A 70,243-nucleotide genomic window follows, 5' to 3' on the forward strand; every position below is an offset into this window, starting at 1 on the left:
TGAGGTTAGAGAAAAAACACCTTGATAATTAATTTGACATCAATCTAACTACAATTCCCTCTTTTTAGACATCAATCAGAACGAACTATACGTTCATTTTAAAGAAAACCAATTGAACCCTTCGCCAAAAGGGAATAGCTTTGATGTAAACATTTCTTGGGATGGACCAATTTTTAACAGGAGGCTGTCAGGATATCAGGTTACTTTCAAAGTTGGCAACCGCGAACCGGTTGTGAACGAAACTGTAAGTATTTTAAATTAATTTTATTTATTTTCGCTGAATGAAAACAGTATTTGAAATGAGCGTAATCTAAACACCGTATAACTGTAACATAGAATGGTTGCCTCCTAAGGTTAACTTCCGGGGTCAAAAACTAACCATTTTGAAAAATACCTTCACTGTTATAATGATGGCACATTAGATGGTAACGTTAAACTGTTGGGGTTAACTTCCTCATCCTCATTTTGCGTCTCCTGTACTTTTTTATTTTTTACTTTTTCTTTTATTTAGAGCAGAAGGAAGTTCATTGAGCGTCGCGTAGAATTCCCAGTCCATTGAGGTCAACAAAAAATTTGCTATCCGGGTGGGGGTTGGTATTTTGCCGTTTTTAGCAGTGGCACTTCTAAATGAAGCATACATGAGTTAAAAACATGCATGTCCGTATTGGTAAAAAAGAGTATGCTTTCGAGAATTTTAGTGTGTGGAAAAGGACAGCAATATGTAATATATCCTATAAACCTTTATGGTCACCTTTTCTCTTAGAAAAAAACTTACTTCATTATTCCGGAGGTGATGCATGGCGAGCAATTTACTTACGGGGTAAGATGTTCCTTTAAATCAGTTCGGATAATGAATGAGGCAGAGTATCTTATGAAGAATTATGGAGATCGAGATCTTCACAATTCTTCATATGATACGAAAGCCGAATTCAATAATTGTTTTATCATTTATTCAAAATAATTCGAATAGCTAAATATAATGTGAACCAAGCGAGGAATCGTTGGTGTTTTAGCATGTTGCTGTATTTAGAGGGTTTATGTTGAAGTCTTTCAACATGTAAAGAGTTTTTAGTTTTTTCGGACTGTTTAGTGAAATAAAATTAAACAACAACATACTGGTTTTCATTCAGGTTACTCCCAAATACGAATTTGCGTGGTTGGAAGGAAACGAACAACTTGGGAAGACAACGATTGAAGGTATCAATGACAAAGCTCAAAACGCTTCCCAGATGATAAATTAAAGCGTTTTTACATGTAAAAGTAATAATGCAAGTACTGATCCTGTTTTATCTGCGGAGCTCGTCCATAGTGTTCGGCACCCTAACTCTAAGACCTGTCCTAATTTTGATAGCGAAGCACCATGGGTAAGACAAATTGGAAACCCATGCAAGAAAGAAAATTTTGGTTATGACGTAGCGTACACCCGAACGCCGACCGTCCCTACACCCACTACATGTAAGCTGATGTCAAATGTCAGGTTATTTTGGCGCGAGCGTCCACCCGCGTTTTGTGAAGCAAACACAACTAAAGAGTCAATAAAGACGAAAACGGAAAGCGTGTATCCGTGTTGCACTAAGCTTAGATTAATTGTCATGTCCACAAATTTGGAATATAGAGAAGGAGGAAGACAGAGAAAAGAGAAAGTAGGGCGACAGGCCAGCGAAGCTCTAGGAGAAAAAGAGCTAGAGCGAGAGAGAAAAGCAAAGGAGACTTTGTTCGTAGGAGGAGCAACATGAAATTTTGTAACGGCGGTGAGAAAATGAAAAGTGCTTGCGTCCACCAGGGTGAAAATCATGTGAGCGACGTGAAAGAACACGTACGACTTACTTTTCCTCCATAAAACGTGTAACCAGGCCGTTTCTGGAAGTTTCACGTTGTAGTCGTGCAAAAGGAATTTACAAAAAAAGTGTGCTGCACGAGCAAAGTTGACTTAGACCTATTGCTGTTTTTTCACCGTTCTCGTTACCTTTTGCCGCTTAGCATTACTTGATTTTATATTTTGTTTGATCAAACTATAAATATTATCGAGAGCTTTGCTTTTAGCCCTGGCTAACTCTTTATATTAGCGATTAACCTTTAGGGCGGAATTACCATTTAACTTTCTTTTAAAAATAAAGAAAAAAATCAGTCTTGAGGGCAAGGCCATAAATATGTGGTTTTCACGTTACGTCATCGCCGCCATGCTGGTGGACGGTAAACAAAAGATCGTTCATTAGCTGGCTTTGTTTGTCCACCAGCATTTGTTCATTTCACCATTGTTATTTGTGTCTCTCGAGATTGCTTGAAAACCACCTATATCAATGAAAATATTTAAATTCAAATAACATCTTAAGATAAATACGTCGTTAACTGGTACCTAGGCGGCGGAGAATTTATAATGGAGTTATTCTCTCCTGGAAGATTAGGTGGGCATCTGCTGAGCACAATAATTGCATGGGGCATGGGTGGCGGCTATTATTCTAGAAATTATTTCCCTAATACAAGTACTTCTATTCTTCCGTGCTTTTAGTTCCACCGGACAACTATGTCAAGGTACGAAATATAGAAGTCGGCGAATTTGTACAAGAAGAAGGAAATAGCACATTCTCCGTGAAAATTTTGTGGACAGGACCAGTGTTCAGCTTTACTCTTTATGGCTATCACTTTACCTACGAGCTGACAGGATACAAAAAATATGCAATAAGGATCAAAGGAAACGTGGTATGAAACTTAAGATACAGTTGAGTTAAATCAGTCATTACAGTTAAATGCTAAGATGAGTAAAAATTGCTCAGAGCTTTTAAACCCTATTCAAATCGTGGGGAGCTTTTTACGCGCTGCTCAATTTAAGTTGAATCTAACTTTAAAATAAATAAGTAACGGTTTAGAGGCAGCACATTCACTTAATGGTTCTTCGCCTATCTGATTTCTGATCGAATCGGAATTCGGAAGTGTTGGTTTTTGATTGGAGGGAAAACCTGAAAAACCTCTCTGAGTAAAGGAGAGAACCAACAACAAACTCAACCCACATATGGCCGTTTTAGCTGATTACACAGTACCATATATTTCTTGTCTCAATCTTCCATTATAAGACCACCCAATTTTGGATCGCAAATTCAAGCTCTTCTTTTCCCCCTAAAAAGTAATAAATATTGGAAATAGGCAAGAAACCAGTCTAATAGCACTTGACTATTATATTTTAACTAGTTTAGCCAGGACTATAACCTCAGGCCATCATGGTTGATTGTCTTCCACTTGTGTTCACAGACGAAACCAGAGCTGTATTTACCTGGGATAAGACCAAAGGAAACAGTTAGGTTAAAGGTACGATTAGCGAATACATTAGATCCAAGAGACTATAAAGGGGACAGAGAGGGCATCCCCCATATACACCCTATTCCATAGGTAATTTGTCTCGAGTTATTTTTAACACCACAGATCTCAAGGGGGATTAGACAACAGCCAATCACATAGCGCGAATGTGTTCCGCGTGGATGACCCACGCTGAGAGCCACGCGTCCTTCACGAAATGACGCAGAACAAAATGGGGGAAGACGCGGAGAGCGATTTTGCTATTCCTTTTGTCGACAAAAACGACTACAGCGAGATTTCTGCGAAAGCTGTGTCAGCGAAACCGAAATTAAAAAAGAATCGCCCTTCCTCTCTTGTATAGAGCTAACAGTAGAGCAGGGAAATCCTTAACACCCTGAATATTCTCTCAGGATCATTTATAATTTACATTTTGAAGAGAGCAATTTCTGGTTTGATGTTTATTTTTTTCAGTCTTTATAGCGATTATTCCTACCCACTTACTTTGTCAATTGTAGGCGAACCCTCCTAAAGGTGAATTTTAAGGGACCATATTCAAGCATAGAAAGAGAAATAAAATTTCGTCGTTGCTTATTTACGTCCTCCATAAAACGCGAAATTAGGCATTTTCACGTCGTAGTCGTGCAAAAACGGGAAAGAAATGAAAAAAAAAGTGTGTTGCACGTGCGAAGTTGTTGTTTTGCTAATTAAACCTATATTGGTTTTTTGACGTTCTAGTTGTCGTCCGCGTCGTTAGATCTTAAACTCCCTAAATCGTACAAAAGACCGGTTTCAATAGACCGGCGAAATTTCTCATTTTATTAAAGCAGTGAGGTTACGACAACTTCGAGTTAAACTGATTTCACGGGTTGTCAAAGAGTCCAGCGATTCCTTTTTCCCAGGTGAGCGCCGACTCATTTCGCTTCAATATTCAGGAATGCTCTCGATCCTTTTACGCTTTCATTGCCTCTCGGCTGACATGTTTTGCACGGCGTTTGGTCATGCGAAACCTCCACGAAACATCCACGCCTCGCGCGAGGTAACTTTATCCCGATTCTAAAAATAACTCGAGACGAATTACCTATGGAATAGGGTGTATATGGGGGATGTCCTCTCTCTCCCCTTTATAGTCTCTTGATTAGATCTCATCAAAGCCAAGCGAGGCCAACATCATTTAGACACAAGTTCTGCGAGTAGCATAGTAGGAAAAAATTCGTTCATTGGGTAGGAATCTAATTAAGAAGGGCAGAAATTCATTAATGTGATTAATTTATGATGCCATAGTTTTTGCTCTCATGAATAATACGCGAAAGAGCTCATCAAGATAAAAAGACTTGTGTGCATGCTTTTAGGTTGTTAAACTCGCAACCTCGTCCCCAGGGCACTTGAGACTAGATTGGTTAGACTCGTTGGGCAACTTTCTAATTATTGCCGGGTCAATGGATGGCTTGGTTTTTTATTGCTTGAGTAAAAGCTTTTAGCTATAAAAAATAAATTGCGTAAGAACTTTAATTTTTCTTAAGAATAGTTTTTACGCAATTTTTTCATAGCTTAATGTTTAAAAAGTCGCTTTTCTTTAATTGACTAAAACTATTCATCGGCTGACTCATTTTGTCAAAAGAATAAGCACTAACTCGCCTATGACTTCATCGTAACGTAATTATGGGGTGTCAGTAAAACGAGGGGTCGGGGTTTATCTTTTATTTTTTTAAAAAAGGGGGTTTTAGGGTTAAGGTTAGGTTAGGGTTGTTTAGGGTTAGGGTTATTCAGGGTTAGGTTTAGGATTAGGATAGGGTTATTTAGGGTTAGTGTCAACCGCTGCGTTTTACTGACACCCGCAATTATGTAAGTACCTTTTTTGACCTGCCACTTTCATTGTCCGACAAACTGCTTTTGTTCCTGTTCACTGATTCTTGGCGCACAAATTGTGTATTTGTGTATTGTGTATACACCTTATTCCAAAATTGCCACGGCTTTACAATTCTTTTATATTCATGTAAATTAGCCCTGGATGCCTCGATTCTACCTAGAAATTCTTTTGAATTCTGAAGATGCGATCGAGGCATCGACGGCCAATTAACATAACTATCAAAGAACAAAAAAATTGTCGCCATCTTGGAACAAGGTGTATTGTGAAGGCAAACTACTCTCTTTCTAGCATCAAGCAAAATTTCTTGTTACATGCCTCAGTTTCCTTCCTTTTACAACAATGTCTGCACTACTACATTTTTCTTGTTTTTACCACCGAAAACAACACGACAATCACATATTAATTGTTTTACCACCAGCGCCACTATCACAAAGTTGTTTAAATTGTTTTACAACCAATACCGCCACCACATTTATATTTTTGTTTCACCACCACCACCACCACCACCAACATGACCACATTTCTGTTGTGCTACCACGACTGCCACCACCTTCGTTTTCCATACACGACCATCGCTACCCACCACCACCGCCACTACCCAATTTCTATTTATCCCTCCATCACTACCATCACCACCGCTCATGGCCATGCAATTTACCGTAGCGATTCTCTGAGACGCACCTTAACCTTTATCTTATCTTAAAAAAGACAAAGGAATTATGAAATTAAATTAAATTGAATTAAATTAAAAGTATATTGACTCCCTATTATTAAGACCCTGTTTATTTTGATGGAAACTTGTGTTGTCTTTCAGGTTACACCGATGTATAAAAACAAAAATATACAGAAGATAGAAAATGAATTAATGGAAACTGCACCAGGTTAGACAATAAGAACCGTAAGAAATCATCGATTTCTGAGTTTTGTGCAACCGGAGCTTCAGACAGTGAGCCTAATTTAGAAGTTAAAGGTCAGCTGTCAGTACATATCAACGGAGACATCGTAATTTTCATTATTACATATAGGATTCTTTAGTTTTATGTTAAGGCACACAAGATTCCCGCCCCTTGGAATACCGGGTAGAACAAATGGGGAAATCATGGTCTCCTTAAATAGAGTACGAGGCAAATGTTCGCCTACCCTACACGTAAGTTGAAACGGTGTGTCAAATTAAGGTCCCTATAGCTAATTCATCGATCTTCGAACTCTAATATAATACCATTTACCCTAGCACCTAGGGCGGAGCTGTTAAAGGTTGTTGGACTGAAGAACGAGGAACTAGTTCCCAGTTATTCCACCTCATTCAGAACGATAGTTAGATGGAAGAAACCACTTTTTACACAAAGTAATGTCAGCTATTATGTATACAGTACTTCCAAGAAAAGGAAGGGACAGAGAGAACGAAGAGCTAGTGGCCCCTACCTCGAAAACACAACGGTGAGTTACTTTTTGTTGCTACTGTCAGTATGCGCACATACTAGGGCAGTAACTGCAACGAAATTTTGAATAAAACGATTATACTCAATTTACATGCACGGCCAATTTAAGCCGGATTTAACTTTTGTACACTCTTCTTAGCCGACGTCACTTATTGTTACCTGGCATTATTATAAGACTAAGTCTGTTTTCGCCATTCGATTGGTCAATTTGTGGTCCTTAACTTAAGGACCACAAATTGACTTGCTATACGGACCAAACGAACCTATACGGACCTATTTAATTTTTAAGTTTAATTTTTTTCTTACACTATTCATTCAAATTATCACTCCGTCTCTGACAACCTCGTTCTCAGGTTCTCTCTTCTATCCGGTAGGGACGGGTAGGAGAAAGCCCTGGGAACGAAGTTGCGTTTCTGATTGCTTTAAATGGCCCAGCTAATCTTCGTAACTAGCTTGTAGTGATGAAATTTGGAAGAAGTTGCCGATAGCGGTACAATTGCTAACTGCCAGTTGCACACAAATGGACAGAATATGGGACGGCGGAAGACGCGGTAACTCAGCTATTTTGGCAGAAATAGGAGAAGGTTGATTGCCAGTCAGTTCCTAGTCTTCTGCATCTCAGAACGTGCATGATTCAGGTTAAGAGACAAAGGAAACAAAGAATCATGTTGGAATTTTTGGCCTGAATTTAATTTTGACCAATAACAAAAAAGAAGCAAAATAAATGCACTTTTTCTAACAGTTTTCGTTGCAATATTATTTGGTGTGTATACATTTTTTTACAGACAGAAACTAGTGTCGTTAAAGATGGAATTCACTTGAATGAGAGGGTCAAATTTCAGGTGAGTGAGGTCTTGTTTGTGCACGAAGGGTGGTTTGTAAGTCTGAGTATTTGCATCTCTGCACTGCGAACTGACAAATTTTCTTAAATGTCGTTATAATAATGGCGGAACTTTTACAGGTGCAATTTGTTGGCTATATTAAGTATTAATATAATGATGTTGATAATAATAATAATAATAATAATAATAATAATAATTTTAATAATAAGAATAAAATAACTGTTTTTATTATTGTTATCATTATATAATTAACAGTTAATGAATGAGGCTGAGTATCTTATGAAGAATTATGGAGATCGAGGAGGGTGTTATCCGTCGAGGCCGTAGGCCGAGGCGGACAACACCCTCCGAGATCTCCATAATTCTTCATATGATACGAAAGCCGAATTCAATAACTGTTTTATTATTCATTCAAAATAAGTCCTAGTTAAAAAACATGGCTAAAACATGCTTACCTCCATCGATCTATCGATGTTCAGTTCATCTTCGATAGTGCACGTTTAGGTTTGTCCAGCTCCGCAAATATTCTCCAAATAGCAGATGTCGCCCTCCGAGTTGTCTTCTTGCTGTTCTTGCCATGTTTTTAGATATTTTTTCGCCTAGTTCTTACTCTTGAAACGAGTGAAATGTCCGCCATTTTTTCAAGTTCACAACCAAAACAACTCAACCTCGTCCCCAGCTCTTCTCGGTTAACGGTGCCTTAACCTGCGGAAACGCTGCATTTTTGACGTCATTTCCTCGTTAAAGTCAAAATTCTTCCAAATTTGGTCATCAGTAACTGGTTATGGTGAATTAAACGTGTGCTTTTAGCCAATCAGAATCGGGGAAATATTTTGAATGAATAATAATTAATGATAATGCCTTAATAAATGCTTCAGAGTAGGCGGATATCCATCCCTTCTGGGTAAGAGGCAGCTGGGAATTTACTAATTTTTCACTGTTGCCTTTGTTAAACTAATGTTTACCCTGTTCGTTCCTCCATTTATTTGTTTATCCAGCAAGTTAATAAGTCTTGAGCATTGAGTGACAGACCTAAATGGTACCAGAAGTACAATGTTTCATCAACTGAAGATTTTACTAGGCATTTTATTACTATATCGTTTCATACTACACGATGGTGCAGTACTCTTCAGATAAAATAGCCTAATGGTAGAAACCAACAGTATACACGCTGATTATAACTGAAATTTAAAATGTGGTTACTACGGATACAACGCTGTTTCTATGGGTTCTATTATGCAACAGATGAGGATTTGAAATTTTTCAACAGAAATTTGCTAGCGTGTCTGTCTATAGGAAGATACAAGCTTGTTGCGCTTGTTAAGAGCGGCTAGATGGGGCTTACAGATTATAAAATATTTCTCCCATAGGCATAAATTACATCGTTTGGAAGAGGGGTTGTAGGCGATAGCCTGCTTCAGAATCTTCCAGGTGATCCGGAAATTTATGTTAAATGGTAAATGTAAATAAGCCGTTGGTGAGCTAAACTGCAATTATTACATATTTGACTACTACAGTGTTATTTTTAAAATGGATGTATTCAGAATCTTGACCATGGCATAGCCTTTTTCCTTCCCAGGTCACTCCTGTTTATGAAGCGTCTGCCGTAACGGGAACTACTGCTAAGATTTCAATTGTTCGAACAGAACCAAGTAAGCAATTTGACGGTTGCGTATAATTAGTATATAGATTGAGCTAGGGCTAAAAGCGAAACTTCCGTTTGTATATATATAATAAAAACAATCAAATTTGAGCAAACAAGCTTTAAGCCACCCCAAAGGCATTTTCAAATCCCTATTTAACTGTATTCGGCATCAATTTACTTTAAGAGGGAGAGGTTAAATGACTAAGAAAAAATATCCTTCAAACACACTATGCATCAAGTCCAATCAAAGTGATAGAATTCTTCCAAACTACGTAGACATGATCGAATCCACATCAATTTAATTTGCGAAATTATGGGTCTCTTCAGTAGCAGCAGTTTACTTGTTACGATTTCTAGGGTCAGTATGTGATTGATTGATTGATTGATTCACTTTTATTTGAATACGGTAATTTCATAAGTTACATAACTTCTTTGCATGAAAGCCGTATAGAAACAGAAGTAAATACTGTACAACTACACTAAAAATATGTACAAATAATAAAATATAGTAAAATGTAGTCAACAGTTTGCCTGCCTACTAGCCAGTTTTCTTTTAAAGTTAGCTTTAGATTCGGGCGCTTTTATGTCATTTGGTAATGAATTCCACAGCATTCCTCCTCTGTATGAGAAAGACCCTTTATAATATTCTGTTTTTGGAACGTGGTCCAGTACAACATTATATTCCGTATTTCTTAGCATAGACTTATAAGGGTTGTTCTCACAGACATTCGAGAAAGATCGCTTAAGTAACTAGGTACATTTCCATTCACTGTACCATACATTAATAGACTTAAGTGCCTTTGACGACTTGAGGCAAGCTCTTCCCAGTTTAGTTGTTTTCGTATTTGTGCTGAACGAACGTCATAACCTTGAAACGTTATTATGGACGACTTTGAGTTCCCGTAAGCTTATTAATAAGATGTGTTTTCTTTTCGGGCCCGGACGAACACTTAAGTGTAGCCTTTACATTTACACCTCACACTATCTGATAGAAAATTTTACCGTTAGGTGGTTATTTTCTGTGAGGGCAGACATAGGAATGCAAATAACAACCTTTTTCGCTACTAATAACTGTAATTCTTTATCTAACACGCACAAACTTTGCGTTTCGTGTTCAAGTGTTGTGCAGTGAATTCACTGAGAAACGTGGGATGGCTTAGTTCAGTAATACACTACAAATCATAAACGCTACAACAGCTTCAATCTTGTTTTGAAAAAGCGAAACTTGGCTCGTAAATCGGACAAAGGGAGAGCTCTCATATTTTTTTCAGCGAGTATATATAGAAAGTGTAAACAAACCCATCAAACTTCATTAAGCGGTATTCAGGACATGAGTTATGGGCAAAAAAGCGGCACTTCAAAAATGCCTGAATGACAAGTTATAAATATGAAAATACCGAATAACACAATTCAGTTTTATTCAAGAAAGGCGAGTAGCCCACCTGAACTGTTTCTAAATCTAAATCTCACGATCTGTAATCTCACGATAGCTATTAGTGTTTTGAATGTTATGAATGAGCAATAGACAGATAAATTATTTCTCGAAGATTTTTCACGTGACACTAACTTGATCGTGGATCCGTTCACCCAACTAAAGCTGGCTGAACACATGGCAAAATTCAAGATAAAATTAAAAACCAAAAACCAGATCTTTAGGATGTAAATTATGAGATAAGTATTTTTAGAGTTTAGCTAAATTCAATTCAATCGCATTAATAAGTTGAATCAAACTGTAAAATATAAGGCTCATGGAAAGTATGGCGTTTGCCCCAGTCCTACTGAATTTATTTATTTTTTCTGTTCTTGAAAGTGTTATGACTAGAAGAAAGAATTTCACAACTAGTATCGCACCCAGGCTAAGCTCTCCATTACGTACCAAACTCTGAAAAAGTCAGTGCATACTAAAGAATGTCTTTCATAATTGGCCCATTAGCCCTTTCCCGAACTTTAAACGATACGTAAGCTCAACCTTGGCACTTGGCTTGGTGCTTTCTAAGACTAGTATTATGTACCTTTATTGTAGCTTTGCCTAGTTACCTATGACCGAATATTAATCGACCATTATAAATTGAGTCCCTTGTCTACACGAGGTAAATATAACGTCATGGCGTCGTAAACTCCAACATTATTGATACCAAAAGGTTTAGTTTTATCGTTTGTCTCTCGATTGTCACTTTAATATTGATAGCGACGTTTCGACCTCACACCGCAGGTCCTATTTACCGACTCGAACTATTTGCACCACGTTGGCTGTTAGTGATTGGTGTATCGCAAACCTCGCTCATGGTCAAGGAGTGCGTTTCGATCCAAAGCATTGTTGGCATTGTGAGAAGAAGAAACTGATCCCTCAACGGTCCGCTGTGGTAGAAGTCGGTTGTCATGTTGTCTGATTGTAGGCATCCACGCTTCAGGAATCTTAATTCCACTCCCCTGTTGATTGTTAGGGTGAAGTCTTATGTGGATAACCTCCTAACTCTACGAAGGTGCCAGTGAGGGTCTCGGTCAATAAACTTAACTTCGTCCCAGAGCCGATGATACCCGGTGTTATTGGCGTGTTCGGAAACGGCCGAAGTTTTATACAGTGGTGTAACAAGCGACTCTTTCCAAATGTCAGGGAAACATCCGGATTCGTTATGCAAGTTACATGCATAAAATGAAAGCTCTATTACAGTAGAGCCCGTGGTGAAATTCATTTGGCAGTGCAATTTACCAATGGGTTTATATGGCACTTTTAAAATGCCCTCTTGAAGGCTGGTGTTCAGAAGGCAAAAAAAGAGACCCCCCTCCCCCGAAACTCCAAAACTAACATTCCCAGAACTGAGCCAAAGTGGCCTTTGAAATATCTCATCACACCCAACTTCTGTGCCATGTTTCAGCCAAATCAGTTGACCACAACTTTTGGTCTCTGGAACACTTTCTCAGAGAGTGACACATAAGACTTCACCTTAACAATATCAACAGGCACAGTGGAATTGAGATTCCTAAAGCGTGGATGCCTACAATCAGACGACATAACATCCGACCACTACCACAGCGGACCGCTGAGGGATCAGTTTTTTCCTCTCACTATGCCAACACTACTTTGGATCGAAACGCACCAACCATGAGCGAGGTTTGTGATACACCAATCACTGACAGCCACGTTGGTACAAATAGTTCGACTCAGTAAATCGACTTTATCGCCTGATGAGGACCTGCAGTGTGCGGTCGCGTCACGACCAATATCAAAGTGACAGTCGTGAGACAAACGATAAAACTAAACCCTTCATACATATTATCCATGATGATTAATATCTTCCCTCACAATATCGATAATCTGTGTTGTTTTATTACCAGAAGCAGAAGGGGCCCTTGGCAGCCTGGGTAGTTTTACGCCTGGTGTAATTGCTGGACTAGTGATTGGTTTTCTGCTCGCGGCCGTTATTTGCATGATCTTTATTTGGTGTCGCTGGAGAAGACAGAAGATTTCAAAGAAGAAAGGTCTAATTCTAGGGTAAACAATATTTTGTCTTCATAATAAAATTAGACGTGAGGAAATATTTTGGGGAAAATCGAAGGACGATAAAATTAAGAAATTCAAGATTGTTAAAAAAAACCGTTTTATTGGGTAATACTTGCAAAAAAGGCTTGTAACTAAGCAACAGTTAACTGGTGACTGAGTTTTTTAATATAAATATGAGAAAAACTTTTTTTTTCTTAAACCAGCTCCGCATTTCTTGATGGACCTCTTTAGACTCAGAATTCTTCATAGTTTTTGTTTTGTATAATGACTCAACAAACAAGATATTTATAACGTTTTCAAACAATTGCAACAGTAAACTCTTATCTCTCTTTTTTGCAGGAAAAACGGCTTTATTATTGATCATTGGGAGGTAGATGGTGACCTTGTTACGCTTGAATCTGAGATTGGAGAGGGAGCCTTTGGTAAGGTGTACAAGGGAACTCTAATCAAACCCACCAGCTCTTTGCCCCAGAAGTTTTGTTTGAAGCCGTGGAAGAAAACTACTAAAACTGTCAGTGGAAGTGAAACATACGTAGTTGCGGTAAAAGTGCTTCACAGTGAGTATCAATTGTTCCTGGTGTTGTAAATAATATACACTGAATAGTTTCTGACAATCCTTTGTAAAGGTATAAGCTGAATAACTTCAGCTTGAGTGTCAATGTATTTAGCACAAAATTACTAGTTAAGGACACCATTTTTACGTCTCTTGCTGGAGACGGGACCGCCATTTTACATGGTCATCCGGGTCACCCGAAGGTCTAGCCAATTGTAGGAAAAGGCAGTACCTTCATTTTTCAGTTACTTTAAGACTCAGAGTATTGGTCCGACCCCTGGAATCGAGCCCGCAATCTCCCGCTCTGCAGTCAAGCGCTCTGCTGAATGAGCTTTTATCCTGCGCGGTTAATACTTTCCCCAGGCTCCATACTGTCTAGCTAAAAGCCTCACCGATAAAATCGAACCAGAACCGATCCAGAGAAAGACATCCATTATTTTCTCTTTGCCATTAGATATGCCAGATGAAAGTGTACGGCAAGACTTTCTCGACGAAATTCAGTTGATGAAGGCGGTGGGGTCACACAAGAATATTGTTAGCATGGTCGGCTGCTGCACTCTCGAGGAACCTATGTTTTTGTTAGTGGAATATGCCCCGTACGGTGATCTCCTACACTACCTCAGAAAACATAGGAAAACGGTATTTATTCCCTTAAATACTTACATACATACTTATATTCCATCCCTAATCAGGTCTTTTCAGAAGTACAGACAAACATATTTAATAACTCTCTTAAAACCAAATATAAATGACATCAGAACTAAAATATTTAATATATAGATTTAGCCAGGGCTAAAAGCGAAGCTCTCGATAATATTTATAGTTTGTTCAAACAAAATATAAAATCGTGTAACGCCAAGCGGCGAAGGCAACGTCGGAGAACGGTGAAAAAACAACAATAGGTCTAATTAGCAAAAAAGCAACTTTCCACGTGCAGCACACTTTTTTTGTACATTTCTTTGCCGTTGTTTTGCACGACTACAACGTGAAACTTCCAGAAACTTTTTTATGGAGGAAATTTCGTAAGTGTTCCCGTTCACTTTTTTTTTTCACTCTGCTCATTTTCTCCTTGCATTGGTGGCCGCTACTGTGCCGCTAGCATTGTCACCCTCCGCTACAAAATTTTCATGTTGTTCTTCCAACAAAAAAATGCCTCCTTTGCTTTTTATCTCTCGCTCTAGATCTCTGTCCCCCTTTTTCTCTTTGAGTTTCGCTGGCCTGCCGCTTTTTTTCTTTTTCTCTGTCTTTCTCTTGTTCCATATTCCAAATTTGTGAACATAACAATTAATCGAAGCTTAAAACTTTGGAAAACACGAATACAGAAACAATTTCCGCTTTCCGGTTTCGTCTTTATTGACTCTTTAGTTGCCTCCGCTTTGCAAGACGCAGGTGGCTATGCGATTTCCCGCCAAAATAACCTCGAGTTGCACTTGAGTTGCCATACCTGTTGATTGAGTTATTTAACATTGGTATGCCTGTGGTGCGGACGGACGGTCGGGCGTACGGTCACGTGATTACCAAATTTTCTCGGATGGGTAGATTATCACATTTTCTTACCCATTGTGCTCCGCTGCGCGCTTCGCGCGCGAGAGCTCCGCTATAAGCTAATCTCTATTAGGCAGGTGAATAATTGTAATTTTAAAATTATCTAAACAGCCTAAGATATATAATGCTATTTGTTAAGAAATTATTCAATCAGATTTTTTCGCATTGCGTTCTTAAAAGTGTTATCGTCTTTGCAAAGTTTTAGCCTTGATCAAAGTTTGAGCCTAGTAGTATGGATATGGGATTACGATGCCAAAAGAAATTTTGTTCTTCTCAAAACGGTAACATCCAAGCTTTCAAGGCTCTTATGAACAACACCTTTTTTGCCCCCTTTCCCCCTCCCCCCCCCCCCCCTCCCATTTAAAAAAAAAATTCTCTTACATGAGTAATACAGTTGTCCCAAAACATATTGAAAACAATGCTTGTTTTATTGGCAAAATATTGGAGTGTAAACAACGTGCATTTAACAATTATTCCTCGAGCCCGAATGGGCCTTCGGCCTCATGGGCTATTGACTCAGAGGCCATGAGGGCGAGAGGAATAATTATTTTAGTAAAATCCAACTAGTTGGTCAAAAATATTGAGAATAAGAGAATTTTTGGCTATTTAAAGCTAGACTTTAATCCTTTTTTGTCGCCAAAAATCGTGCGCTTTTCGCTACAAGTAGGCTATAACGTATAGCCTAGTAGTAGCTCAACCAATCAGAACGCAGCATTGATAATAGACCACTAGCTGGATTTTACTAATATGTGAGATAACATGAAGTGCCGAATACGTTCGTATCCTAATTCTTTACGTCTTCCTGGCCTTCCAAAAGTCAAACAAAGAGCATGGAGGTTCCGTCACATTCATTACACCGGATGATATGACAAACAGGATGAAAACTAGCGGGGAAACCAAAAGCTTGAAAATGGAAGATCAGGAAGAAAAAGAAGACCACAACGAGGAGATTTTGACCTATGGAAATCTAATGGCGTTTGCTTGGCATATCTGCCAAGGCATGGTAAGCAAGCCACCAGTCTTAAGCTACTTTTTTGAGAAAAATGTACGTCCAAAATGAAGAAAAAAACGCCAGACTTCTCCTTCTAGGTAGCACAAATGGCTTGCTTCCGGCCGACTTACACGCAGAGTCTTTAAACAACCGAAGCTAACCGAGGAGAAAGTGCTAAGTTTTTTTCTCTGCCATCTGCAAATGGTTGAAAACTTTTTTGATTTGCAGTGACTCGGATAGGCTAGAGTATGACGATAAACTCAGGGCCCTTTCGCGCGGTCGTTCCACCTCATCTGATTTTGCACAACGTTTAAATTTCTGACATAAAATTGTTTTTTTCTTGTGTAAGGACTACCTGGCGAGAAAGGGATATGTTCATCGCGATTTGGCGGCTAGAAATGTACTTATTGGAGAAAATAAGATTGCAAAAGTGTCAGACTTTGGACTGAGTCGACACGTGTATGAAGAGAAAGTTTACCATGGCAAACCAAACAGGAAACTGCCCTTGAAATGGATGTCAACAGAAGCTATCTTTGACCACACATTCACGACGAAGAGCGATGTGTAAGATAACTCATCAATTAATGCATGTAAACTAAATATAGCGCTCTTCGTAAATGAAGAAAGTAAAAAACTAATTCATATACACTTTCAACGCAAAGTTCAAATGAATAAAATGATCAAATAGGGCGAGCTTATACTCTGCTGACAGAAGTTTCTTTTCGGCATGGGTTTTAACTTTAACGAAGTCGTTCACGTTGCTGGCATTCGCGTAGTTGGCTTGTTTACGACTCCGCATACGCTAAAAGTCATGCCGGAAAGAAACCACAGTAGTATAGTAGTGATATTTACTCCTTTTTGGGGAGGATCTCATTACTTTGCGATCAAATGCATTAACGCCAATGACGTCGTAGCCATTAGTCTTTAACTCATGTGTACAATGCGGTGGAATCTCATTTATGTAAGGTCATGTATACGCGCTATAGGGGTTTTTAAACCCCGTCAGACAGGTGTTCTAGTTTCTAACAATACGACGATTAATTGAGATTGACTAAAAGCTAAGAAAAGCATCCATTGGTACAAGTGTAAATTCAACGTGTCGATACCTCGTGACGTAATAACCCAAGTTTTATTTCCTGCTGCTTTCGTTATCCATCGATCATAGACAGCTTATTGTCCTGCTTCCGTTTTACGGTTCTCAGGCTGTGACTTTCCCCAGAAAAGAAATGAAGAAAGGTTTTTATAGCAGTACCGGTGTATTGTGATAGTCCCGTGATGGACTTAATCATCTTAACTTATTCACATAAAGGATTTTGCAAGTTAAGTGCATGCACCGTCAATCCCAATTATTGTAAGCTATACGTAAGGCATCACCCAGTTCCTTTAACAAAAACATACCTATCTTTTCAATGACAAATCTAATTTCGTTCCTCGTATTTCTTACAGATGGGCCTTTGGAGTAGTACTCTGGGAAATAGTTACTCTAGGTACACTAACAGCTAAATATATCTGTATACAAATTCGAGTAAACAGTGACTTTCAACATCAAGAGCGTTCTCGAAAAATATGATATTGACGGAGTGGTAAACATTTACGCCTATTTTTATCATACTAAATAAACTGAGACAACGTAGTATTGGCCTACTCAGCACGTGATCATTTTTCGTTTACGCGCAAAAATCATTTGAACCATTTTTGGAGGAATTGCGTGACACTGCTGATAACTGCCCTGTTGTTGCAATATTGCCAAAAAAAAATACGTAGGTAGTATTTGTGCCAGTTCAAGCAGAGGGTCCAGAGGAGATTCGTGTGAATAAATGAATTACTTATTTAAAGTCTCACCTTGAAAAATGTCTATACCTGTCGCTTAGCACGACTAATTAGCCCAATGGGATCTTTATGAATCTACTGTAAACGATTTCTTCGCTTCTTATCTGACCCAGATCGACTTTGTTGTTCGCCATTTTGAAAATCAATAACCGCAAGCCATATCCCCGCTGGCGCACGGCACGTCGCCCGAAGCGCGACCGAGACACGAAGTACCGAGTAAAAAACGGACAAGCTTTCCGTATTTTATACTGTAAGCCGATCTTGCGAGCCCTCAATCCCTTGGTTTGCGGTCTGTAGAATGTGTAACGAAACTGTAACGCGATCAAAATAACCCATTTTTCAGAGGTTTTCGACGGGTTTTGATGTTCTAACGACAAACGCATCTCCTCTAGACCCTGTGGTTCAAGTGCAAACTCTGAGAGCTGGGAAAATATTGACTTTTTAAAAGTTTTTCCTAAAATGGCTATTCGGTGTTTATCGCCAAATGCCCAGTTTTCTCTGAAGAAAGCATGGCAAGCCCGTTTTTCTATTAATTGGATTTTAATATAATATAGCCCTTAGTATGATCCACTTGTCTTACAAAGTCCTTACTGGTCTTACAAAAAGGCGTTTTTGAGTGACGCAGGTCAACCGGGAGTGGTCTTTTTTGCATTTATGGGCAGTAATCTCGCCCAAATGTAGGGAAACCGTCTCTGCAAGTGTGAAGACACTTAGCAATACAAATCTGTTAGTGTCACGAAAGGTATACCAGGGAAAAGGTCTCAATTCCTGTTGACGTACGTCGTTCAAAAACGCGGGCCTTTGCTTATAAACTCCCTACAATCTTGGGAAATACTTGGCATCTCTGGGATCCAGCCGTCTATAATACTGACTCCTGAATCATCATATCAGGTGGGACGCCATACCCTACCATAGAAAGCAAAGAGCTATTTCGACTGCTAAAGAATGGGTACAGAATGGAAAAGCCAGACACTTGCAACAAAGAGCTGTAAGTCATGACATTGATGATGTAGATATTGAACTTAAATAACCATTCAGTTACCAACAGCTAGTAGTTGATTCTTTGTGTACTTGGTAAATTTCTTTTACTTTTTTTTTTTTTTTTTGTTACAGTTACAAAATGATGCACGACTGTTGGCAGGATAACCCTGAAAATCGTCCCACCTTCACCCAGATTCGGGAGACCCTGGAGACTATAATGCAGAAGGACAATCCATACGTAGACCTGACTGCTGTGAAAGAATCGCACGTCGAATACAACGTGCAGTGTTTTGACAGTATGGCGGAGGAGTCCGACGATGATCAAAGAGACGACAATGTTGAAGTGGTGTGCCACGAAGGTATGCAAGATCGATTATACATTCATTCGCTTGGACCGACTTACTGCACATTGCTTTTAATCTAATTGTATATCCTTCTTTACAGAGGCAGGTGGAAACGTAAAGGTGAACATAACGAAAAATGATCCACAGCCCAGTAATTTGTCAGTGGATAGCAACATCAAAAGCGAAACCCAGCTGCGAACAGGGAGTAATAATTGTGCAAAGAACCATCAAGATCCTGAAATCTACGTCGGCTTATTTAATACACTGGAAACGCGTTTTTGAGGATCAGCTTCACAAGGATAAGCTCTCTGGTCCTGATTGTTCAAAAGTTGGACAATCCACTAGTCACTGGTTAAGTGTTACAAAAACCATTCCCGGACGTTATCCAGGTAGTTATTCATCTAGTGGATAAATATGGTTATCCACTGTTGAAGAGCTACGGCCTGTTTTAATGACTCGGCTTATGTAGGGTTATGCGGATTTCGGAATCCAGAAAATTTTTTCTTTTGGAATCCCGAATCCTGGGCTTTGGAATCCGTACAATGTAAATTCAGCTCTAGGAATTCGAAGTCCTGATTGCAAGTTCCACTGACAAGGAATCTGGAATCCAATACTTGAAATCCTGAATCCACAGACTGTCTTGGATTACCTTAATTAGGGCCAGAGTGGCTAAAAGAACAGCGCAGTATAAAGAGGATAGTTCTTACGCTAATACTTAAAATTGCATGGATTAAAATTAAGCTGGTATTAAGACTGACTATAGCCTTGATTGTGTTTATGTAGCTTATTCTGAGTGACGTGTTAAGAGAAACTTTAACTAATAAATGACAGGATTGCATGGATATCACCAATGTTTGGCTGTCCAAGCCTGATACTTGATTCGTAAATTATGAAAGAGAAAACATTTTAATTCAAGTTGAGATATTAGTTAACTTGAAAGTGGCACTCGGAGTTAATAAGAACTTGAGGTTCCTAGGGAAAATGTGCAGTCTATAAACATAAACTCTAATGGTCTCTAATGTCACTGATATTTCAGATAAAGTAGTTATAATTGAAATCTGTTCGAGGCAGGTCACTATACTCTTAATTATTAGAGACCTTTAGCATCAGGTTTTTCATGGAAAACCGCAAATCGCAAACCCCAAAATGTCGCGTGACCACGGCCTTGCGGTCACTTTTGCAGTTTGCAGTTCACGTTTGAACCGCAGGAAGCGCTTCCAGCGGTAAGTGATTTACGGCAAGGTTTTTTTGCCACTAAAAACTGTACAGCTTCGCGTTTCAAGGCACGAACTAGCTTTTTATATCCGTTTGCGATGTGTTTGTTGGATTTTTGATCTCGAATCAATGAATTATTCCTGTTTTTTGGGCGATAAAAGTGATGCACTTCGACTTGATGAAAAACAACATAGCGGCACTAAACAATGAACGCGTAGTTCAACTCGATTTTATGTTCCTTTCTGCCGTACTAATATAAGAAGGTTTTCTGCTCCAATCCAGAGTTAAAATTATTTTTCTATCTTGTTACTGAATTCATCCAGCACAAAACTCAGCTACAGTAAATGGAAAAACGCCGTTTTGAATCCTTTCAAGTCTTTTCTTGCCTTTATAAAAAAAGTCAACCCTAGGATTTTGCTGACTTTTAAAAGATCCTTCTCTCAAAAAATGGGAAAAACACCGAGCTCACACATTATCCACTCACTAGCCCTTTAAGACTTGAATACATTTTAAGATCTAAGGCTGGTATTGTTAAATGCAATACATCTTCCTTGAAATTTAAGGTATCAACATAAACTTTGGATATCTGGTAGACAAGACTTTGCGCTATCTGCCGAGCCACTTTTTATTCATAAGTAACTAATAAAAAATAATAAACTGGTTGTTAAATATTAAGTTCATGTCACGCAACAAGTTCACCTCAATTGTTTTCAGTGTACTGAACTTTCAATTTGGTCGTGAAAATTACTGCGGGAGTCTAAATCTAAAGCAAATTTACTGAGGATTATCTTCATACCACATTTGCCTATCTTTGATACTATCAAGGTTATATTCTGTCCACAAAATACAGCATGGTTGGGTGTTACACCTTCGTAGGCCCAACCTTATTAATTGAAAGTGAGAACTTCTGGATCGCTTTCTAGGAGCTAAACATAAACATCCAAACAAATGTTTTGTGGCCTTCCAGGATGAAAAATATCTTAATCCCTGTTGAAATCATCAACGTGTATGTCCCGAAGACTGAGTTTTCCTCTTCTTCTTCTCTCTGGTTTGCAAAAATTTCATTACTCCGTCCTTGCTATCTTCTTCGGTCTTCATATCAAAGCCTTCGATATCCGAAACATGCCACGATCGGGTATCTCGAAGTTTCCATCCAAAATAATCCAAAAAATAGTTCAAATCATAACGTGTCCTATGCTCAGACATGTTGCAGAACTAAAATTAAGCTTACTCTTGCTGTAACAAATCGAAAATGTCGCAGAAACTGGTTCAAAACCACTCTAAATGGCAAACAAAATAATCCACTAGGCCTTGCAAAGAAGGGGGGTCTGGAAACTAAGTTTGCGGAAACTGCTGGTCAAATGACTGTGGGCCATATCAGATCGTACAATTCGGTCTTAAAGGGCTAGGAGGCGAATATTGAATAATCGGAGATAGCGAACCAATCAGATTGCTTAAATCACCAAGATCACTGAGTGTCTATATACTAATCAGGTTTATCCCAAGCTAACCTTAGCACCAGCCAGTTCATCCTCGGAGACCCAGGGGGAGATAGTGGGGACGAGGGAAAGTCTAAACGGGCGGAAAAATATGGCACGAAGAAAAGTAAAGAACGGCGAGAAGAGCCCCTGGGGACAATGTCTTACCAGACCAGTTCCAAACGGTCGCCGCCGTTCTGGCTTCTGATTGGTGCCAGAAAACTTGTGTTTTTCTAGCACCAATCAGAAGCCAGAACGGCGGCGACCGTTTGGAGCTGGTCTGGTAAGACATTGTCCCCAGGGGCTCTTCTCGCCGTTCTTTACTTTTCTTACTTCCATATATATTTTTCCACCCATTTAGACTTTCCCTCGCCCCCTTTATCTGTCCCTGGGTCTCCGAGGATGCAGCCAGTTTTGCAAAGCAAGCAAGTAAAAAGAAGTCTTTGGAAAACCCTTGTGAACATTTTTTTGTCCTAAGATATAATTCTAAAAGTTTATCAAAGGGCAATGTAACAAGATTGGATGCGTCGAATTAAAGAATTTTCTAGTCAGCATATATCAGTGGCAGTAGCAAAGTGTAAATCGGTAGGATGTTCTAATGCCTTGCTTCATTTGGAATATAAACTACTCCTCTGTGAGCCCTAAATTGAATCTAAGAAGTTACGGGAGGAATCGTGAATACAATTTTGTAGTGGGCGTTTCTGTCGAGGTACATGAGATTCGCTTTTAAGATCAATGTGGTTAACATTAGCCTCTCCGCAGACGTCCTTTGGGGTTCGTTTGTCACGCATTCAGTTAACATAAGATCCTCTCTGTTTCGAGAATTCTATTTTATACTTATCTCTAAATTACTTACTCGACCTTTCGACTTCTAAGGGAGGAGTTTCAGACAATTTGCCAAGAGGGGACCTTGTCGGTCTATATTACATGCTCCAACAAAGATCCCGCTGGGAGAAAAGTAAAACCAAACCTGAGGCGATAGCCATTGAATCTCCGCCAATTGCTAGCCTGAAAGCGAGGCTAACACAGTAGAGATGCGCCACGGTTATCATGTCCTCTGGGTCTGAGTAAAGTTACGGGTCGTTGCACCTGAGGGGTGGAGAGAGCGGGGAAGATGAATCTATCTGACTACGGCTATGACAATATATCTGAATAAAGAGACAGGCCCTAGCACTTGAGTCTAGAGCAGAGGGGGTATTTGCTAATTAAACCTAATCCGCTATAGCTGAGGAGATCATGGTGGGCCGTAGTCAAAAGTGAAGTACATAACTCTTTAGTTGTATTTTACATGCTAACTACGATAGTGTTTGAAACAGAATTACTCGATATGCGCAGATATTTTCTTTTTTGTCATTCTTGACAACTTCTGAGGGCTTATATCTCAGAAATCATGGTCTTCAAATTCGGTGTCAGCACGACACCCAAGTGAAAAATACAGCCAAATACACCAAATAAATTGATAGGAAAGAGGATAATATTTTGCCAAGTGATGTGAATAGCCGGGAGTTGATAAAACACAGGCAAAGGTTGAAAAGTTAGCACATGCATCACACTTGTTTTTTGTACAATTCTTTGCCGTTGGGGGTCACTGCACGACTTCAGCTTCAGGAGACGGTTCGCATACATTTGAGTAAGAGAGTTGGAATAATCGCAATAAAGACCAAGAAAAGAATTCTAATTCACTTTTTAAGCGACCTTTTCAATGACTATTCTTGACCAATTTTTTCTTTTGCAAACACTTACAATCATAAGAGCCGTGATTTGTCTAATGAAGAGGCGTCATGGTCCATGGCAAATAGCCCCAATTATAAATATACTCCAAAAAAAGATGACACGGCCGTTGAAAACTTTATAGTACCAGCGAGGCTGATGCTGTGATTGCGATTGAGAACTGTATTCGTGACGTTCGCGCATGGATGAGAGATGATAAGTTAATGCTAAATGACGATAAAACTGAGTTCTTGATCATTGGCACGGAACGACAGTTATCAAAGGTGTCCGTTGACAAGATCAAGATCGGCCAAGCTGAGGTATCGCCTGCCTCTTCAGTGCGCAATTTGGGCACCTGGTTCGATTCTCGTCTGGACATGTCGACTCATGTGTCTAAGACTTGTGCTAGCGCGTTTTATTATTTGTACAATATCCGGCACATTAGGAAGTATTTGTCTCGCGAGTCCACCGAGAGGCTTGTTCACACGTTCATCACAAGCAGGCTTGACTACTGTAATGGTTTATTGTACGGTGCTCCTGATTATCAAATTAAGAAACTTCAAAGAGTCATGAATGCCAGTGCTCGATTGGTTTACTGCGCACCTAAGTATTGTCATGTTACTCCTTTGCTAAGAGAACTCCACTGGCTACCAGTGCGCTTGCGCGTAGATTTTAAGATTCTCCTCGTTACATTTAAGATTCTTCACGGTGTTGCGCCTAGCTATCTTAATGATCTTGTCTCTGTCTTACCGCGTTACCAACTACGCCGTAACAATAATGGTATATGTTAGAAAGGCCTCGGCTAAGAACGAAGAAGACTTTGGGAGATCGCGCGTTGTCGATGGCTGCCCACTTTTTATGGAACAGTCTTCCTCTGCCAATAAGACAGGAAACATCAATCGACTCTTTTAAACGCTCTGTTAAAACATATCTATTTAAGAAGGCTTTTAGTTAGATTATTTATTTATTTATTTTTAAATATTGTAATTTTACCGGGTAATTTTACTGGTTTTTAATTTTGTTATTAATAATATTGTAATGCGCTTTTGAGTATTTTTATAGAAAAAGCGCAATATAAGTATTAAATATTATTATTATTATAGTAAAAAACGATGGCTTTATGTCACGTTAATGTCATGACTATAATAGAAATAACGTAGCTAGGGTAAATTTCTGTTATTATACTACTACATGAGAAATTTCTGCAATTTGATTGGCTTAGAGCAGTGGTATTTCAGCTTAATTTGAAATACCCACATGTGAAAATTACAAACCTCTTGCGGGTAGTAGTATAAACAAATAACAGCATGATTTGTACGTGATATTTGGCATAAATATCACTCGTTATATTTCAAAATTGTCTCAAATTTCACTCGCCTAACTGCTCGTTAAATTACGTATAACAATTCTGAAATATCATTCGTGGTATTTATGCCAAATATCACTACTAATCATGCTATTACCTATACTAATTAGCCATAGAATACTCTACGTCCTCGCAGGATATTGAAAGAAGTTATCTTCTGATTCCGACATACACGTATAAAAACAAGAGCCATTCTTATGAGCATTTTCTTGCCAATATTGCTTTGAATTGTTTTGAGGCACGCTCTAATTCGGGAGGGAATTTTACAACTCAAAACCTCTTTACAAAAATAGAAACTCTGTTACAAAAATATATATTCTTAAGTTAAATAAGTACTGATCGCAGAAACCAGTGGATCCTTAGAGTAATTATCTTAGCTGTTCTTTAAGACTTACTCAATGGTCAAATGGGCAAGCAATGTCTATTATTGTGTAGCGCCTTTCCTTCTTGTTTACAACTATTTGTTACATTGAAAGAGGAAATGAAGCTCATCTTCTACCTGATTTGAGTTACGTAAGGGACATAATCTATTTTCTCTTGGCAAATGATCGATTTGGTATCGACCATGTTCAATCATAAGTTTGTGATTACTTATTTTAAATTTAACAAAATTCTGTCGTTCGTCATAATGTCTTAGCTGGTAGAGATAATCAGATGTAGAATATTCATCTTTAAAAGTTTTATAAAATTCTAGTTTTTTTGAATTTTCAAGGCTGTGCCGCCAAAAACATAGATATTTCTCTCTCATTTCTGTGGTATATCGTCTAATTTTATCATTATCTAGAGATTCAGCATCTAAAGTGGTTAGATTGTATTGTTCAAGCATGTTTATGAAATTGGAAAAATATCCGGAATTATTCATAGAATGTAGATTCTTTGACATAAGGGTTCACCATAAGTGGTGGCAAAGAAAATAAGCCTAGCAGAATGATTTTGCTTAGCTTGTATCTTATCAATATGTGTTTTGTATTCACTCCCCAATGCTAATATTGCATAAGAGATATATGGGTATATTAAGCTGTAGTAGATTTGTTTCATTTGTAGAAGAGTTAGATAATGTCTCAGCTTAGATATGATACCATTGTTTCGCGCAGTTCTTGTACAGATGTATGAAATATGGTGATTGAAAGACATCGTTTCATCAAGCAGGACACCTAGATTTTTTATTTTTTGCTTCCTCTGCAGCAATTTATTGTACCATCTGCACTTTCAATCTTGATATTTACTTGGTCATCTTTTTTCTTTGATGATTTAATGATCATGAAGTTTGTTTTAGTGAAATTAATTGACAATCTATTTACATCACACCATATTTTCACTTTTATAAGTTCAGAGTTAACTATTTCCTCAAGATCTTTCAGGTTGCAGGCTGAGGCAAAAACGTTTGTATCGTCTGCAAATATTCTAAATGTTAGAGCATTTGAACAGTTTGGTAAATCGTTTACGTAGATTAAAAATAATAAATTCTCTTTCTGACGTTAACCGTGTTAGAGCTTCTAACCAGTTTCCTCTTCCCTTTCTTACCTATTTGATGTGGACCCAGCACTGGCCCGTCACTGAGCTTAGATCGATTGATAGAGAGGGAAGAAATATCATTCGCAAGAGCGGAGGTAAACACCCACTTAGCTCCACGGCTGTTATGTACCTGTCACGGGACAACGGAGACCGTGGCCTGCGATCAGTTGAGCAGGAATACAAACTCTCTAGAATCAAGGCAGCGGTGAAGCTGTATCAGAACCCAGACTCTTCCTTGAAGACTTTTCAGATGTTTGAAGAGAAAGCGGCTGAGAAAGAGCATTCATCTTTGGATACTCAGACTCAACAGGACTCAAGCACATTAAGTTTGCAGAGGAAACGGGAGCGAGTCTTTTCACTCAAAAATGTAATAATCAACTATAAATGTAACACTAACCATAAATGCAATACCCACCATAAATGTAATACACACCACTCATAAATGTAATAAAGTACTAACTATGAATGTAATAAAATTTCAACCATAAATGTAATAATCTGACTCCCTATAAATGTAATAACTTTTAACCATAAATGTAACAAAATGGAATATTATCATCAAATGAAGTTTGACTGCCAGAAGGTTGTCAGATGATGTTGTTGTTTTTACAATTGAAGATTTATTTTTGTTATAAAAATTAAATCAATGGATTGTTAGTCGAGCTTGCTTGAGCAGAGCGAGACTCTTAAAATGCAGTCGTTTTTTTTCGTCGGTGGAACCTAGTTTGTAGGCCTCGCGTTCCTAGCGAAGACCGTGGAAACGGGGGATAAGAATCGTGACAACTTTCATTGTATGGAAATTAGTCTCGTGATAAGAATGCAGTTTATTTTCGGCGATGATTGAAATGACGCATGTAAGTTTGGCAATGATGTAATTTTCCTCGATTGGAGGCCCTTGATTTTCGTGTAATTATGCCGACATGCAAGCACTTTAAAAAGGAAATATCCCCAAGCAGAATGAGAAAATATTATAGCGGGGAAATCCTCAGGATTTTGTGGCTTTTTAAGGCGTTGCGTTTCTCAGAATATTGTCGCAATTACAGGAAATGTACGGTTAAATAGATTCACTTTGTTTTGTGTATTAATTGATGCATTTTCGCAGTTGTTACGATGTGAAGTCGTGTTGCACTTCATAAATGCTTGAGATACGAAGTATCCACTGTCACGTAATTTTTACGTGCGCACGTGCGTAAAATTTGCGTTCGCAAATAAAATAAAGGCAATGTATGAAAGGCCGCACGTACAATTATGTAAGCATAAAAGTAGAAACTCGCTTAATTTGACGTTTAATCTCAATACTTTATGTCTTACCTCTATTTGATTTACGTGATTGAAATTTACGTGCGTTAACGTGCGGAGCCAAAAACGCATCAGTGGAAATCCACCCTAACGTGTCACGTATGTGTTTATACGGGTAGCTTTGAACTTGACTAACCGCACGCTCTACTTGCAGCACTTCATGTCCATAGTTAATAGAAATCCCATATCGAGCTTTTCCGGAACGGGTTGTTCCAAGAATTCTATGGCTTGGAAGCGTTGATTATTTTGGAACAACTGATCACTTCAGTGGTCGGAAAAAGAAAAGAATAATCTTAATGAGCAAAACTTCAAGGTTTACTGGAAAATCAGGATCGAGGATCGAGGATCGAGGATCGAGAAATCAGGGACGGGGATCGGTTAAAAAGAACTTGAAAATAAAATAAATAAATAAATAAATCGTGGAGCAGTGGTGATGTGGGCCGCAGACTGTAGATAAATTTCACAGAACATAACCCCGTTCGCTGTACTGAACACTAAATTCAAGTAAACTAATCCGAGTCTGTCTGAGTCGGTGATTGTTTTGACGAGAAAGTGAAATTTTCCGCGCAAATGAAACGCTTTATCCCGGTGATACTGTAATACAAGAAAAAACCTTAACAGTTTTTAATTTTTAAGTGTACATTTGCTTTCAGTACTCCTTATTTTTTTGTAATTGTTGTATGCACGACTCCAAAAGCAATGCTGATCTTTTTATCGTGCCGTAAACTAAGGTTCTTACCTACCTACCTACCTACCTATCCATCCATCCATCCATCCATCCATCTATCTATCTATCTATCTATCTATCTATCTATCTATCTATCTATCTATCTATCTATCTATCTATCTATCTATCTATCTATCTATCTATCTGTCTGTCTGTCTGTCTGTCTGTCTATCTGTCTATCTGCCTATCTATGTATCTATGTATCTATCTATCTATCTATCTATCTATCTATCTATCTATCTATCTATCTATCTAAAATGCATGCTGTGTACAACTCTAAACATTGTACTCTGAGACTGTACGGAGATATTAAAAGTAGATACTAAGCAGCTATGGAAAATTTCATTGCTTTCATGCGATATTGATATCTTATAAAACGGACAACAAATTCAGCAGGAATACGCGCGAACTGAATTAACTGTGTGTTGTATAAGGTTCTGTTAAACTTACACTTTTTTCCTGTGCCGAACATATACTGTACCGAGCCGTATCTTGGTCCGGTACAAAGAAGCTATGTATATTTATACGGACAGAGTCATGGGCCCCTGATACCGATAAAAATCATCGTTCAATTTTTCGAGTGTAATATATAGATTTAGCCAGGGCTAAAAGCGAAGCTCCAATTAATAAATTTATAATTTAAATCAAATAATAAACTTTTAATCTACAAATCATTTAACTTAAGGGCACATTCATGTGACGTTTGAGGGAAAGGCTAAATTATTTTAAAGTAAAACATCTTACATCGAATTGATAACCTTAAATGTACACCCAAAAAATAGCAAACATCTTCGATCACATTCAAGATCACTGTAGATTAGGCCTCGAAAACAAATTCTTGGAAAACAAATCACGCCGAATTTTTTTGCAGTATTTCACAATTTTTCAAGACAAACTGCACTCAGTCAATATTCAGGACGATCAATCGTAAAGCGAAACCGTTCGAAAATTTCCAAAATCACCCATATGGGCAGCCGGTTCTCGTTTCTATAGTGCGAGCTGTCAGTGTGGTCGAGTGTTTGAATGAACTTTAATAGAGTTAAGCTTCAACATAATAGCGATTTTTTTTTTTTGTTATTTAATGGTTTCAGTTATAACGATGCGTAATCTTATAAAGCGTTTGATACGCGCGACATTTTTGAGTACTCCTGCAAGCGATGTTCATGAACGATGAAAACAAACGGCACAGACAAGCGATTAAAATTGGAAGAGAGACTACTAACAATCAAAAAAAGAAATATAATTCGGAGAAACATTTACAGAGATAACAATTTTCATTCATGAAGACAAGTATTAAAGTGTCTCTAAAAATCCTGAGTCTCGGCGTGAAGCTTTATAAGCCGGCTTAACGGCGCGGGTGTTTACTGTTTTCCAAGGTGAACTCCTCGAAGCAAGAAAATCGCTCAAAGTTTTCTTTCTACAGCCAAATTTATAACTAAATATTCTTCGGAACGTTTTCTTTCTATCTGTGGTGAACAAATAAATCTGAAGGCTTTTAAAAGTTCTGTAAGCTTATATCAAACCGTTCAAACCTGATACTAGGTCAGATCATTGACTCAAACTACGGCTACAAACGTGCATAAACTTGCCGCATAAACTGTCAGCGTGAATGTGCAAGACTTCATGAAATTAGATATAACAAAAACAAACATCAAATACAATAGTTACTCAGGCTTACCATTCGAGATTCAGTTCCTGAAAGCTATCAAGGAAGGCCACAGTTGCTTGAGACTTTTAAACCCTCTTACGCATTAAGCAAGGTGAAAAACGAAAACGATGCCATCCGAAATCGAATTACCAAATTTTGACAAGCGACGCGTTCCTCAACCAAAAACCCAGTAAACAAACCAGCCATGAATAACAGAAGACTCTTGATAGCAGTTGTATTTCATTTTGTACATCCAGAAGAAAAAGACAGTTAAAAACATCACAAGTTGACACAAAACTCTTCAGCTTCAGCTGTCAAAGTAAACAATTTTCAAGATGCTGCATAATTTTTTCGCATGTACTCACCTGTCAAATTTTGACCAATCAGAGTATAAAAATTGGACGTAGAGCGTGACCAACGCGTGACCATGGTAAGATAAGGTCTTCCCCGCCTGTACTTTTAAAAAAACTGGCTGAATTTTCGCTTCCGAAGTCAGTTTGAAATCAAAATTCAAATAGTGCGGGGCCATAGTGACATAAACACAACATATTTGATATGAATCCTTGGAAAAAATAAACTTGAGCCTGCGATCATTTCAAACTGGTAATTAATCAGGGGATAACTTCAAAAAATACTCGACCTCGATGGGTCAACACTTGAGCCCGCGGTACGGTCAGGTGATACTGGTCAGCGGATGTCCTGTTTTGACAGCTGTCAATTGATCACAACATTGAAGTGAAATTAGTTTTCTCTTGGGCTCCCAAACTAGTTAAAATGTGAGAGTAAACATTGGTTTTCCTGTGGTGCAGACGGACGGTCGGTCGGCGGTCGGCGGTCGGCGGTCGGTGTACGGTCACGTGATTACCAAATTTACTGGGATGGGTAGATTTACTTAGCAATGGGGCTCCGCCCACGCGCGCGCTTCGCGCGCGTGGAGCTCCGCTAAAATCCCTGAAAGAGTACTCCTCAATGCAGCAATATCAATATGTGGAAGGTTTTCAAAGGTTTCACACCAGTTTGAGGCTAAGATGTGCGGCCTGTCTCTCCTTGCAATTTTTACTTTTTGAGTACATACATTATGACATACAACACTCGTTTGGTATTCCAAACGAAAAAGTGGTATAACAGCACCGGGGCCTTTGACAACAAAACTCATCTCCAAGCAAGCGAGACTCAACGCTACCAAGAGCCTTCTTGTTTTACTTTTAAGTACAATGTCCACTGAGAAGAAAGACCGCTACAGTCTGAGGCCAGAAAGACATGCATAGAGAACTATGGGGTATGTCGCATTTGGTCGGTGATTTACCTCTTGCTAGAAGAGGACACGGACCAAAGAAACGTATAAAGTTATAAAAAAAATAGTTAAACAAACATCTGTTTGTAAATTCTTGATATTTGCCCCGTTGCGAGTTTTCACTGATGCTGAGCGTTTCAGGGTCAGGTTTACCGCACTCGAACCAACACACACATTAAAAAAAAAGAACTTAAATAACCCAGTATTGAGCAGTGGAAGTTTCGACTTGGGTTTCAGGGATTAAGTGAAACGATTCCCGTTGGATGTCTTCTGGCGGTAAACAGTCATATTATTTAACAATAATTAACCTGCAACCCGGGAGAGAAATGAAATTTTCTTAACTCCTGAAATTAAACGTTTTTGAACATTTAACCCTCTGTTATCAGTGAAACGTGGATAACTAAAATTTCGACTTAGGATGTGTTTAGGTCACATGCTACGAATCAATATACTTTCACCAAAATGTCGCTATATACTGTATCCAAAAACGTGCGAACCATATTAAGGCATTAAAAAGTAGGTGAAATCGGCCTTCCACGTTATTGTTATTACATACTGGCATTTCAACAATCTCCAAATTGTGAATTATTACTTAACGAAGGTAGAATGCATGCCAAAGCTGATAAGAATATTGATTTTATTCTCTCTTTAAGTGGTGACTAAGAAAACATCGGACTACCGCTGACTTGTCTTAACATCATCAAGGCGCATAGAGAGGCCCTTTCCGAGTAAAGCGGACTTTTGTTTGGGTGCAAATGAAAACTCATCAGTAAATAATTCTGAGGTTTTATCGAAGAACAAAAATGCTGTCAATTGTCCCTCCAGTTGCATTTATATGCATTGGACGAGGTTCAGTATTGCAAACTTCAATATTGAGGGGGCAAACTGTACCAAAATTAAGATTAAAGAAAGCTAAAGAATCCTCAAAACATTGTGACCTTCCCAATTCCTTACATTTGACTGCGCTGGCGCGTGGGTTATCTGCAATCAATACCAGTCGACTTTTACTATAATTTCATTTTGACTACAACTATAAGATTTCATTTAGAGTATTTTTTTTAAATTTATTTCTTCCAAAATGGCCTTAAAAACAGTAGCGGTACTTTGCGAAAGAAAACAACACGACTCAAGGATTCTAACTTATTATAGGTAGTTGGAGGAAAAATTCTCTCATCTTGAAGTTGTCCTATTGAAAGGAATAAATTTAGATATTAATTAGCTCCACTTTTAGAAAGCTGTATTGTTGTTGCCTTATATACTCTAAATTTGTAAATCAAAGAGTTTCTGATCTCATTCGTGTACTAAAAAAAGCACACACACTTAACGCCCTTCCGGAAATAGTCGAATCTCAAACGAACTATACGCTACTGGTCGCTTAAGCAGGGATCTATATCAGTAGGAACTCTTAACTCCCGATCATTCTTACTGGCGAGGTTCAGTGTGTCGGATGAAAAAATTTTCTGTCCTCTGAATTCCCTGAATTTGAGGTTTAACTAAACGTAAGTATTCATTTAACATAGCGACTGCCAATACGTTTCTGTAACATTGAAAACGCTAAGAAATAGTCTTGCGTGTACACAGTCATACTTTTTTCAAATATTCGTCCACAAATATTCTGTATCCGAGAGCTTTAATATCTAATTTGAGTTAATTAGGTCTGGTTTCATACTTCTGTGACAAAGTTTTTTCGTATGTTGGGTCTTCATGATTTAACTTTGTAACTTTGTAACATCGATCTTGAAATTCTGAATTGTAAAGTCGATTTATTATCACAGGTTAGCATTAACGGGTAGTTTAGTCATGAACTGTTTCTTATTTCCCTTAGAATTGATACCATGATTTAAATAACGTATCAACGCTCGTCGAGCTGATTTTATTCGCTGATGATACTAATTTATTTATGTCCCATAAAGATCCTGTCTACCTGGCAGCCTCACTCCATTCCGAACTTAATAAATTATCCACTTGGCTTAAGGCAAACAAACTCTCCTTAAACCTGAAGAAAACAAACTTTATGTTATTTAAGCCTAGACAGAAAAGGTATCATTTTCCAATGCAAATATGCATAAATGAACAGAGAATCGAACTGGTTAAGGAAACGGTCTTCCTCGGTGTAGTCCTTGATGAACATCTGTCTTGGAAACCGTACATTTCTCAAGTAGCTCGTAAAATCTCGAAATCAGTAGGTGTCATTAATAGAGCAAGATTTTTTCTACCTAAACCCTGTCTAAAAACTCTTTATTATTGTTTAGTTTATCCTTATCTTCATTATTGTATTATTGTCTGGGGATCGCGATCTACGTACAACACCAATCTTCGCCGTCTTGTCTCTTTGCAAAAGCGAGTTATCAGAATTATTTCTAAATCAACTTTCGATTCTCATTCAGACCCAATTTTCAAAGAATTAGAGCTACTAAAACTTTCCGATATCAGACAAATAGAATTGGGTAAACTTATGTTTTCTCTTAACCATTCTCTTTTGCCTTCAAAGTTCAACAATTATTTTTCTTTAAACAAACAAGTCCATAGCTATGCCACTAGACACGCGAACGATTTTCACCTTCCTTTTTGTAGAACAAACCTTCGTAAATTTTCTGTCAGTTTCCAATGACCTACTTACTATAACTCTATAGAAAATAATATTAAAGAATCTGATTCTCTCCACTTATTCAAAACGAAATTGAAAAAATAAATTTTATATGAATTATTAGTTATAAATCTTGTAGTAAATAGTTATATTTCTTCACATGTCTGATATTATTTTGTACTTATTGTTACATGTACCATACCTTATATTTTGTCAACTCAGTCTATGTAATTAGTAAATTTATACTTACCTTCATTGTATTTAATTTTCGATCCTGGCCTTACTGTTACTGTTGACTTTATTTTTACTCTGAGGGAGCCCAATGTCTATAAGCCTCATGATTTCTTTTTGGGCTTTCTCGCCACTTTCATTTGCTTTTCTGTAACTGCCTTGTTTTATTGTTATTTGTATTTTGTGGTAAATCAAATAAAGTTACAAAGTTACAAAGTTACCATGTCCCCAGGCGAAAAAATAACGATAATAGACAAAAAGTGTAATGCCCCACTATCTCCTAGTACCTCTTCTCAAAATTTTAACCCACTGCCGGCCGAAAACGTCAATTCCTCAACAAATTTGAATATCAATATTATTATCAATATTCCTGATGCATCCCTGTCTTTCATTTTGAACAGGACAGATATCAACAATATTTGGACTGTGTGGATTATGTTACCATGTGGCTTGCAACGCAGGCTAGCTGGCTCTACATTCAATATTCCTACAAGTTTTTTTATCTTTCTCTGGATTTTTACTGGATGTAGTAACTCGGTCAGTGAAAACCCAAGCAACGCGATTGTTACCAAAGCTAGATGCTATGCAAACTGCTTGACGAAGGTGAGCCACCTTTCAATAGAGACCTTTAGCATGAGGTAAACCGCAAACCGCAAACCACAAACCGCAGTTACGCGTTTGCAGTTTCGCGTTGGCGAGATTTCACACTTTAGCAAGGCGTTCAGTTCAGTTCATTTTTATTTAGGCAAAATATAATACAATACAAGAATACAAATAGGAATTGTAAGGTTGCAAGGGAGCCCAGAAGAAACCAGAAGGCTTTATGAAGCCTGGGCTCCCCAGTCTCAAAGAAATAAGCAAAATAAAATGAAATTCGCGGAGTGATACGTTAAAAATAGGAACTAAACAGAGACTGAGTTAAGATATGAATTCTGTAACTGAACAAGATAGAAATAAAAAATTTAACACTGGATTGGAACAGAATACTTTCCTTTGTTCGTACGGCAGAAACCAATATAAAATTGATTTGAACTACGCGTTAATTGTTGACGGCCGCCATGTTGTTTTCATCAAGTCGAAGTGCATCACTTTAATCGCCCAAAACTCTGCAATAATTCATTGATTCGAGATCAAAAATCCAACAAACACATCGCAAACGGATATAAAAAGCTAGTTCATACCTTTAAACGCGAGGCTGTACATTTTTTTGCGGCAAAAAACCTTGCCGTAAATCACTTACCGCTGGAAGCCCTTCCTGCGGTTCAAACGTGAACTGCAAACTGCAAACGTGACCGCAAGGCCGTGGTCACGTGACATTTTGCGGTTTGCGGTTTGCAGTTTCCCATGAAAAACGTGATGCTAAAGGTCCCTAATATTCTTTCTCGGCAGGCGACCCTTTTAAAACGATCTGTGCCACGATGTCTTTGAAGTTGAACAACGTCTCTTACCAGTTTTTCGTAGTTTCAAACAAGTCTATTGTCTTAAAGACGATGCCATGAATATTATTTTTTACTTCAATAGTTGTTTTACTTACCCCTCTCCCGGTACGAATATAAACAACCAGCGTTCGCCTGCCCAAAATACTCCTACACTGCAGGCTACGATAGCTTAGGATAATCCCGGTTAACAAGATACTTATCCGTTTATCCCGATAGAACTCTTTCCATTTGCCGAGAAAATTTGTTTTTAAACAGGTATATGCCTTGTAGTGTGCATTTTGTTGGGAACCGTTTCCTAACAAATGACATTTTGCGTCTAGGAATATCGATCAATCTATACTCTTGGTAAATTGTCGAGGTCGACAGGGGTTTGAAAGGCCATAGCTGTTTAGAACTCAAAATAATTCACGCGTTTCAACTTGGAATTGTAACTTTCTTAATATGATACTAAGCAACCCTATTTATACACCTGCCTTTTTTTAAAGCCTACCAAAGATGCACAGCACATCCACATAGTGGTTCTTCGTCTACCACATCGATATCACCGAGCAGGAATGTCACGTTTGCGCACAGGCGACCCAAGCTCATTACATGAACGCGGACGTGACTCTTGCATGCGAGCGGTGTTGTGTTACAAACGGATATTTGCAAAGGTTTGTATGGGATGTAAACGGTTTTTCTTAAAAGAGAGAAAAAATGTTATGTTTTTAAATAAAATCAACTTACGTTATTGCTTTGTTGTATTCTTTGTTGTTTGCTCGCGTCTAAGCCAGTTTTGAAGCGTTTTCGGCGAGTTAGCGCTAGCAGTGGAACACCAAAATAGCGCTAACTCGCCGAAAACGCTTCAAAACGGCTTGAGACGCGAGCAAACAACAAAGAATACAACAAAGCAATAAAGTAAGTTGATTTTATTTAAAAACATAACATTTTTTCTCTCTTTTGAGAAAAACCGTTTACATCCCATATAAACCTTTGCAAAAACCGTTTTTAACACAATACCGCTCGCAAGCAAGAGTCACGTCTGCGTTCATGTAATGAGCTTGGGCCCCTTGTGGTTTGTGTGACACAGAACAGGAAATGCAATGCAACTTCAAGTAGACATATTAAATTCTGCAAGCAGAATTCTGCAATGCTGATCGTACTACGTGAAAATTAACTCTGCAAGACATCAACACGACACCAAAAGAACTCAAAACAGAGCGGGATTGTAGCTATAGACAGCTGTCTCGCCCTTTTCGGGGCTCTTCAGCATGTCGCAGCAACCAGAGAAAGCTCTGATGAAAAATATCCGCACACTCTGATTTAAGCCCTGACCTAGAACTCTCAACGCCCACAGAATCACACCATATCACGTGTCTTCTGTTGTTCCTTGTTGAGACAAAACACACTCTGTAGTTTTAAGGCTGTAATCGCAATACCCATCGTTCAATACGAGCTGAGGCTTTGATCTTGGGCCATTTATAGTCTTCAAGGCTTGGTGGTCAGTCACTAAGTCCAACTCAGGTAAGCCATTCAGATGCCCATTCCAGAGCTAAAGCTTCTTTTTCAGTTTGACTATACCTGCGCTCTACATCACCTAGACGCCTGCTAGCATACCACACAGCACGGCTCTTCCCATTCACCTCCTGAACTAAAAAAGCGCCAAGTCCTACCGGGCTTGCATACGCCATAACCCTTATGTGTGCGGTCTTGTCAAAATAGGCCAGGATAGACGCTTTTGCTGGTTGCTCTTTCATTGTTTGGAAAGCATTTTCTCCTGTACTTCGGTCCACTCAAACTTGACTCCATTCCTGGTAAGTGCTCATAGGGGTTCTGCGATAGTGGCAAAGTCTGGAATAAACCTGGAGCTGAATCCAGCCAGCCAAAGAAAGCTCCTCACCTCTGAAGGTGTAGTTGGACGACTGGCGTCCTTCACGGCCCGCACTTTCTCCTCCGTAGGTCCAACACCATGCTGAGAAAGGAGAATTCTCATAAAGACTATTTTATTCATTCTGAAAGTACACTTCTCACCGTTCAAAGTCAGATTGTTCTCTTCGAGCTTGGCCAATAACTTGTGCAATCTCTGATCATGCTCTAACACAATCTTCCCATGGCATATTAAATCATCTGTGAAATTAACAACTCCCTCTGTTACTGCTTTTGCTTGCCTGATAACATGCTGGTATTTTTCAAGCGCAACATTCACCCCCAAATTGGCGCAACATTCACCCCAAAATTGAGCCTTTTGTACCTAAAGATGCCCTCATGGATTATAAAAGTAGTAGTGTCCCTCGAATCTTCATGTAACTCTATCTTGTGAAATCCCTAGCGAAGGTCCAACTTTGAAAACACCGTACAACCATTTAACTCTTCCAAGACCTCATCAACAGTAGGCATAGGCAGCCTTTTACGAACGATCTCTTCACTAGCGCGACGCATGTCCACGCAAAGTCTTATTTCTTCGGAAGGCTTGGGTGCTACAACAACGGGACTCGCGCACGTAGTAGGGGCTTCTAATCGCTCGATGTTATCTTCCCTCCGCAACTCATCTATTTTGGTACAAACGTTTCCACGAAGTGCAAACAAGAGTCTCCTTGACTTTTGCGCCACTGGAGGTACATTTGGGTCAACATGTAAATGCAACTTGAAATCTTTCAGCTTTCCTGTTCCCTGAAACGGTTTAGGATGCTTCATCTTAAGCTCACTTGCCAAATCATCTTGAACAGTATTCCAGCCTACACCTGGGACCATATTAGGTCCTACGTGGAAGAACACCCAGTTCTCTTGTAGTTACATTTTCCAGAACGCAACGCCCGCGCTTGACAAGAACGAAATCAGTAGATACCTTCACATTCCCAGCAGACAATACAGCTCTAAACTGACCAATCACATCAATTGGCTCTCCTCCATAAACAAACAAGTTCTTTGAGCAATGTTCAATCTTTCCCTTTAAACCAAATCCCTTCAATTTAAAGAAATACTCCTTCCCCTTCAAATTACTCACTCTCCCTGAATCAATCAACACTTCCTGAACAAAACCATCGATACTCACATTCATCGTAGACTCGCTTAAAATAGACACCTCCTCGAGCCATACACATACACCTCCTCGAGCTGCTTCCTCGATCCACTACAGCAAATGCAAATGCTTTCCTCGCAACTGACATGCCCTTCCTACTCGGAGTAACCTACCACTTGGTTTGTCTGTCTTCCAGCTCTTTTTTTGCCGTTGCTAGCTCTTTTCTGTTGGCTGTCTTAACCACTTTCCAACGGAAAATGATTTCCTTTGCAACAAGAAGCAAAATGTCCATATTTTAAAGACTTTTCACACTTTCTTCCTTTTGCTGGACAAGGATTCGAGCGAAATGTCCCTTCTTCCCCTGCCTTTTCTTTTCTGTTTCCGATGGCATTTACACTCGCTCCAGACGTCATACACTGCATTTGTTATTTGGCCGCTTCCGAAGCTCTTGCTTTTTCGAGAATCGCATCCAAAGGGATTCTCCTTGTTTCCAACAATTTCTTTTTCAGCTCCAAATCGGTTAACTTCTCGATTGATTGGTCTCGGAATCTTTCTTCTAACGCAGCACCAAAATTACAGTGTCTTGCCTGTTGGCGAAGACGCACTAGGTGTTTATCCACCGGTTCCTCTTCATTTGGCGCCATTTGCCTAAACACGTGTCGCTCGAACGGTATGTTTTCTTCAGCACGAAAATAGTGATCCAGTTTCCTAATGCACACAGCGTACGGATCCTGATTATCGTTAACTGGGTCAGGGTCTGTAATATCCTGGAAAATATCCTGAACTTCCATTCCCACGTAATGTAGAAGCTGCAAAGTTTTCTTTCGCGTATTATCCAAACCTTTTCCTTCGGCGTTATCTCGAATGCCCGTTTCCATTTTCGCCATTTCTGAGCAACTTGAGACGATGATCCCGATAGATCAAGCGGGGGAAAGGCTCTCTCTGACATTTTATCCCGTATTCGTCGCCATTGTAGTGTTTTAGTACAGCAGAAGATACTAAGTCAATCACACAGTCGGATACAAGGTCAACATGCTTTCTTTACTCCATCGGCACAGCTTAACTTACAATTCCCGAATGCCAGTACCCAGTACACCACAGTCGCCGTACGCGTAAAATAAAAATCCAGTCGAACTGAAAGATATTTTTCTAGAAATAGTTTACCTAGACCTATGTTCTGACAAAGTTTGGGGATTTTCGATTTTTTTCATTTTACACACCCCCAGTCGATTTTTAAGGACGGTCTAAATCTGGTCAGAAAAGTTAGTTTATGATATGGATATTCTTGAGGTTTGAGCCTAAAGCAAGAATGAAAGTACCTTTCAAGTTTAGATTAATGATTAATTTAGTTATCATTTAGTTTGCTTACAGTTCTATGTGGCGTGTGAAAAGAAAGACAAGATATCGCATTTGTACATAATAAACCCTGAAAAGGAAATTCTCGAGGTTAAATTAAGGTGTTTCGATACAGTTTTTCAGAGCCCATACCGATATTTTTCAGTCCACGTAAAAGTGATTTCATATTTTCTTAAGATCGCTATATAATGTTTACCTCGAGCTGACTTTGGATTATAGTTTGTTAGAATCGATGATTGATATTACCAGGAAAACGATAAGCAAAAACCTTGAAATCAGTTTCGGGTGAAATATTCAATGTCGGGGACTCGAAGTATCTAATAGTGTTTGGCAAATTAACCTCCGTGAGAAAAATGTTTGTCTGTATCCAAATAAAACGCATATAAACATCAAACCTTATTTTTTCAATAGCCGTGAAAGAATGAACGAATAAGCGAATTCTAAAGGAATCAATTAACTCACTCTAAAGTAGCTTAATGAATCAAGAGAAAATTCCCTCGATCCTCCTGTAAGCGACTACCCAAGATGCGAAGAGTATACACAGGCAAAAAAAATCAGACCAGTTTCGACTTTTGACCTTTTCGTGGGCAACGGATTAAGACTTCCAACCACTGAGCTAAATTCTCTCATAGATAGGAAGTCCTTTTTTGCCAGTACTTTATTACAAGCGTTAAAAACGAAATTATGATATATGTTTGGCGGGATTTTCACGATTAAAGGTAATGAAGCCTAAGCGATAAGAACAATAAAATAGGCCCTGGTTAAAGTTTGTTATAACCTATTCCGCTTTAATTTGTTTTAGAATCCGGCGAGCAATGAAACTGAAATTCCCTGTCAAACAAATGATTGTAAAGAAGTAAGTAGCATTATTTTCATTTAGTGAAGTTTAAAATGATAACACAATTCAATCTCATGGGGTCAAGGAAAGTACAAAATATCGAAAACACTTATAATAGGTGAATCCACTATTTAACATTATTATTCATTTTCTATCCTTGATATTTTTTCTCTTTCTTTAATTTTAGTGCTTAGGTCCATGTGGATCATCTGATTCTGATGAGGCAGCATGTAAACAGACATGCGTAAGTGTCTACACCTTTGGAAATTCCTGACGTTCGTGTGCACTACACCTGTGCCAATTTACTGTAAATGTTCAGCTCATTTGTCATTTCACATAATTTCAATTCGCCGTTTAGCAATTGAATTTGTTTTGTATTTCAGAGAGCGTCAAGTAGCTGTCTTGAGAGCTGTGAGTTTTTAACCAAGGTTAAAAACTTGTCTTCGCTAATAAATGGAGATAATTCCTCGACCCCAAGCCCAGGAATACCTTCAATAACAAACCGGAGTTTGACCTCCATCGGCTTGAAATGGGAGGCTGTGCAAAATACGACTGGTATCCCTGTGTACATGATTGAAATGTCGTTTTCTGAAAGTGGACGAAACTTTTTTCGGCCTGTTTATTTGTCAGAGGTAGATTGAATAAAGTCTATCGTTTTTGGAACGTTTACTCTCGTTTGTTTACATTTCTTAATCGTTGCTATTTATAGTCCATCTAATTCATTGCGTTTCCTAGGTTTTTGTTGTACCAGAGGCCACAATATCACTCCCAAGTCTTTGCGCTTACGTCAGGTCACCTCCATTTCGTCCAGTCTACAGTCCAGTATTATTCAAGTTTAGAGTGGCTGTCCTTACCGCGAACTCATCTGTAAGCGTTGGGCAACAAACGGTGGAAACGAGTAAGTAACATTAAAAGCTGAATAGTATTTTATGGAGTTGCTAAAATAGATCTTGATTCCCCTGGTACATGATCAGTTGCCATTCAAAGAAATTACCCAGTCTTGTTACTTTGTCGAATCATAAACAAACATTTGGACGTGGCAGTCAGGCTTTTAGTCTCAAATCTTTAATTAAGGCTGCATTTATTTAGGTATAGCACAAGGGATTGAGGGAGAGAGGAGGAGTTTGATTATCTTAATTTTGGGTATCTTAATTTTTTTTTTTGGAAAGGAACAAAGGAGATGTAATGCTGAAAAAGAAAATGAATTAACTATTCATCTCCTCTTCGTGGGAGATTTTCTTTCCCTAAATGTATCGTGTAGGAAAGTGGTTTGTTTTAATATTGGATTTATAAAAATGTGACGCTAAAACAGCCTTTGTCCGTCCTTTTTAGTCGTCCCAAAACTATAGCCAATATAAAAACTAAGCTGCGTGTGACCATCGTTTTTCTTCTCTTCTCCTGCCCCCTTCCCTTCTCCGCTCTCTCTCTATTTTTTCTACCTTAATTTTTCTCGTCTTTAATTTTCCTGCTTTAGTGAGCGTGCACTTAGTGCGGCACCGCAAAACTTTCGTTTTTACCTTATTTCAGTCTTAATGTTCGCTAGCTATGTTTTAACTCTTGGACGTACACGGAAAGTCATACCCCCCACCGTGGTAAAGGGGGGGGAGGGGTTGATGGAATCCCTCCCTAGTGCTAATGATATGTTGCAGTATTTCGAAATATTTTACCTTTAGTGGAAAAAGTGGAAAGCCTTTGACCTTCTCTACGAGACGAAGTATACTTTATCGGTGGTGGCGCTGTTGGAGGCCTGTGACGTCACCACTTTTTTGGTCGCCATCTTGGCCGCCATTAGAATTAGAAATCTGGTAAAAACGGCGAGAATTGGTCATTTTTTGTGCTTGACATGTAGAATAACACATAAATAAGTAATTCGTCTCATTTTATCCACAATATCACTTAAAAATGGCTTGATTACCTGCTGCTTATGACGTCATAACTCGTAACCATAGTAACTGACCATCACTAAACTTGTCTCAAAATGCTTGTGAGGGATAAACAAACAGCTACTGAAACTTCAGGAGCTTATGTTTAATCGTCTAGGAGAAGACTGAGAAAAACCTTAGAGAGGGCTTGACATCCACCCCTCCTTGTAGGTCCGAGGGTTTTAAAAACCTCTGGCCAGATGTTTCCAAAGAATAATTGCCAATCGTTTGAAAAGTGCCATCGGTTTTGGATCATTTTTTAAAGATAAGGCCACACACCTGCTGACATTATTGAAAATCATCTAGCATCTTGGAGAACCATGAAACATTTTTTGTTAACTAAATTATAGCAGCCATGAAAAACTAGGAGCAGGAAAACTATTTTGATTTTTGTCCTATCCTCTTCTTTTAGTCGATCGTCCCTCTTTCTGTTTCCTTTCCTTTGTTTTACATGTCAGGCTTGTCAGATCCCAAAAATAACGTTTTGCCATCCGTGTGGCCAAATTGCTGTAAATTCTCGGTTGTGGCGAGAGTTAGGTATTTTTATTGGTTCAATATAGGCTGTATCGTTGTAAGCGACTGACCCCTCAATTGTATTACAGCTCTTGTCAAGCCAGCACCTGTCACAAATGTGACTTTGGACAGTCTAGTGTATGATCCTGACATTGTCAATGACCTTAATAGAATCCTATTGACTGTATTATGGACTCCACCAAGCGGTGGGTAATAAAAAATAGAATGTGTGTCGTTAAAAAACCAGGGGTACTCCCTATAATAGCCTATATGGGGAGGCTCTATCCGAAAAGTGTGCCTTTTTGAGAGTTTGGAATAAGACATGCCTAAGAGCCCATCGTGGGATTTTGGTTTATTAAAAGTTAGTTATGTCAAAAAGGTACTATTTTCCAATGAAGGTATACAAAAGGGGTATCCTTTCTGTCAAACATTATATTATAAAAGGGTGAGGGGTTGGACCCTGGGGCGGAGCCTCCTCTTATGAAACTTGTTGAGTAGGCTAAGAACAACAACTTGTTGACTGGGATGAGAACACTTTTTATTTCGCTCACGGGATTCTTCATCGTAACCTGTAGACTTGTACTATTTTTGCTTCAATTGAAATCAAGAAAAGGATTTTCTTTTTAGAGTTTTATGTTATTAAGACTAAAAAATCACGTAGATGAGCATCAAACACCAGGCAGAACCCAAAAAACAATTCTGAATTCTAACTCAGAACCCTCCGCACTCTAATCGGATGCTCTGAGTAGTAGAGACTCTGATGATGACAAGGGTATTTCTAAAATAGGTTGAGTTTGATCGTCCAGGTGAACGTAGTCCTGAGTAGGACTGTTGCTTTTGACAGTGACTGACGTTTCGACAACCTGTGCGGTAGTCATCTTCAGAGTCAAAGTGAGTTGTATCACGTCAGTTGATTCTATTATACTCTGGTTATTGATCTGATTGGTCAATTACGTCGCGAAGTTATTGGTTGTCTGTCAGTTAAGCCGTGATGTTATTGGCTAAGAAGACTCGTAATCAGTGATTGGTGCGTTTCGATCCGTCTATTGTCACAGTTACACAGTCGTCTATTGTTAGTCAAATTGTCATTCTCTCGTAGTTAGTTTTGCTTGATCTCGTCAATAAGTCGTTTGTATGGCGCTGGTAACTGTTGGCTACGATTCAGTGGCGTTTGTTCTAAGTTAGTAAACCAGCTTTCTAAAGTAAGACTGTGATAGTAGTCTGTAGAATACGTTATACATGTCGCAGAGTCCCAGTCAATTTGATGTTTCGTCTTTAAATGGTGCTCAGCAACGTGATTGTTGACGTCACCGTTCTTCGTCTCTCGATTGTGTTCGGTCAGTCGCGTGCTTAGGTTTCTGCCGGTTTCACCAATGTAAGAAGCCTGGCAGTCGCAACATTTGATCTTGTATACTGCTCCCTGTCTGTCCTCCGGTTTGTCTTTGTCCTTAACATTAGTAAGCAGTCGCCGTAAAGTGGTTATCGGTTTGTGTGCAACTCGTGTATTGTAAGGTTGTAATATACGTGCAATAGTTTCAGAGGTGCCTCTGATGTACGGTATAGTCGCTGTCGTAACAGGGCCAGGGTTGGTCTGAGTGTTGGAATCAGTGTTACTGTGAGTGTTCCGTCTAACAAAGTCCGTGTTGTAATTGTTCTCACTAAAAACGTTGTTAAGATAATCAGTCTCGTCTTGTAGGCTGTCAGGTGAGTCGCAAACTAGTTGCTCTCGTCTCGTCAGAGCCCGGATAGTAGTAGCCTTGTGAGAGATCGGGTTGTACGAAGACTGGTCTAGTAATCGGTCGGTATGTGTCGCTTTTCTGTAAATAGTCGTTTTTGGTTTGTTGTTGTCGCGAGTGACCATGCAGTCTAGAAAAGGTATCTTACCATTTTCTTCGATCTCCTTGGTGAACTGTATGTCCGCGTTCTGTCTGTTAAGGTGTTCGTGAAAATCGTCGATTTTCTGTCGCCTATGGCGTACGACTAAACCCGTAGCCCTAACCCGCCTATGACGTACGGCTGCGTGACTTTGGTGCATTTTTTGGTTGATGCTCATCTACATGATTGTCTAATTTATCACTATCTACATCACCATGTGTTAAGCCAAATAAACGCCATCTTTTAATAATTATCTATTTGACTATTTGATTAAATCCATTTTGTTTTTTAATTTAGATTTTGATTGAATCAATATCGACCCAAATAAGAAAATAAGACACATACATCGAATGGGGGTGCTTATCACTCGACGCGTTGAGCAAGCGAATAAAATTGTGCTCCCGCAAAATTATACCCGGCCCGTAACATGACGTAAATAACGTGAATAACCCGCTCATTTTTTTGTGCTGCGGGTTCGGTATATCGAGCTAAAAGAGACAGAAATTATATTTAGCACAAGGAAGCCTAGATACCCAAGCTTCACATTTTTACTGGGTTTAATATCTTTATCTACTAGCCTGTTTTTCTGTCCTTTAACATCGGTTAAATTAAATGGAAAGATAAAAAATCATTATAATACCCATATCAATAAGAACTAATTACGTACTAAATAAGGACTAATTTTAATAAAATAATAATCAGCGGGACTTAATAAGTGTGATAACTAGTACGAAAAATTAGTCCTTAAAATTGTGTCAATTAATAGAATCAATTCGTCAAAATAATGTTTTATAGATAATAAGCATCTCATCACAAAATATACCGTTATGTGGGAACTGGATCCTCGCAAGTGTAACAGTAGGGAACCCTTCTTGACAGAAAATTGGGAAACTGCAGGGGTAGGTAATTTCAATCTCCTCATTATTTTTTAAGTTGACACGTTTTGAATTTTGAAAATAATAGATTTATATTTTTTCAATAGATTGATACGGCAGTATGTGTGCAAACATATGCCAAACGGCATTACTCAAAATCAAGTTATAATTGTTTTTCGTTTCTCTCTTTCTAATTTTTAGTATTGGTCAAGCGTGTTGAAAATGTGAAGTTTTGAAGGTTCATACAAACATTGACGTTGCTCCATTTCCACAAATGATATAAATTATCTTTAAAAGTTTTTGCCCCCGCTACTGACTTATTTTTCTCCAAAATGCCCCCTTTACCTTCCAAAATGACTTAGACTCCATTAGGGGAGGAAAATGAAGTGTTGGAGGTTAATTAACTCCTCATGAAAACCTCGCTTAGATCCAAATTGTTACCACAGAGTCAAACACTGTATAAACAAATAATAATTATAGCAAGACAAGACGACACAAGAAGATTTTTTTCACTCAGCTCCATTTACATGTGATTCAGATAAATAAAAAAAATAGTTCAGACAAATTGATACAATTACATAAGTGAAGATTAAAAATTGTAGTCACTAGATAAGGAGCGAGTTGGGATCATCCAAAAAGCTAATGCTAATCTAGTGGATGACCCCCAAAATACAATTACACACAGAATTATAGAATATTATCATTTTTTTTTAATGAAAAGTAATTCTTCACGCTAAGATAGATAAAATTAATTAATTAATTATTAGTGTAACTTGGATAAATTCTCTCGTCGGGCAGGTTTAAGACTAATAAAGAACGAAGAAGGTCCGTATCTAGCATACAATGAATACTAATTGTTAACGTAAAATGAAAAAGAAAGAAGCTTTAAAAAGTCGTCAGAAAGCAGGAGAAGACGAAAATACCTCCGCCATTCCCTCGCTTTAATAAGGAGTTGCTCAGATGCCTGCATCCTCAGTCGGGTCGGGAGAAAAGGAGGGATGAAAGTTTTCAAGTACGGGCGAAAGAGCCCCTGGATACCGACTCTCACCGAACTGTTTCCAAAAATTCAAGAGGATGCCGGCTCCTGATTTGGCACAAAACATGCTTTGTATTATTATGCCCAATCGGCGAACAGTTTCTCCTGAGTTCTTTTCGTGAGTTGGTACACGACTGCTCATTATTGTCTCGATCACGGCTTGTCTGGCTCATGCACCACAGAAATGCACGCAGTAAGGAAACTTTCAGTTTGAAATAAAATCCCCATTTGATTTCAAAATACTGTCTACCCGAAAACTAAAGACGGTTTTCCAAAAATACAAGCTTGAGCTTGCAACAGGTATTCACGCTTGCACCTGTCACGTCTTGCATAAATATTAAGGAGTTTTTAAAAGATACCCGACGACTGACAACCTCGAAAACGTCGCATGGAAAAGTGAATTCATATTTTTTCAGTTATTTCTATCGTGATTATTCCAACTCACTTACTTTTTCAAATGCAAGCGAACTCTTCTGGAGCTGAATTTATATCAACCATATCCAAGTTCATGAAGAGAATGAATTTTGTCATTGCTTGTTTACGTCCCTCACAAAACATGACTGATTAGGCATTTTCACGGGTAGTTGTGCAGTTGACGGCAAAGAAATGTACAAAAACGTGTTATGCTCGTGCAAAGCTTTTTTTTGCCTTTACAAGCTATTACTTCTTTAACTTTCTCGTCGCCGCCGCATCTTAAACTTCTTATTATTTACGATATATCGTGATGAGTCAAAAACAGAATATTCTCGGAGCAAATTGAATTGCTCCTGCTGATAGCATCCCAAACGTTTTTTTCGACTCATCGGTAGTTCCTTCGTTTCTGGTTAGGAAAGTAGAAAATGAAGGTTTCCCTTGCACGCACAAGCTTGGTGAACGAACCGGGCAAGTGTGGCAAGACAATAGCCGTCTGGTACGAACTCACGAAGAGAACTCAGGAGAAACTGTTCGCCGATTGGGCACAATAATACAAAGCATTTTTTGTGCCCAATCAAGAGCCGCCATCCTCTTGAATTTTTGGAAATAGTTCGATGAGAGTGGGTACCCAAGGGCTCTTTCACCCGTACTTGAAAACTGTCATTCCGCCTTTTCTCCCGACCCGACTGACTGCCCTGGGTCTCCGAGGGTGAGATGCGGGGCACATTTACACCCAAAAATCTGAGATAAATAACTCATTTCGCCTTGTTTGCAGCCGGATAATACCTTTTCAGGAAATGTGTACTCTAGAGCGAAAAGATGTAATCATCATCTTGTTGAGGTGAGTGAATAGATGTTAATTTCCTTGCGTAGAAGGGGCCGTAAGGCCCCTCGCGTTACGAAGGTTTATAATGTTGTCGAAATTCGCATCGCGGGTGGAGCCTGCGTGGATCGCACAGCAATGCAGAAACACTAGTCGGCTTTGTATATCTATGTAACAAATATCATGGCGTCCATATGAGAACATCTTTCTTTTCAAACATCGTTATTTATGGGAGCCATCTAGCATTAACTTAGAGATCCTTCTTCGTGCTCCTTGAGCCGAATTTCTGTAAAAGGTTCAGAAACTACTTGTAAATATAAAAATGACAGCTTCGTGTCAGACAAATGTGCATCCTCGGAGACCCAGGGGCAGTTCGTCGGGTCGATGAAATGTTCGTAGTGAAAGTTTACTGTAAGATCGGCAGTAAACTTCCACCACGAACATTTTATCGACCCGACTAACTGTCCCTGGGTCTCCAAGGATGGTCAAATGTGTAATATCAAATGTTAAAAGCAACAAAAATAGACTTTGAAAAACTGTTAGGCTAACTAGTTTTAAAAAAACAAAATTGGCATCCGTTTAAATCCCATTAGAGATTGCTCATCCGCGCCTCCTTCTGTATTTGCTGTGTTAATTACACCTTCTCTTTTAACCTTTTCAGCGGTTAATTTAGAGTTCCTCTCAATTTGGAGACACTTCCCACTACACTGTTTGAATTTTGATAAATTTTGTGACACCACTCCTCTAATGGGCTAAATTCGCCGACGCGAAAAACATACTTAAACATGATGAGTTTAACGTAAATTTGCTTTTTTAGGTTCGTTCGATGATTGGCTGTAGTGCGAGTGATAAGGCAACATTAATATACACCTATCCAGGTAAATTGTTAGGGCGTTGGTGATGATCATGTACATGAAAAACATTGAAATAAGATTAATTAAAAGCATACGATTTTTTGAGCTTTTATGCCTTTTTATAAAGGTGAAAAATAAACCTGTTTGAAAAGTCCTAAGTAAATAACCGACAGTCCTTTAAAAACTAAAACGGAATCGTTTGAATGACTTATATACACTTAATACCTGTGTCATATTTTAGCAGTCAAAGGGTACTCCTATTCTTACCCAACGATGAAACCTACAGCTGATAAAATGGTAGGAGGGTAAGGATAAATCGTTGCAGACTAAAGTTTTTTGCCTTTGTTCATCTTTTTACAGGCTGTCAAAATATAACGAATTTTCCCAAAAGTGAATGCTACAAATGTAAGTTTTACAATACTTTACCATCGCTTTACAGGCAGTCATTAGCATGTAGATTACGTAGATTGCGATTTTTAGCTGACATACCTGAAATGACGCTTGTTTGTGAAGTCGAGAAAATATGTCTTTTGTTCAAGCAGCAAGAGTATAGTAGTCCTTTATTGCTACGTCATGCTTCGACAAATTAAAGGGCTAGACAGTATTCAACTTTCAGTCAGGAGCCCATTAGGTTATGGGTTTCTGTTTTAACATATCTCCCATGTGGTAATCTCCTTTGTTGACCTGATACATTAGATAATTAACATAACAGTAACGTGAAAACATTATTGTTATATAATAATTTTATCATCCGTTTCTTTTGATGAAATACGTCAAGTAATTCCTGGTCATTATGTTACATGTTTAGTTGATCCACCAGAAGCACCAATAGAAGACAGGGTAGTACACAATATCAGACCCTCTCGGTTAACAACCCAAGATGATTATAGATTCCAAGTGAATATCGCCTGGGATCCACCAGTATACCCTTACAAGAACGTGACAGGGTACTATGTTTGGACATGGCAAGGAAACAACTTTTCAAGTTTCCACCGTCCGGTAAGCGTTGACAAATCGATCACTGCAACCGGTGATGATTTGATTTTGTCAACTCATAACCGCTATGTCTTCACTTTTGCACTGCACGCTGTAATTAAACGATCTTCTATTCACATAAAGCAAACTTCTGCAGAAAATTGTTATCTATTCATTCCATATTTTAAGTAGTAAGTAAGTATATTGTTGCATTATTATTATATCTTCATCTTCAAATTTCCGAAAACTTTTCTCATCAAGAATCTAAGAAACATAACTTTCCCGAAAAAAGACCTGTATACAGTCAAACCTCCACTAACAGCCACTTCTCCGCAACGGCCACTTTTTTGGCGGACAGTCCATACATGGACTCTTGTTTAATCCTCTCTACAATGGCTACTTTCTTGTGTCCCCAAGTTAGTCGTTGTGGAGAGATTCAAGTTTATGTATGCAGGAGCTACCGAATTACAAAAAGGTTAGCCAGATGCACAAAAGAAAGGAAAAGGTTATGATTCACGTGTTCTCTGGATATTTGAATCACAGAGTTTCAAATTATGTATTTGATTGATTACAAATTATGTTGACAAATAAATCAGTACAATACAAGTACAATACTTTATTATTAATTCTCCCCGAGGGGCTTTTCAGAATTGATTTACAATATGTATATATAATACAACTAAGACTAATAATATAAAATATAATGACTTACATGTTCTTGATATATAAATAACAACTTAAAAATTACAACTTCTAATAATAACTAACAATGTAGTGATATACTATGGTATGTATACCGGCATCCTATTTCTTCATTAATTCTGCCTTTGCATGCTCTTTAAATGATCTTAATGATCGGGCAGTTCTAGTGTTGTTACTGAGACTATTCCACGCTTTTGCTGCCCTCAGTAAAAGAAGCCACTCTGGGCAGCCGCTGTCCGGCATCCTGGCAGGCTTAGATCTTCACTGTTGCGGACATTGTAAGCGTAGCGCATTGGATCTCTTCCCTATTTTACAGCTAATATATGGTGGCACTAAATTGTTAACACATTTGTACATCATTGTCACGTCCCGCAACCGAAGTTGCTCCTCTATAGTTAGCCAGCCAAGAGCTTTCAAGGCCGGGGTAAGATAGTGACCGTCGTATTTCCCTGTATCAGTTAGTATACGGGCAGCAAAGTTCTGCATAAGTTGTAATTTATGGATATTCTGTTTATAAGTACCAGCCCATACAGCCGAACAGTAAAATAATTTACTAAACACAGTAGAGTTGATCATAACGGGGCATTCTGGTTAAAAGCATTGTTTTTCATCTATTTCTGCCCTTGTTCGTTAACATCTAGCCGATATTTCATGCATTTAAAAATGACGCCATTAAGTTGTAGTCCTTGGTTCAATGATTTTTTTGAGAATTTTTTAGATGATTATTCTAATTTATAGAAATTGGGGAGGGGGATGTTTGAAATTTTAGAAAATTGCAAAAATATTGGATTTAGGGGTTGTTAGAAATTAAAATATGAAGCGAATAATAAGAAGAGAAGTACCAGATAGTCAGCCACCAACTGGTTTATGTGCATAAGTTGAAACAAAGGAAAAACAAAAATTAACTGAAATAAAAACATTACCTGCAACATATAACTTTTCTACCCTTATTTATTTCCTTCACAAAATAATCCTCCCCCCCCCCCCACCACCACCACTACCACCACCACCACCCAAAAAAAGTGTCCCTTTAACAGTGACTATTATATTGCAGGTGGATCCTAACTTGCTATTAAAGGATCTACTACCTGGAACAACTTACAAAATCGACGTAAGAGATTTTAGTTATAAATGCAGCGTGTTGATGACTGTTTTGAAGGGAAGGCTTAGGATTTTCATTGATTTTTTTAAACATAATTAAATGGTTCAACAATCAATCAATCTCTATTTGTACTCACTCTTGCTCAAAAATAAATTACAACAATGAAAATATTAACAGTAAAAATTAGACTACTGCCTGCCTGGAATAACCATGGGGGCTAGCGGAGCCAGGTAGCCACTCAACATCATTATTAAGTAAAATTAGATTACAGGTCAGGAAGAAATGTGAAGCACAAATGCACACATAAAAAAAAAAAAAGAGAGGGGAGAAAAAACGCTATTTGTATGCTATGAAGTCTAGAATACAAAACATTAATATAAGAAGAGCACACAATAACTATGGCAACTAATAACAAGTTATATCTTAAAGTATAGAAGAAAAAAACATTAAGACTTGAAAAGGTGACAGAATTTAACAAAAGACTAATTTATAGGTAATTTGGGAAACAACACAACTGCTAATAAGAATACAAGTAACTAATGATCTTTGACAGGAGCTCAGCTTTTAGACTCTTGTTCTCATTAACCAGTTCTGTCATTCCTATTTCGTAGGTTGACATTTTTGTTAGTGGTTGGTCGTAATTAGAGTTCGCGGTGGCGATAGACTTCTTCACTTCATCAATCGATTTGCGTAGAGGCTCTAAAGCCTTCTCCAACAAATTCTTGAATTCCTCTGACGTTAGACCTCCCATAATGGTACGTAGATGAATTAGGACAAAATGTAAAACGAGAAAAGAAGAAAAAAAAATGGAAAGGGTAGCTTTGATAAGTTAAATTCACTGTAAATTTAACGAAGCTCAAAAATTACCGCCATCTTTCCCGCTCATCGCTGACCATCCATCAACAGGTCAGACCAAGGTTTCCTGACAACATTCCATCATCGGAAAGGCGTTTCAGCTCTTTTACTACGCCTGGTGAGCTCATTTATTTTCAAGTACTAAGAAACTAAAAATGGATACATGAAGATAGTCAGTAAAATAATAATTCAATACGTAGGTGGATCCCGAATAGGACTGTTGTTGGCAGTGACTGTCGTTTTGACAACCTGTTCAGTTCTAGTCATCTTCAGAATCATATTCAGCGGTATCACGTCAGTTGATGGTATTAAACTCTTTTTTATTGGCCTGATTGGTATTCATTGGTACGTTTCGATCCGTTCTTTTGTTACAGATGAAGAATCGTTTATTGTTAGTCAATAGCCTCCAAGATCAGCATAATTCTTCACATCATACAAATGCAGTAATTGTTTAAATATTCATTCAAAATATTCAAAGTTCTTAGCATGTTTACCTCTTCGTAGACATTTTTCAAAACTTTGACCTATTTCTCGGCACGATTCGGCTTCAGGATATAAACAGATCATTTGTCTTGCAGATACTCCTCAAAGACTGAACAACATCCGTCGAGCAAGATGTTTTGCGTATTCTTACATTTCTTCCGTTCAGTTTTAGTGAAAAATTCAGCTATTTTGCATTTTTTTCATTCACTATTGCCCAAGTAGCCTCGTTTCCAATCAAATATACTATTTAATCGATGGTATGTTACCCGCATCTTCCAAATAATTTTGGTAAGCGCCAGTTGGTTATGAAAAATTAGCCGCGGGATTGGAGCCAATCAGAAACTGCGAAATGTTTTGAATGAATTATAATAATTGTTATTGTCATTATTATCATCATCACTATATCATCGTCAATCGTCAGCGTTGTCATCATTATTGTTACTACAAGTACTACTACTACTACTACGACGACGACAACAACAAGATTGAGGTTAATTTCCATTTTTTCCCTCTACGCAGCTGTGCCTCGAAACGAAGTGAAGGTCCAATCAAAAGCTTGTAACTTTTACCCTTCGCCACAAAGGGATAGCTTTGTTGCTAACATTTCCTGGAATAAACCAGCGTTTAATTATAGCTCCATTACTGCCTACCAGTTATATTACCAAGTTGGAAGCCAACAACGATCAGGGAACATAACCGTAAGTTTTTTTGTTAAAACTTTATAACTGAAGCGGTCAACCCTGGGTTATTATTCGAGAAAATGAGGATAGTGAAAGAACGAAATATCTATTATCGACCTCAAAAAAAAATTCATTCAAAAGAAAGGAAGTAAAAGGCCACTAAACGCCATGCAAAGTGTATCTGCAGCACTAATAAGGTAAAAAAAAACACCGTTTAATACGGGTAATGACAATAAAAAAAAAACTCTTTAGGAACTCGAAAAAGGTGACTGCGACCGCTAAATAAACGTCAGTTTTACAGTAATTAAGGGAAATGATTTACTGGACTTTGTTAAGTGACCTTTAATTAAATTAATAGAGGTTAGTTTAAAACAGGTTGTTTGACTGTAGTAATTAGGTCGGTTGAAGCATTACCTGACCATAACCCTTACCCTAATCACAAGCACCACAAAGATCTAGTGGTAAGCAAAGGCAGCATGTTTTAACAGAGTAGGCTGTCAAGGGCATGATGAGAATTGTATTCAATTTGTGTTTTTTCGCAGAGTCAAAATCACTTCTTAATCCCTGGGGTGATGCACGGCAAGCAAGTTGCGTATTGGGTAAGTTCCTTATGTGCCTGCACTGAAATTAGTCATGTATCATGAAATTGATCATTTTCAAAGTTATTTCTATAAGCCATTTACCTGGCGGGCAAGCCGACTAATTTTAGGTTTGGGTAAATTGTAAAGAAATTTCAGAACTGGTAAATTTAATACCTAGAATCGCATTTAAATTATGCACAAATCTGTTCCACTGGCCGAAAAACGACCGCAAAAGCCTGATACTGGTATTAAAGGTGGCTTTCAAGAAATGGACCACAAATTTCCGTTTGGAATATTCCGTCCGGAGAAACAGGACTACCTTTCGGGATGTTCCTTTGCTCCAGGACATTTTCCGTTGAAACGACACAAGAAAAGTTGTGTTCCATTTACTTTCCAACCGATGTTTTCGGAAACGTTTTGTAAACAACCACTGTTAGTATTAGAGAAGTTTTCAATCTTTAATTATAGCACACTGAAGGATGGAAAAATGAACAAAAACAGGCAGCTTGAAGTCGAAAACACTGTTCGATTTTTTTTCAGATCACTCCAAGATACAAACACCATAAGTGGATTACAGGAACAGAAGTACTTGGAATAGAAAAAGCACCTCGTATGTCAAGCATTGTTGAAACCATACATCCAGCTTTTTTACCACACTACTACTACTACTACTACTACTAATAATAATCATAATAATAATAATAGGTATAGATATCGATATCGACACGATAATGTGGCCAGGACAGTTCACTGGGACATTTCTCAAAAAACATAACTTCATGCTGCAGATGGTATGAACATGAACCAGAAAGAGAAATGGAAAGTGACAAGGCAAAGCTCCTGTGGGATTTCTCAATACAGAAACATTATGAAATACAAAGTAGAAGGCCAGATATTGTTATCCTGGATAAGGAAGAAAACTGTTGCTTTATTGTTGATAATTGCTGTGCTTGGAGATGCCCGTATAGCTGAAAAAGAGAAGGAAAAGATTGAAAAGAAGTACCAAGATCTCAGGAGAGAAATAACAAGATTGTGGAACACCAAGGCTTATGTTGTGCCTGTGGTAGTAGGTGCACTTGGCATAATTCCGAAAAACCTTAAACAACACCTGGAAACAATAGGTGTCACTATTAAGGTTGAAGTGTTACAGAAGGCGGCGTTACTTGTAACTGGAAAATTGCTAAGGAAAGTGCTCGAAGGCTGAGGCTGTAGCCGACAGCTTGCCTTTGGATTTGTAACTTACCGATGGTCATCTTTTTGTGGAATTAGATTAATAATGGAAACTTTTTTGTGTTTTTGAATCCACAATTGTAAACATCGCTACGTATAGGCAATTTACAAATGCTGCTTGAGATTGGATTATTCAAAAAAACAAAACAAAACAAAACAAAAGAAAAAAAAGAAAAGAAATCAAAATTGCATTAAGTCTGGGCTATCCCAGTTCCTATTTCTACAACGAAAGATGTAATATGCTGCTTTAATGGCTATATTTATCATTTTCTTGATTATATAAAGTTTCTGGTTTTTGTCAATGCCAATGTCATTCATCATGTCTAAGAACGTGGAGCATTCATGGGAGAAAACGCCAAGAGAGCTCCTGGAGAGATTTACAAATCACCTAATAATAATAATAATAATAATAATAATAATAGTAATAATAATAGTAATAATAATAATAATAATGTAGACACAGTCACTACCAACAAATGGTTGTCAAGTAATTTGAAAGGAGAAACAGAGGGACTACTTGTTGCAGCTCAAGACCAGGCAATAAACACCAGAAACTACCAGAAAGTAATATGTGGCCAGCAAGTGGAGAGCAAATGCAGATTGTGTTCGCAACATGAAGAGACAGTGGACCATATTGTATCTGGATGTGAGGTATTAGCCAAAACAGAGTACATCTCCAGGCACAATAATGCTGCAGCATATCTCCATTGGAGCATATGTAAAGATCATGATATAGAGATTACAGACAAATGGTACGAACACGAACCAGAGACCGTGATACACAATAAAGATAACAACACCACCATCATGTGGGACATGCCAGTCAATACTGATAGAACTATAACAGCGAACAGACCAGATATCATCGTTAAAGATTCAGTGAATTCCACCTGCAAACTTACTGATATGACTGTTCCATCAGATAGAAATATCGCACTGAAGGAAACTGAAAAAAAATGCAAGTACAAAGACCTAGAACTAGAAATACAGAGAATGTGGCATATGAAAACCGTAGTGATCCCTGTGGTTGTTGGTGCGCTTGGTACAGTGAAGAAGGGTATGGTAGAAAACATCAAGAAAGTATCAGAGAGAGCTAGTATGACAGAGATTCAAAAGATCTGCATGCTGGGATCTGCACGAATCCTTAGAAAGGTGCTCAGTGTATGAACAGAATGATTGACTTGAGTGACTGACGCTCTAGGTGCATGGTTTGTGCCCGGCTGATGCACAAAAAGAACACCAGCAAAGACCGTGATAATAGAGACAATAATAATAAGAATAATAATAATAATAATAATAATAATAATAATAATAATAACAATAATAATAATAATAATAATAATAATAATGCTTTAATGAGAGATAAAAATTTGTTAAAAAACATCCAATAAAAGATTACAATATACAAGCATAAGATAAAGGTCATCACAAAATCATTGATAAAAATGTATCTAAAATAGAAAGCCTTAGGCTTGAGTAAAAAAAAAAGTAGAGAAAAATGTTCAAAACAATGCTTGAAACGTGTCTACTTTAACTTTCCAATCACATTTGCCATTGCTGCCCCGCTAAAATCAGTGTTCAACTCATGTTTAGTTGTACTGGAGCCTCTTACACGTGAAACTGCTGATCTCAATAGGTTAAAACATAGTTTTGATCTCAACCAATGAATCACAATGCTATAATCCATCTGCTTCTTATCGGATAGTTTTTGAGCTAGTTCGGTAAGAAATCGCTCGGCTTCTCTACCGTTTCCACCATATGGTGAGAACACGAAAGGGCTGAAGGAGCCAGGCTCGACTTCAATAATTCGCTGACTGTAGTGTCGCTTTTTCTCGTTCTCATTGCTCGAGAAAGCCGTGTTAAGTTTCTGGTTAAGGTGACTCTTTGCGAACGGGTTAACAATCCTGATATAAAAAAATGCACGTTGCTCCCTTTGCCAAAAACCACGTGCGCTGACTTCCAAACGAGCCTCATCAGAGGAGTTGGCACTGCTAATTAAAACTTCTCCTGTCAAAGGCTGAAGGTGTGGCTCGACCTCAACATCATGACATACGTCCTTGAGAAGGGATGCGAACAGGTCTCGCACGTCGTCATAACTCCAATGGACAAATCCGCCTTTCATACACGACATTGCATGATCAACATCGAATCTATTGTCGCAAGGACATGTACATGGAAGGTATTTCGGTGTTCAGCGGTACCTAAGGCTGAGCGCATCGTAGAATTCCCTTTTATTCAGGTCGAAGTTTTCTGACTTTAGTGGCAATGTTGTTAACCAACTCGAGGCACCCCTCATCTGTGCTAGGTCATTTAACCTCAGTTGTTCTGGGCTCATCTTCTCGCGAAGCTGCTGTAGGGTGGTGTTATTCAGCTCTTCCCTGGTGTTGGCAATGCTTCTCCTTGCGGTCTTGAGTTGTTCACTATCCATTGGTGCTGTGCTGTCCTGCTTGCTGATATGTTCAATCAGCTGTTCGGTAGCTTCGCAGGAATTACCAAACTCAATATCAGCAACAGCCGAGAACATAGGTATTGCCAAACCACCTTTCTTTGCAGGTAAGGAGAGCAAAAGTCGTTCATCCGCGGAGCATATGTGGCCATCCGTAATTGCTGGAATAAATACATTATCAACAATTACATCCAGTCGCGTCAGGTGTTGCTCGATGTTGGGCATTGTTCTGATGTAATACGTCAATTTTTTTCTTGAACCCACTCACAAATGCTGCATAAGCTGCTTGTCGTTCTGTCTCTGCAATCTTCGGCAGGACTTTCAGTTGGTCACACCACGAGCTTACCAGTTCCTCAGCGTATTTGCCGCATCCACTTTCACTTCCAATGTAGCCACCAAGATATTTTCTCCCGTCAGTTGTGATGTTGATGCTGATTCCTCCGAAGATTTCTCGTGCTTTCTCCTCAACTGTTCGCTTTACAACAAGCCACGACTTTGAAGGGTTCGGGTTATATATCACAACTTAGGACACCACAACACAATGTTATTCCACCAGCGTCGCAGTTCTAGCAGTTCACCTGTTCCACCCAGATCATCTGCAAAAGCTACATGTTTCATGTTATGTCTTTTGGAGATTCAGGTTTGATTATCTCCTACAGGGGGTTATGGCAATGGCATATACTGGCATTGCAAGGGGATCCCTTTGAGTCGTCCCTTCTGATGATGAAATTTCGGTTCTTCCGAGTACAAATAAGCGAGACGGCACACTATAGCAGTTCCTGATATAAATAGCCATCGGTGGGCATAAATACTTGATATTATGGAGGAGGACCCTTCGGTAAAGCGAGTTAAAGGCGTTGTCTGCATCCACCAAGAGCAATGGGTTAGTGGACTCTTCCTCCAACATGTCACTCATAGCATGTACAGCGGCATCACATCCACCTGCTTGACCGGCACAGAGTTGTAAATTTCCTGCAGAACTCATGATCTCTGGTGAATGACTGGAAGAATGGCTTTCCCAACAATCCTTCGTAGTACTTCACCGACACCAATAGGTCTAACAACAGGGTTCTTATCTAAAGGAATCAGCCGGCAAGCTGTGTAAGCTTCCAGGTTGTGTATGTTCTGCCGTTTTCAACAAGAACTTCTGTTTCAATAGTACTAATCTTTAGGCAAAGGTGGCTAATGCACTCCTAAGATTATGACCACAGGCTCCAGAATTCTTCAACACCAATATTCTCCTCCACCCATCAGCGTCTAAACCGAAGGGCCCGCTAGACCCCCTTGTCCGTAGGGCTGCATTTGCAATGGAAGACTGTGTTATATTTTGAAACACATCAGGATTGTTATGGTCTCTCTGTGCGTTTACCATATATAATAATTACATGCACACGCATAGATTCAATAAAACGTGTTTCTAGTGAACTGCCATGTTGTCCGGGTGTGTTCTCCGAACTCTCGTCAGTACATGACAATTTTGGCGACAAGGATGGGATCTTAAGGGATATTTTACAGCAAGTGAAGAAAGTGAAGACATTCCTAAAAAAGATCCATACGACGTTTCAAGATGCCAAACAAGTCTGATGCGGCACCAAATCCGCTTCGTAACATCGGCAAAGTTCAGAAGTTCGCAGTGGGAGCTGACTTCGAGGCGTATGCAGAACAGCTAGAATTTTTCTTCGTGGCCAATGGAGTGACCGACTCGAAACAGAAGAAAGCCGTCCTGTTAACTAATCTTCCCACTGAAACGTACCAACTGGCGAAAGACTTGATGACCCCGATATTGGTAAGAGAAGATTCTCTCACTTACGACACGATCGTAGAGCGTCTTCAAAAGCAATGGAATCCCCAGAAATCTGCCTTAGTTGCCAGGTATGAGTTTGACAACCAAGCCCCTAACGCAGGCGAAACGGTGAGTCAGAATGTTGCTGTTTTAAAGCATCTAGCTACGGATTGCAAGTTTAATGATGCCATGCGTTTGGAAAGGCTCAGGGATAGATTGGTTTCGGGTATTCGAGATAAGAGAATGATGTCAGAGCTCTTGAAACTCAAAATCAAGGAACTGACATTTGACATTGCTGTAGCGAAGTCCATCGCTATTAAGCAATCTTACAAGGATGTTGAAGCTCTCCAGGGGGGTAAAGAGTTAAACCCAGTCGATTTGTTATCCAAGTCAAGGCCAAGCAAGAAGCCTGAATCTAAGAAAGAAGCTAAGCCTTCAGAGAAAAAGGGTTTCCCATCCCCTAAAGAGCCGGGTGACCAACGTTGCTACCACTGTTTGGGAAATCATGATCATAAAAGTTGTCCGTTCAAAAAGGGAAAATGTCACCACTTTAACAAGACCGGCCATATTGTAAGGGCTTGTGAATCCAAGAAAATGGAGACACAAGCAGCCCAACCCCCAGCAAATTATGTGGACAGTGATGATGGGGACAGAGATGATTATTTGGGATCCCCTAAGGTTAATACCCCGAAGTACAGGGAGGGGTGGTCAAGATGGAACTAGACACAGGTTCAGCTGTCTCTGTGCTCCCATATAAACAGTATAAGGAGCATTTTGGTCGTTTAAAGCTTGCAAAGAGCCTTGTAACATTTAAAACCTACACTGGACAGAAAATCACACCTAAGGGAGAGATAAAGTGTAATGTTAAGTTCAAGGGCCAGGAAAAGGAATTAACCCTACAATTGGTTGAGACACCGGGGCCAGCATTGTTTGGGCGTGACTGGCTTTCCAAAATTCAGCTGAACTGGGGTGAAATCAAAGCCCTTAAGCTCAGCAAGACTCCGGAAGGGGTCATGCAAAGCAAAGTGGATAAGTTGTTGCAGCAGTACGAGTCTGTATTTTCTGAGGGTGTGGGCACAGTTAAAGGCCACAAGGCTGATTTGAAGGTCGAGGAGAGCTGCCAGCCTAGCTTTCGCAAGCCACGCCAAGTTCCATATGCACTCCGCCCCAAGGTAGAGGTAGAATTGCCACTTTTAGAGAGGGACGGTATTCTTTCTAAGGAAGAATACAGGGAATGGGCAACCCCGATTGTCCCAGTAGTTAAGCGAAACGGATCAGTACGTGTGTGTGGCGATTTCAAGGTCTCAGTCGATCCCGTACCTTTTGCTGAACAGTATCCTCTGCCGCGCATAAAGGATATTTTCGCGAATTTGGGTACCTGTAACTACCTGTAACTAGTGAAGCAGTTGCTAGAGGAACACGTCGTGACCCAGACCTGGCAAGGGTGTACGAGTCAATCGTGAAAGGATGGTCTGCTCGCATATATGGAGACAAGCCTTACTACGAGCGGCGTAATAAACTGACGGGTAGACAGCGTGGTCAGTTAGAGGTTGGTGACTCGGTGATGTCACGAGATTATCGAGGGGATCTGAAAAGGCGCTCAGGACTGATTTTCAGCAAGACAGGTCCACTGATGTACGAGGTGCAGGTGGCACTAGGGATTATTTGGCGTTGACATATCGACCAGTTGAAGCCAACGGCAGTTGAGCACACAGTTGAGGTCACTGACACCGACACTGTTGAGGTCAGTCAACCCGAAGTGGCCAGCTCACCACCAGTGCCAATCCAAGTGAGTGCTCCACCTAATGTGGTTGGTACAGTTCCAGCGATTCCCGTGGCAGATCAACCGGCCATCTATTAACAGTGAAGGATCGGCTTCGCTTGCCTCTGGGTGTTTCCGTTTCACCTCATTTATAGTGCTTTGGGATAAGGGGAGTACACCTCTGTTGCTATGTTGATCCAAGAGCTTCATAGCAGCATTTATCTTTCCTTCAAGCTCAAGCTTAGCAAAGATTTTAGCTAATCGTTCTTCGTTTAAGCCCTTGAGGTTCGTTGGCAATTTGGCTTGGATCGTACTAGCCTCATGAAGCAATTCATCAAATTTACCCAACTCCCATGGTACCAAACGCCTTTACAAGCACTAGGAGTGTTCTGTTGCTGTTGATTTGAATGTTGGCTTCTGAAGAAGTAGGGCAGCCATTACCATGAGGACTTTTAGAGCAATATCTTCCTACAGCTGCTCAGACGGATATTCTTCCCATGATTAGTAGAAAAAGATCGTAGACACAGGTTGCATTGAGAGTAGGCAGGAATTTGCCGAGTTTGTATTTGCTGAAGATCGTGTTGATCCCGCTGCACTTTCACTTCAATGACGACGAAAAAGCTAATCCACTAGTTCAGGAAACATGCAAGATTATCAGAAGTGTGATAAATATTACATCTTCATGCTTATTTTCACGAACAACTACAAAATTCACTGACAGGCTAGAACCGCCATCCTACCGCCAACTTGGTCAGCGGTCAGGCTGATAATACTTTAATTATCCTTTCTTGTATGGCTTTTCAAGGATTCACAAAACTTAAATGGAACGTAACATGGTTGAGATTCAATAATCTATAATTAGTTGATATTTACATAACCAGATTTGGTTAATATTAAAGCTGAGGAATAGAAGCGCTTGTGCATAGTTACTAAAGATAAATATATTTTTTGTACTTTTAGTTCCATCTGATAAGGAGGTCGAAGTTGGGCGTATTCATGTTGGGACGTTTTTACGTGAGGAAGAGAAGAGCACATTCTCAGTCAACTTCACGTGGCCAGGACCATTATTTAACTTCACTCTTCGTGCCTATGAATTTTCGTACGAGTTGACGGGTTGCATCTCCAGTCAGACCATATTTCACGGGAACTTGGTATGTTATAAACGAATTACCTTCCTTTTTTCGGTAATGGTCAAGCATTTGAAATGATCAAAATCGTTACATTAATGAAAGAATGTTCAATCCAAACGCGCTTCAGCAGGGTAGACGGTGTTGATGATATATGCGATTCAAATTTAAGGCAAAACGTTAAAACCATGTCGTAAAGGTAACAACAACAACAACAACAAGAAAACGCTGAAATGCCTTTCTTTACACGTCAGTCGGCGAAAACCGTCATAATTCTCATAAAAGCCTTATTATCTTTCCATCACAAAAAGCGACATTCTTTCTTGTAGCGTCCTTGAATTCATATCAGTGATGATAACTTTACCACGAATTAATGCTAACACGGCTTACAAGCATTTTGAAGCGTTATATCCCAAGATATTTATTCGGAAGTCATGATTGTTCTTTACTGACAAAAACGACGTTATCATTTACCAAAAATGCCTTGACAAAGATAAATAAGTCAGCTGTTTAAAACACTGTTTAAGAATGTGTTAGAATTATTTTTTGAGAAACAAAACTAGATAATGTTAAAAATGTAGTTCTCAAAGAAAGCTTAAAACGTCAGCAATCTTTGAAGCCAGTTGCTTTTCTCATATTATTGAATCTGATTTTTAACGTTCGTTGCCAGACGACACCAGAATTTGAGATGATTGGAGTGAGGCCAAAGGAAACTGTAACGCTAAAAGTAGGTACTTATTTTTTTTATTAATCAAAATGATGATAATTTATAACAATTACATACACTTCAAAGCAAAATTTTGAATCACAACCAGTTGGTGTTGTGTTGTAGGTGACGCCTGTGTTCGACAACGGAAATATCCAGAGAATTGAAAGTCAAGTTAAGGTTACTGCACCAGGTTAGAATATTATCACCTAAATTACCCAATTACCCACAACTGGGCAAAGCAAAACATACATGCGTAACATTACGAGTACCTTCAAACATAAAATGGCTCATGATATAAAGGAATTTAAACGGATATTTAACAGACGCAAAGATATTTTCGAACTTCTTGAGACCATAAAACTATAAATAACGAATAGCCCACGTTCGATATCTTAAAATCCTAACATGACTCCGGGGCTTTAGGGACAATATATTGTCTCGCAGCTCCCAGAAGAGACTTCAGCACGAAGAACACCAAACCAAATATTTTATTTAGGTGACTCTGGGACCTAAAGTCGCCTAAAATCGCCTTGAGTCGCCTGAAGTCGCCTAAGGTCTCCTTTAGTCTTCTTAAGTCACTTTAAATGATTATAATCTTAAAGAGGTTCAAATTATCTCAAAGTTATTCCTTTTTTAGTTTTCTATTTCCAGAATGCATGATTCCTCATAAAGTGAGTAAGAACCCAGGTTCAATAAGATAAGCCACAGACCCACCCCACCTTGCTCCCGCCCCCCGCAAAACAAAACTCCAACAGAGACTTTAGACCCTTTAATTTCTTCCCCGCCCTTTAACTTATACATTGAATTACTTTAGGGAATTTAATACGCATAATAATTAGTTGTAAGCGATACAAGAATAATCATTCCCTTATTTTTTATGCAAAAATGACAACATATGGTACACAACTTCAACTAGTCACTTGTACAGGTATTTTATTAATTTCATCGGGGAGGTTTGTCTCGTATTTCCGAGTAAAAGTGTCGTTAAAACTCATTCAAAGGTTCAAGTTCTAGCTACATTGTATTAAACAGCATGCAAAGAGAGTAGACAGAGTAGTGTCCAGGCAATAGCCCTGGGGTACTGGATTTTATGAACTGGTGAACTGCGTTTTTAACTTGCCTGGCAAGTAGAGGTTTTTAGGGAATTGAGATTACAGAAGAACTCTAATCAATCCCATTCATAAAAAAAATGGGGGTAGTCAATATGGCTTTCAGGCTAGTGCATGCTTGGTGCAGCTTCCTGGAATAGCAAAAAAAAAATAATTAAAAAACGTAAGTCTCTTTTCTACTGCTTTGTGAGAGTCCAACATTAAAAGACATTCCAGGTAACTAAGATCAAAACAGGTTTAAGCGCCAGGAATCTCATGCTTTTATCTATGTTCGCTGCGTTTGTCCTTTTCGTGTTCGCGCCTTTAGTGTAGTTTTCTAGTTCATTAGTCATTCATTGTACGCGTACCTTTGTTCTTCGTGTTAGGTTTTTTGCATATCGCGTATTTAGCTTTGATTGTAACTTTCGCGTCAGTTCTTCGTTGTGCTTGGTCCAGTTTATAATTGAGTGTTTGGGTCTTTGCTCGTCTTAGTATTTCGTCCTTATTTCGCTATCGTCTTGTAAGTACCTCGTTTGTTTCATTCGCATTTCCAGTTTGCCTTGTTGCTTTCGTTCAGTTTGTAGGTTACTTTATCTTGACTTTGTATTTGTTTAATTGTCAATTTTCAGTACCGCTATACTTCACATCGCTTGGTCTTGCTTCGGTTCGCTTGTTTCACCAGTTGTAGAAGTCTTGAAATAAAGTTTGTGTGTTGGAAAACTATAGCGCGTAAAGGCTGCGATTATATTCGTAAAGACGAGAGTTTTGGATGCTGGACGATGTCTCGTGCGGTTCAGGAGGCCAATTTGTCGAGTTCCACCGGGAGAAATGATCAAGGTGTTCGTCGTTCAAGTACCCGTTCGCGGAAGCCTAATTCTTCGTTGTATCAAGAAGCAGTTACAATGGAAAGGATTCCAGAACTTAGGAAGAGAAGAGGTGGAGTGCTCTCTGTCTTGATAGTTAAGCGTAAAGAAATTGACCGCTTATTAACGGATGAGAACAATCTTGAAGGAGTGAACGTGAAACTGACGGAGATAACTTCCCTTTTTCAAAGACTTACAGATGCACACGAGGAGTATAATGTCGCCCTAATCTTTGAGAGCCAAAGACAGGAATCAGTGGCTTAATTCGCTAACATTGAGTCGAGTTTGAATTTCTTTTGTCAAACGGTTACGTAGTGGTTGCGTGTAACGGAGATCCGGATTCAAGACCTTGATGTTACTCCCGATGGCAGTGTCTCACAACTTGGTTTTAGGAACAGGAAACGATCCGGATGTGGTTCCGTGTACAGTCAATACTCTCGAGCTAGTTCTATTTCTGTTGCAAGGGCAAAAGAAGCTGCAAGAACTGCTGAGCTACAGGCCGGAGTACACGCCCTAAAGCAGCGTCAGCTTACGAGACTGAACTACGGCCCAAAAAGGAAGAACTTGATCTACAGTTCAAAAAGGATCTGTACAGTACCGCAAATGAACCCCAACCGCAAATGATCCCCAAAATGGACCGCAAATGATCCTCGACCACAAGTGATCCCTAAAGTCGACCTCAAATGATCCCGTGAAAACTTTAGGAATGGAATGGATTTTATGGGACTGATTACAAAAAAGGACTGATTATAAAAAAAGAAACCTTTTTCTCTCGCCTTTTAAACAAAAAGGGAAGGAGGACGCTACATCTCAGGTCAATTTATACAAGGCGAAAAAAAAAATGGAATAAATCTGAAAAGGTATGGTATTAACCGTATAGTTCTTCCTTTGTCGATTGCTTCAATTTTCTTTCAAGAATGTTTCGTCTTTTGTAAAATTTTAGACAGGCAGGACGTTACGAAGAAAAATTATTTTAACGCCTAGAAGCTCAACTTTTCTACTGAGGAATACAAAGCCGGGCACCCTCTACCTAACAAGAGCTTTATTGACTTTACTGATCTTTTTGAAAGCGTGAAATTAATCAGCCAGAATATTTCATTTTGATTTTTTTCTAAAGTGTTAATTTTACGTGATAAACCGCAAGACATTTGTTCCTAACTTAGGTGCCCGTTACGAAACAAGACATGATTTAACATAAACACAAGTCAAAATGTCCCCGAACTTATCAATGTCCACAGGTTTCGGTTTATTTCGAAATAGCAACTTTTCTGACATCTCATGAACGTGTTGTGAATAGTTATATTAGCGTTTTTATGTATATTCATTTGTTGTGCTTTGCTGAAGACAGTTACCAGGAATCTAAACCTGGTAATGAGAAACGCAAAGCCAGGTAAGCAGTAGTTATCGCGTGACAAAACATCGTAAGAAACCGTCACATTCACGGACTAAAACAAAATCGCTTATGATTATTCGGATCCAGGAGGCACTTAGGAGAAAATTAAACAACCTAAAACCCTTATTTAGCGGCAATGAAGAGCACTGCATTTCAAAAGAGGTCAAAGGAAATGCTCTTGCATCAAAGGGCAAATCATGCCGACCAGAAACAACAATAACCGCAGAAAATGCGTGTCATGACCTCTCAGTATGAAATAAGCGGCAAAAATCATATTTACTCAGTCAAAACGTTTTCCTCAGAGGTATAATCTACCCGCCAGAGCCGGAAAAAAATCACTGAAACAAGCAGCATTTTAGCATGAGGTAAAAGTGGTGTGTTGCCTACCGACTTCGTTTTTACTCTTGAATGATTTTTTTCATTTAGTTTATATTCATATATTTATTTGAGAAGTAAAATTTAGCTTTTTAACCTGACTTATTGTAATAATAATAAAATCGACACGATTATCCGCTAACTTGAGTCCAAATCATTCCCATCTTTCTTTCGGGATCATTTGCGGTCGACTTTGGGGATCATTTGCGGTCGAGGATTATTTGCGGTCCATTTTGGGGATCATTTGCGGTCTCGGGATCATTTGCGGATGGGGATCATTTGCGGTACTGTACATATCAGTTAAAACTGAAAACGGGATTCAAGAAAGCAGCGGCCAGGAAAAGCGCATATGCTAAAGCTGATTCTGATAGGATCACGCGTGTCGCGTCCTCCTCGCTCACCTCTCGCGTTCCTCGCGTGGATTCGCGAGCGGAGGCTATTTCTGATGGTTTTTTTCGAGTCCATGGTGCCAATTTCAGACCTGAAAAACACAAGGTTCCAAGTCAGTCCAGTTCAGACTGATGAGCAGTCTGGCCTCAGTGACCAAGCCTTTCACATCCTCGAACAGCAGAATCGTGTTATGGAGGAGTTTGTGAATCAACAGAAGAAAAACACGCTACCGCGAAGACAGTTGCCTATCTTCGATGGGAATCCACTCAGCTACTGCACCTTTATGCGTGCCTTTGAGACTGTGATCGAGAGTAACGATCAAAGTGATAGTGGCGGGAGACTGTACTATCTCGAGCAGCATACGAGCGGAAGAGGGCGGGAGATTGTGCGAAGTTGTATGTACCTTAACCCTGAGGAAAGCTATTCCAAGGCGAAGAAGCTGTTGAAAACTAGATTTGGCCAAAAGCACAATATCGCTTTGGCTTATGTCGATCAGCTAACTAATGGTCCCTACACCAGAGCTGAGGACGCTGAGTCACTGGAGGGCTTCTCAATTCTTCTGTCAAGTTGCACCAATACCCTGAAGGTTATCGGATTTTTAAACAAGATTGAAGGTTCAGACAACATGAGGAAGATTATCGAGAGACTGTCACCTAAAGTACAGAGTAGCTGGCGAGACAATGCTGATCGCATCCTCGATGCGACAAGAGAGAAGTTTGTATAGAAGACATTGCGTCATTTGTTGAAGTGGAGTCATGTGCCCTAAGTCATCCAATCTTCGGAAAACTTCCCTTCTTGGCTAAGGATAAGAAGAAGAGCCAGGGGGCTTGAGGGGCCATATCAAAACCCGAGGGTTCTGGTGCCGGTCCTAGAGAGCTAAGCAACTTCTCCACTTCATCTCAAAAGAGTCTCATGGATCAAAACAAGTCTCAAGAGAAGAATTCTGAAGATCTCTCGAAAAGGAGCTGTCCTCCTTCCCATTTTGTTTAAAAGGCGAGAGAAAAAGGTTTCTTTTTTATAATCAGTCCTTTTTTGTAATCGGTCCCATAAAATCCATTCCATTCCTCAAGTTTTCACGGGATCATTTGCGGTCGACTTTAGGGATCACTTGCGGTCGACGATCATTTGCGGTCCATTTTGGGGATCATTTGCGGTCTCGGGGTCATTTGCCGTTGGGGATCATTTGCGGTACTGTACAAGCCCGTAATCCGTTGGGTAACTCGTTCTAATCCTTTGCTCCTGTGAATTTAAAAGTAGACTGGCCAATAATGGATTTTACTTTAGGCAGATGAATTTCTGGTCTATCTCTTAAGGTCCTACCACGGCATTCGGATCTCAAGTTCTTATAATTATGAAGTTGCTTAGGACAACGCTGATTGTTAAAAATTCTGAACACTAGCTGAAGGCGCATAAATCCTCGCCTACTAGATAGCGTCAAAAGGTCGAGTTTGTCTCTCATCGTTTGTGAACAAGTCAGGTAATTTGTCCTTAAGAGATAGTCCTCAAAGCTTTGTTTTGTAATCGTTCTAAAAAAATCAGAATTCTTGTTTGAGCAGGATCCCCATATAACACAACCGTTATCTTAAATGGGCAAAATTGTCGCTTTATAAATCTTCAAAAGGGTTGTTGGATCCAGAAAAGAAGGAAATCCTATTCAGCAGCCCAAGTTTAGGGTAGACTCTTTCGCCGTCTTTTCGAAACTTTTACCCTCTACGCCAACAGAAATAACCTTCAAGATCTCCTTTATTCTCGCAAGAAATTAAATGTGACTGTGCTGACTGTTTTATTTTTAGTTGACAAATGGTAAAAGCTATTTTCTGCATTTTTCCCACGTATAAAAAATTGGCATATTAAAAACAGCATGCAACGGAAGTAATTTCGGTTGGCTGATTCAGCGAATGTCAATCAATCTAAAAAGTGGGCTGCAGATGTTTCGTAGAAAGTTTGTATCAGGCTCTCTCTTCGTTTCGCCTTGCCCGCCGGAATGTTATTTACAAAGCGAAACGAAAATAGAGCCTGATCTCAGCAGGTCAATTTTCACGCAAAAGCGATCACAAGAAGGAGAAAAGCTTGGTTTCAAATACACATGAGCAGAACACAGCCAAACACTTTTGTACACAGTTATTTGTAGGTCACTCATTTTCCTTTTCTGTTGCAGATCCTGATCCAACAACTATAAACGTTCGAAACCTGTCCAAAACAATTCTCATCACGAGCAAACCAGACCAGTACAATTATTTAGTCTCATGGGAGATGCCCTTCCTCAAGGAAAGCAGAGTGAACAAATACGTTATAACCTGTAGTCTCTCCGGTAACCCAGACAGGGCAGAAAGATGGCAGATAATAACGGTAGTGCATATAGATTTTGTCGCCTCAGCATCCTTTTTATCATTCTCGTCATTCTCTCTATCTTTCAGTTGCAGCAGGATAGGAACAGTCGGTAGGGCGCTTGACTGTTAAGCGGGAAGTGTTTGGTTTGCAGTGGCAGATATAGACCTTCAGATGAGGGGAAGGGGGCGGTTATCCAGACGCTGAGATAAGGGGGGCCCAGTCTCAAATAATTTTTTTTTCTGCCCTTCAGACCTTACTTTGGTCTAAAAATAGGGGGGCGGGCCCCCCAGGCCCCTTCCCTGGATCCGCCACTGGTTTGATTCCGATTTCGAGGCCTTACCTATATTCAGGTTGACGACGTGAAGCGACCTGTCCTCGACCGATTAGTACTTAAGTGCTGAAACAACGACACTCAGATAAAGTGCAATTCTTTTCGTTCTGATAAACTTTGTTTAAAACCGTTTTGTTCCTTTTTTTTTTACGGCAATGAACGTTTTAACCTAAACGCTTGTGTAGCCACCAAAA

At 39.1% G+C, this 70,243-nt stretch overlaps 3 protein-coding genes, 1 long non-coding RNA gene and 1 pseudogene across 4 annotated transcripts in view; 4 read left to right on the forward strand and 1 right to left on the reverse strand.

Annotated features, from left to right (window-relative positions):
- Window positions 1-19,112, forward strand: part of LOC140944831 (uncharacterized) — a 98,830-nt gene extending 79,718 nt beyond the window's left edge. The window contains exons 13-27 of the mRNA XM_073393932.1: window positions 764-820; window positions 1,131-1,197; window positions 2,510-2,700; window positions 6,344-6,595; window positions 7,383-7,439; window positions 9,019-9,091; window positions 12,421-12,577; window positions 12,926-13,143; window positions 13,594-13,778; window positions 15,502-15,687; window positions 16,025-16,239; window positions 17,122-17,162; window positions 18,397-18,493; window positions 18,619-18,845; window positions 18,931-19,112. Of these exons, the coding sequence (XP_073250033.1) occupies window positions 764-820; window positions 1,131-1,197; window positions 2,510-2,700; window positions 6,344-6,595; window positions 7,383-7,439; window positions 9,019-9,091; window positions 12,421-12,577; window positions 12,926-13,143; window positions 13,594-13,778; window positions 15,502-15,687; window positions 16,025-16,239; window positions 17,122-17,162; window positions 18,397-18,493; window positions 18,619-18,845; window positions 18,931-19,112 (2,205 nt within the window). The remainder of the gene's footprint in view (window positions 1-763; window positions 821-1,130; window positions 1,198-2,509; window positions 2,701-6,343; window positions 6,596-7,382; window positions 7,440-9,018; window positions 9,092-12,420; window positions 12,578-12,925; window positions 13,144-13,593; window positions 13,779-15,501; window positions 15,688-16,024; window positions 16,240-17,121; window positions 17,163-18,396; window positions 18,494-18,618; window positions 18,846-18,930) is intronic.
- Window positions 19,113-23,439: 4,327 nt separating this feature from the next.
- LOC140944832 (uncharacterized) lies at window positions 23,440-24,024 on the forward strand. Its single transcript, XM_073393933.1, has one exon. The coding sequence runs from the start codon at window positions 23,440-23,442 to the stop codon at window positions 24,022-24,024; it is 585 nt and encodes a 194-aa protein (XP_073250034.1).
- Window positions 24,025-34,260: 10,236 nt separating this feature from the next.
- On the forward strand, window positions 34,261-55,425 carry LOC140944833 (uncharacterized). Its single transcript, XM_073393934.1, has 12 exons — window positions 34,261-34,503; window positions 40,496-40,549; window positions 40,719-40,775; window positions 40,915-41,163; window positions 41,267-41,398; window positions 47,942-48,007; window positions 48,807-48,867; window positions 49,204-49,248; window positions 49,652-49,842; window positions 54,183-54,239; window positions 54,762-54,831; window positions 55,010-55,425. Exons 1-12 carry the CDS (start codon window positions 34,336-34,338, stop codon window positions 55,423-55,425), a joined length of 1,566 nt encoding a protein of 521 aa, XP_073250035.1. The 5' UTR covers window positions 34,261-34,335.
- On the reverse strand, window positions 38,763-39,286 carry LOC140943359 (uncharacterized; annotated as a pseudogene).
- Window positions 55,426-63,238: 7,813 nt separating the features above from the next.
- Window positions 63,239-70,243, forward strand: part of LOC140943900 (uncharacterized) — an 11,545-nt gene continuing 4,540 nt past the window's right edge. Inside the window, exons 1-2 of the long non-coding RNA XR_012166648.1 lie at window positions 63,239-63,296; window positions 63,402-63,468. This is a non-coding gene — a long non-coding RNA (uncharacterized lncRNA). The remainder of the gene's footprint in view (window positions 63,297-63,401; window positions 63,469-70,243) is intronic.

The sequence above is a fragment of the Porites lutea genome, chromosome 7 (genome assembly GCF_958299795.1).
Source record: "Porites lutea chromosome 7, jaPorLute2.1, whole genome shotgun sequence".
NCBI classification, from domain to species: Eukaryota; Metazoa; Cnidaria; class Anthozoa; order Scleractinia; family Poritidae; genus Porites; species Porites lutea.

What these genes read in the sequence shown, in the direction of transcription:
- LOC140944832 (XM_073393933.1), top strand. Translation starts at nt 23,440, where the DNA reads ATGAGAGATGATAAGTTAATGCTAAATGACGATAAAACTGAGTTCTTG.
- LOC140944833 (XM_073393934.1), top strand. Translation starts at nt 34,336, where the DNA reads ATGTTACCATGTGGCTTGCAACGCAGGCTAGCTGGCTCTACATTCAAT. An exon ending in GGCCTGTTTATTTGTCAGAG is followed by an intron (nt 41,164 to 41,266) that starts GTAGATTGAATA and finishes TGCGTTTCCTAG; the next exon opens with GTTTTTGTTGTACCAGAGGC. An exon ending in TTTCAAGTTTCCACCGTCCG is followed by an intron (nt 49,843 to 54,182) that starts GTAAGCGTTGAC and finishes GTTTTTTCGCAG; the next exon opens with AGTCAAAATCACTTCTTAAT.